Source organism: Theropithecus gelada, chromosome 7b (genome assembly GCF_003255815.1).
Source record: "Theropithecus gelada isolate Dixy chromosome 7b, Tgel_1.0, whole genome shotgun sequence".
Classification (NCBI taxonomy): domain Eukaryota; kingdom Metazoa; phylum Chordata; class Mammalia; order Primates; family Cercopithecidae; genus Theropithecus; species Theropithecus gelada.
In genome coordinates, this window is record NC_037675.1 from 68551051 (window position 1) to 68623139 (window position 72089).

The 72089-nt window shown below is 41.2% G+C and overlaps 3 protein-coding genes and 1 pseudogene across 11 annotated transcripts in view; all 4 read left to right on the plus strand.

Annotated features, from left to right (window-relative positions):
• GPHN (gephyrin) overlaps nt 1-2246 on the plus strand; it is a 719765-nt gene extending 717519 nt beyond the window's left edge. For all 7 annotated transcript variants that reach the window (XM_025392025.1, XM_025392028.1, XM_025392024.1 and 4 more), the window contains 2 exons: nt 30-126; nt 1237-2246. In XM_025392025.1, the coding sequence (XP_025247810.1) occupies nt 30-126; nt 1237-1370 (231 nt within the window). In that variant the 3' untranslated portion in view covers nt 1371-2246. The remainder of the gene's footprint in view (nt 1-29; nt 127-1236) is intronic.
• A 7331-nt stretch (nt 2247-9577) lies between these two features.
• On the plus strand, nt 9578-46953 carry FAM71D (family with sequence similarity 71 member D). Its single transcript, XM_025392325.1, has 8 exons — nt 9578-9719; nt 16462-16548; nt 17331-17514; nt 22490-22689; nt 23941-24493; nt 27644-27891; nt 41759-41785; nt 46872-46953. The coding sequence occupies exons 3-8, from the start codon at nt 17356-17358 to the stop codon at nt 46951-46953; spliced, it is 1269 nt and encodes a 422-aa protein (XP_025248110.1). The 5' UTR covers nt 9578-9719; nt 16462-16548; nt 17331-17355.
• Nucleotides 18268-19697, plus strand: LOC112629120 (annotated as a pseudogene).
• Nucleotides 46954-62944: 15991 nt separating the features above from the next.
• Nucleotides 62945-72089, plus strand: part of MPP5 (membrane palmitoylated protein 5) — a 94282-nt gene continuing 85137 nt past the window's right edge. Inside the window, exon 1 of one of the 3 annotated variants that reach the window (XM_025392446.1) lies at nt 62945-63376. The gene's annotated coding sequence lies outside the window, so the exon portion shown is untranslated. The remainder of the gene's footprint in view (nt 63377-72089) is intronic. The other 2 variants (XM_025392447.1, XM_025392448.1) reach the window with 2 other exon arrangements.

Below are 72089 nucleotides of genomic sequence, written 5' to 3' on the forward strand. Positions count from 1 at the left end.
TTTGTTTTCTTTTCTTCTTTATTCTGTAGTTATCATGTGATGTAAAACTCGATCCTCGTCCAGAATACCATCGGTGTATACTAACTTGGCATCACCAAGAACCACTACCTTGGGCACAGAGTACAGGTTAGTCATTCACATCTACAGATATTCCTAGGCACCTATCCTGTTAAAACACAAATTTATATATAATCTTCCTTGGTTATAACTGATTTTGTAATTATTATACATTTTCCTTTTTGAAAAGTTAGATGAGTCAAATTATTCCTAAACAGTATAGCAAAAGTTAAAAAATAACTATTAGAAGTTTACTTATTTTATTGAGCCATATTTTCTAGATAAACATTTAGAATGTCCACATATCATTGACTAATATTCTGTAATAAATCTGGAATTACAGAAGATTTGATATGTTTGTTCAACCAATAAGTTCTGAGTATAACTTTGTAGGAAAAGGAGGAGATTCTAGCTATACCATCTTGAAATGTGAGATGAAAGCCCAATTTATAATGTGGTTCTCTGTTGCCTCTACCATACCCTACTTATTGGTAAATTTGAAGGGCAGAGAAATCAATATTGATAATTCAGAGTTCTATAGTGACCTCCACTAGACTTTAAACTGTTATTCCCAACTTCCCTAGTCATATTTTGCCTAACTTTTGATGTGACTCCAGAAAAATTGTACGACTAAGTGAAAACATCAGCTAACAGTGACCAAGTTCATGAGCTTTGCCATCAGAGAGAGCTGCATTCAAATTGGCCACCAACCTAGTTAGCAGGATCCTAGGCAAGTTACTTAAGAATTTTTTGAGTCTTGTGAGAATCAAATAAGGTGTTTAAGTAAAGTGCCTAGTACTTTGGCACTTAGTAAAGAAATGGTAGCTGCTACCATTATTGTCATTATTATTTTAATAGGTTTTTATAAAGCCTCCCTTTTCAGACACGCATAACATTTCAGCCTGAATTGAGAAAATCTGTGGCATTTTGCATAATGCTATAAAATCCTGGTTTTACTCTTTCAAACAAGAATTTCTAATGTTTATTTTTAAAGTTTGAATGAGCTGGTGGTAGGATATAGTATCATGCCCACCTGAAAAAGATACTGGAAAGTTTGATCATCCCTTCTCCTCTTGAAGACCTGCATTTCTGTCTGTTTACATTTTGAAAAGGTCTACAAGGGCCCAAATGTGTATGCCATGATGCTTGTGCTGCTGTAATAAGAGTATTTCTTTCTAGGTAATCAAATGAGCAGCCGTCTGATGAGCATGCGCAGTGCCAATGGATTGTTGATGCTACCTCCAAAGACAGAACAGTATGTGGAGCTCCACAAAGGCGAGGTGGTGGATGTCATGGTCATTGGACGGCTATGATGGTCACCAGCAGGAGAAAGCTTTGATGCATGTCCACATATCATTGACTGTATCCTGTAATATGCAACGGCACAGCTAGTTTTCCCGATTTGGATAAAAGTTGATCTGTATAGTCAACATCTTGAACTATATTTCAAATGAATTTAAATATCTTTTAAAGAAAAAAACACCTAAAAATAAATCTTAACAAACAATTCTATTCTGATTATATCAAGGCAAATTTTTCCTTTCTTGCAAATTGCTTTGTGTGTTCAATGCTAGGTCTGATAGCGATAGCTTTTAGTAGACAGCGGTAGGTGCCTGCAGAACTTGTGTTTTTCTCATCTTTAAAATACAACTACTTATGCTCTTAAATCAAGGCTGTCTGCTTATTTATACTAGCGTAGGCAATACTTGGATTTCCCTTCTTAGTATGCTTCATAACTGCTTTACAGAGAGCTTTTGCTTGTTCTTTCTCATGTATCTCGTGTTTATGTGCACAGTGCCAAAAGAAGACTGACTGGGTAGAGGGAGGCTCTGCCTTGCCTCAAGAACCATCCCCTGCAGAGCATCCAGGGAGGTTTCTCGCCCCAATAGCCTCATGGCACAGTACTCTTGGGCAGTAACTGGACACCTTTTATTTGAACAAACAAACTGAAGAAAAAATGCTTCCTTAAGTGCTGACAGCCTTTTTAACCAATACATTTAAAATTGTACAGAACAAAAAAATAAAATCAAAGACTGATCTTGTACAGATACTAGTGTTACCAGCATTCATGTGGAAATCAAGAGCAAAGACAAAATAATGTTAAACAACTCTGTATCATAACATTTTCTGTAATGATACTGAAACTTAATGAATAAAAAAAATTCCTTGATCATTATTTAAAAATGTAATGTGTTGGCCTCGTTATTAAAAAAGAGAAGAATGTCATGCCATTCTGATAGGGTTCTGCCTAATAAAAGGAATAGTTCAGATGGCCTACCAAGAAGATTTAAAATATGGTATATTGTAACTCTGTATCCTACTACAATGTTTGGGAAAAAATGTGATCATAGCATTATGATCTGTAGCATGTGAAAATACAGATGAGAAGGTAGGAGAACCTGTAGTTGGTCTGGTCTTTCCAGTCATAGCTGGAGAATAGCAAGCAAATTTAGAGGAAGGGTATTAATGACTTGGGAAAAAAATTCATATTTTAGATGCCATAAAAGTCAATTTCAAACATCTACAGTTCTTTGAAATGGAGAAAAAAATAAGCAATGAACCAAAAAATTACAGATGAGCACCTTGAAATTTTTCAACTGTGTTAGTAAGGAAATGGGAAAAAATATATGTGCTGACCATTGAAAACACAATAGGTAAAATATACTCTATCCACAATGACTCCTTTAATAAAAACTTAGGGGCACTTTTCAAATGGTAGTAACAGAAAGATGTTAAATATACTGTAAAATGTGCTCAGGAAAGCAAACTACAAAAATTGGCCTACTAGTAAACAAAATGTCAAGGGATGGTAAGTAAAGGCCAAATAGTAAACAAATATGTGATACTGATATGTGATATTTTCATTTCATATTTACAGCTGAAGAAGATAAGGTTAGTTAATAGAGGTCAAATGAGAGAGTATGCAAAGAATCCTTTTATGTACATGCATTCAAGAAGTATTTGTTAAGCAGCTACTGTGTTCTTAGGTACAAAGTACATCATGCTACTATTTACAAACATGAATAGGGCAGAGCACCTGACATCACACTTCATTAGGGAGATAACAAAAATGCATGCAAATAACCACAATATTTAATATATTTGATAATATATAGTAGAGTGTATAGAATGTGATAAATGCCGTAATACAGATTCTAAGGGCTGGAAGAATTCAGATGAGATTTCAAGGAGTAAGATGGCATGTTAGTGGGTCTTTTTTTTTTTGTAGAGGCACAGTCTTGCTCTACTGCTCAGGCTGGAGTGCAGTAGAATGGTCATAGTGCACTACAGCCTCGAACCCCTGGCCTCAAGTGATCCTCCTGCATCGGACTCCCAAAGTGCTGGAATTACAGTTGTGAGCCACCATGCCCAGCGGATGTTATTGCGTCTTGAAGGATGGTAGAATTCTGAAGATGATAGCACAGGAAAAAGGGTATTCCAAAAACAGAGAATGACAGGTAATTAATGATAATTATTATAGAATAATTTCTATACCTGTAATATAGGAAGAACAACAATTATAGGGTTGTCGTGGAAATTAAACATATGAAATGTGCTGAGAGCAGTGCTTGTCATATATTAAGCTCCACAAAGGTAGAGATTTTTGTTTATTATGTTCATTCCTGTTATCCCCAAATTCCTAGAAGAGTCTCTGGCATATGTGCATATATACAAGCATCAGTAAATATTTTCTCAATAAAACACATTATGTAGAACTTACTGTAGGCCAGGCATTATCCTAAATACTTTCTATATGTTTAATTTTCACAACCCTATAAGCATTGGTTTTCCTGTATTACAGATGAGGATACTGAGGCACAGAGATTAAGAAACTTGTCCATGGTCACATAGATAGTAGGAGAGAGAGCAAGGATTCAAATTCAGCAATCTGACTCTACAGTCTGTACTCCTTTTTTTTTTTTTGAGATGGAGTCTTGCTCTTGTCACCCAGGCTGGAGTACACTGGCGCAATCTCAGCTCACTACAACCTCCACCTCCTGGGTTCAAGCGATTCTCCTGCCTCAGCCTCCCAAGTAGATAGGATTACAGACATGCACTGCCATGCCCAGCTAATTTTTATATTTTTAGTAGAGATGGAGTTTCACCATGTTGGCCAGGCTGGTCTCAAACTCCTGACCTCAGGTGATCCGCTGGGATTATAGGCATGAGCCACCATGCCCCACCTATATTCTGTTTTTCTTTTGTTGTTGTTGTTTTGTTTTGTTCTGTTTTGTTTTGAAATAGGGTTTCACTCTGTTGCCCAGCCTGGAGTGCAGTGGCATGATCTCAACTTACTGCAGCCTTGACCTCCATGGGCTCCAGTGATCCTTCCATCTCAGCCTCCTGAGTAGCTGGGACTACCCATCACACCTGGCTAATTTTTTTTGTATTTTGCAGAGACAGGCTGGTCTTGAACTCCTAGGCTCAAGTGATCCGCCCATCTCAGCCTCCCACAGTGCTGGAGTTACAGGCATGAGTCACCACACTCAGCCTACAGTCTATCTTCTTAAACTCCTAAGTTATAGAAACAAAATAGGTATAAGATGTTTGGGAGACTGAAAAAGTACTGATTTAAGGCCCAAAAGTTATTAAAGTTATTTGGTATTAAAGTTCTTAAGTACCAAATTAAGAGTCTAGATTTATTCTAGAGACAATAAAACCATTAGAGATTCTTGATCAGGGATGTATCATGATCAGAGATATCCTTTTAGGGAAAATGCTTTGGCAGCCTTCAGGCAGATAGACTAGAATGGAGAGAAATAAATGAAAGACACCAGTTAAGTTATAGCAATTGTGCAGGTGAGGGGGTAGAGGGGATGATGATGGTGATGGGAAGGTCCCAACAGATGGATACATCTCTGGAGAGAAAAGAATGGAAAGAATTTTATGGCTTGGAAAGGAAGTTAAAGAAGGGAGAGATGATTCAAAGTCTCCCCTCTTGGCTGACTGAGAAAATGTTAAACATTAACAAAAAGAAAGAAAAAATGAGTTTTATGGAGGAGTTGAGTTTGGGCATGTGTTTGAGATGCCAGGAGTGCTAAGATAGACATGTCCCACTGGCATTTGAAAGTACAGGTTAGGGGTTCACAGAAGAGTTACTGACTGGATACAACCTTGGGAATCATTCACATAAAGGTAGCATCTGAAATGCAAGGGTGGATGGAAACGATTATCAAGAAAAGCCTTGCCAAGAGAAGAGAACAGGCCTTGGGGTGTTGGAGGAAAAAGCCATGAATGGCATCAGGGGAAAAACAGTTTGTAGAAGAGAAGAGAAGGAGTGCAGGGTTCCACAAACCAAGGAGGAGAGTCTCAAGAAGGATCAACTGTAAATGCAAAAGAAATACAAAGAAGAATGAAGGCTCAAAAAGCCTTCTTGATTAGGCAATTATTTGTGAACTCTAAGAGTGCACTTTTAGTAGTGGGTTAAGAGCAAAAGCCAGATTACAATCTAGAAACTGTGAACATGAATTCTTCTGAATTTGTGTGTGAAAAAAGAAAGACAAAATACTAGCATGAACTGATAACAAAGTGGAGGGAAGATTTGGTTTGTGGGTTTTGAAAAAGAAACAACAGTGGTGGGCATATTAACAATGCAAGAGTAGTATCCTAAAAGGAGAAAGAAGAGGAAAGAAGGGCTGGATTTAAGGACCCTGGTGGCCCAATTCAGCTGGGAAAGAAAAGGAACATTTTTCCTTCTGAGTGAGAAAAAGGAGAAGATATGAACACACTTGAAGTGGAAACAGGGGAAATGTCATTTAAATGTTAAAGTTCAACAAAATATTTCTACTTGGCACCGTGAACATCAATTTTATCTAATCTATTTGCATTTATTTGACTAAAATTATATAAGAAGCATATTACAAGTCTTTTTTGTCTTAGTAGTTGATACTTACATAAAAGGCTATAGAAGATGTTTTCAGGTTTTGATTATATCTGTGTAAAAGTTAAGCAGTTCCTTTTTAACCAGATTTTTTGGTTCTGTGTTTTGGTTGTTTCAAATCATACCAGAATGAAAAAAAGAACATAAGCTGGCGATGTTTATCAAGTAAATGCTTGGTGATGTTGCATGTTACAGCAGGTAGATTCTTTTGGATGGCTTTCATATTTAAAATTATTTGCTAATCAAAAAATGTTGTAGATCTAACCTGTTAGCAATTCTTGATCTTCATGAAACCCTAACAATGTAAGTCATTATCATTCCCAATTATAGAAAGTGGGGTAGGGGGTTATACAAGTATAGGATTCAAAGTAAATAAACTGTATGTCTTGTTATTCCAATGAGGATGGGTCTACATTAAATAATGCGTTGCATTCTGACATGTTTATAAGAAGCATTATGCTTGACTCTCTGTGTTACGTTGTTACAGAATTGATCAATAACTTGGCCTAGAACCAAAAAGTTAAAGACTTGCTCAATCCTGTCCATTTTGTATGGCCAGCTACCAGTATTTCTCCTGCAGTCTTTTGAAATCATTCATTTTATTTAACAAGCATTTCTTAAGCTCCTACAGTATGCCAGGCTCCATGTTAGGCACTGAGAATACAATGATGAATGAGACAGTCTCAGATATCTAAGTGAAGAAGAGAGATTATGAGAAAGGAAAACAATTTAAATGCAGGTTAGGAAAAGTATGTGAAGAACATTCAATGACATGTTAGACAGTGACTGGGTGGAAGCCTCAATCAGATTCAGTGGTTGTGTCAGGATCCAGCCATTTTTAAAGAAGCAGAAATCACATTAAGTATTTCAACAGAGAGACTTCAATGCAGGAATATGTTAAATAGGTGTTGGAGGCCTAGAAAAAAAGCACAAAGGAAACACAGATATCAGAGACAACTAGAAGAAGCAACTCCCACAACTAGGGCTGCGGAGTTGGAAGGGATAGGTTAGGGGAATCACAGCCTGGAAGCTCAGAGGTCGGACCCGTTGGAGCCAGGACTCAGCCCTCTAAGGAGAGGGCGCTGCCCAATTGCTGATTCTGAGAATGTCAAAAACAAAAACAAAACAACCAAAATGCACGCTAGAACCAGTTGCTGTTGCCCAGGTGACACTGAGAGAAACAGCAGGTCAACTAGAGGGAACACAAGTCTTTTCTTCCCTCCTATTTTCCAGCCTCCTCTGGTCTAATGCAACCTATTATTGAACCTAACAGAAAGCTAGCTGGAGAGAGAAATGTAGTTTGCAGAGCTCCAGCAATTCAATGCAGAGTATGCTGTGGTGCATTTGCAGCTGAGAGACAATCAATGACCAAGTGATTGAGAAACAGCTCTCTAAACAGGTGACATCTGAGCTGGGTTCTGAAAAATGAAAATAAGCCCACATGTGAAGAGCTGGGAGATGAGCTTTTCAGACAGGAAATGGCTTAAAGAATGCAACATCAGGAAGGAGACAGAAGTATGATGAGGGAGTGGTGTAAGTGGTCTGAAATATAGTTGGAAAGAACTGAAGCCAGGATGGAGCCAGATCATGCTCACAAATATATAGGCTCTTGAGTTTAATACTAAATATATACACATACCTTATGATACATGTCACATATTCTAAAAGTATTAGGAAGGTACTGAACATTTAAAGAAGAAAGAAATCATTTACTAAACAGTTTAATATGAGGCACCATGCTAACCAAGGTTTCCTGCAAACAAGCACCTCATTCTTTCTGCCTCCTACACCTGTTCCTCTGCCTGTAGTTTGTTTCCAAGTTAATGGCACCGTCGTCATTCACCCAGCTTCCCAAAACTCTGAGTCACCTTTTCCCTCCCCACATCAGTGAGTCACCAAATTCTATGGACTCTACTAACAGTTCCCAAGTTAACCCCCTCCTTTCCATTGACACTGCCACTGCCACTACCATGGCTTTAGTGTCTCCAGAATTGCCCTTCCCAAATCTATCCTCCACTCTGCTCTCAGAATAATCAATTCAGAACATAAATCTCTCCATGTAACACTATTTATTAGAACTACTGGAGCAGATGAAGTCTCAGCACCTAGTTATGGCTTTCAAAGCCCTCCACAGGCCGGGCGCGGTGGCTCAAGCCTGTAATCCCAGCACTTTGGGAGGCCGAGACGGGTGGATCACGAGGTCAGGAGATCGAGACCATCCTGGCTAACACAGTGAAACCCCGTCTCTACTAAGAAATACAAAAAACTAGCCAGGCGAGGTGGCGGGCGCCTGTAGCCCCAGCTACTCGGGAGGCTGAGGCCAGAGAATGGTGTGAACCCGGGAGGCGGAGCTTGCAGTGAGCTGAGATCCGGCCACTGCACTCTAGCCTGGGCTACAGAGCCAGACTCCGTCTCAAAAAAAAAAAAAAAAAGCCCTCCACAATCTAGGCCCTTCTTCCATGAACTTCATTTTTTTTCTCCTCTTCAACTTTATGTAACACCAGACCATTTGTAGTTACCCCTCAAAACCCTGTCATTTCATGCCTCTGTGCCTTTGCTCAGGCTGACCAATCTTTCAGGATTTAGCTTGGATATTAGCTCTTCCATGAAACTCTCCCTAAATCCCCCAATTGGACTAAGTGCCCTTCATCTGTGCTCCCAGAATCCCCTGTCACCCCTCCATCTTATCGCTACATAACACTGAAATACTCTGTTTACATGACCCCTTCTCCACTTGATGGTAAACTTCTTGAGTGCAGAGACTGTTCATCTTTGTGGTCCAGCATGGCATGATGCACAGGAAATAGTAAGTACTCATTACTGAGCCGACTGAAAGAATGTACCTTGCATTGCACTCACCAGGGACTGAATGTGGCAGGAAACCTTCATATCCCAAGCTTAGGACATGCAGCTAAGAAGATCCCATGCAGGCGTGAACAGGCAGGCCCATCTCATGAGGGACAAAGAGGGCTAATTGCTCACAGACCTCAATTTGACAAAGTGCCACAAATTCAGACTTACAATCTCCAAATGAAGTTATACATACAGTTTTATATTTTGTGCATCTTTAAAAGCATTTCTTTCTTTCATTAGAGATGGGGTCTCACTGTGTTGCCCAGGTTGATCTCAAAATCCTGGGCTCAAGCAATCCTCCTGCCTTGACCTCCCAAAGTGCTGGGATTGCAGGCGTGAGCCACTGTGCCCGGCCTCAGCTCTGTTTCTAAGCAGTTTCCCTCTAAAAATGCTATATTCTTTTGATGCTTTTCTTCACAGAGGCTCAAAGTGCCTTAAATACGTTTAAGTCTGTGAAACTTAGGATACAGGGAAATTGAATAATAAATTATCAATTGAATGGTCAATGATGTAAAATATGATATTTTTTCCGTGGTTATACTGTTGCTAAATTGACTTTTCTCTCCAAGAAATCTTCTGGAAACTTCACACCACCACCTGAATGCCCACTCCCGAGTGGTCGGGGCTCCACGGGAATGCTGACCACACTTCCTCTCAGGGGCAGACCTGCAGGGCTGCTCCTCCCCAGTGCCCTTCTTCTCTTACTGCGAGACTATGTCAGCACATTATGATTATGATGCAGCAGCAATAGAACAATGCCCAGAGCAGCCTGGACTGCGCTTCTTTTACTAAGTGGTTATTTGCCTGCTGGGTAGACATAAACACCTGCTAAAGAAATGTGAAAAGAGTGGAAACGTGCTGTTTGGAGATTATTTTCCTAGTCGACATCCAGGAGATCTCCAGAGATCTATTTCAGCCCCATCTGTTGGTAAGTGACTCTCTCATTACTGCAACTTGGGTTTGAAACTGATAGAGAAGGAAATGAATAGTTCAATTAATTCTGGTAATTCGAGGGCAGAATGTCTATTTTTTTTTCCATCTTCCTCTTCTCCTTCTAGTTTTATTTCTTCTACCTCAACCAGAACAAGCAGAAAGGCCGAGAGACTTAACACCTGGTGACTGCTTTTCTTTTTCTTAGAAATAATTTCATTGAGAGTTTGAGTTTGAAATGAAAGCATGTTTTCTGGATTGTTTTCAATTTTTTTTTTTTTTTTTTTTTTTTGAGACAGTCTCGCCTTGCCACCCAGGCTGGAGTGCAATGGCACGATCTCGGCTCACCGCAACCTCCTGGGTTTAAGCGATTCTCCTGTCTCAGCCTCCCCAGTAGCTGGGATTACAGGTGTGCCATCATGCCCAGATAATTTTGGTTTTTGTTTTGTTTTGTTTTGTTTTTTGAAGTAGAGACAGGGTTACAGGCACTGGCCATCATGCCCAGCTAATTTTTGTGTGTGTGTGTGTGTGTATTTTTGTAGAGGCGGGGTTTTACCATGTTGGCCAGGCTGGTCTTGAACTCCTGACCTCAGGTGATCTACCCGCCTCAGCCTCCCAAAATGCTGGGATTATAGGCGTGAGCCACTGTGCCCAGTTTTTTTTTTCTTTTTTTTTTTTTTTTTTTGAGACATAGCTTCACTCTGCTGCCCAGGCTGGAGTGTAGTGGTGTGATCTCGACTCACTGCAACCTCCACCTCCCGGGTTCAAGCCATACTTGTGCCTCAACCTCCCAAGTAGCTGGGACTACAGGCACACACCACCATGCCTGGCTAATTTTTATGATATTAGTAGAGATGGGGTTTCATCATGTTGGCCGGGCTGGTCTCAAACTCCTGAACTCAAGAGATCCACCTGCCTTTGCCTCCCAAAATTCTGGGATTACAGGCGTGAGCCACTGTACCCAGCCTGTTTTTAAATTTTGATTTTTCAGACTGTTATCCCAATATTTTCGTCCATAAGAAAAAATTCTCAAAGACTGAGAATTGAATAAATTTTGGGGGAAACAGCCCTTCTTAATTACTCAGATGTTTCAAGATTCAGAACACAAGGCTTTCTCTTCAAAGCTGAAAGGTTGGGCATGGGGATATCATTTTCAAGAGATAGGGGCCACAACAGTTAGCCTCCTGCAAAGGTGCAACCAGAACTGCAACCTAGAATTGTACTGGACCTAGCCTAAAGATATGTTTATTAGTATAGTAAGAATGTTGGGAAAAATCACATAGGTAAATGCCACACTTCAAAGTGCTGGGAATAATTAACCTCAAAGCTCCAAGGACTACAGAGAACAACTTTAACAAGTGACAGGTAAATGCTGTCATTTAAGAGCTATCATATAGCCAGGTGTGGTGACTCACGCCTGTAATCCCAGCACTTTGGGTGGCTGAGGTATGTGGATTACCTGAGGTCAGGAGTTTGAGACCAGCATGGCCAACATGGCAAAACTTTGTCTCTACTAAAAATACAACAATTTGCCAGGCATGGTGGTGGGCACCTGTAATCCCAGCTACTCAGGAGGCTGAAGAATGAGAATCACTTGAACCCAGGAGGTAGAGGTTGCAGTGAGCCAAGATCACACCACTGCACTCCAGCCTGGGTGACAGAGCGAGACTCCATCTAAAAAAAAAAAAAAGAGCCATCATGTAATTACAGACAAATAACACAGTAAAAAGACCACATGAGAATCCAGGTAGTGGGTTTATGAGTGTTCACTATAGAAATCTTTCAACTTTGCCAGAAGTTTGAAACTTTTTATAATAAAATATTGGAGGGAAAATACCACATTGTAATGGTAAACAGGAAACATTTGTAGAGGACATTTTAGGGGCATGTACAGACATCTCTCTGAATTAGGCAGTCAGAAAAGCCAACCAAGACAGTGCAACACTGGCTCTTCAGATTCCCACTCTCTCCCCTTCCCAATGGCCATGAACACTCAAGCTGTCACATTTCCAAAAAGTTCCAGATGACTGCGTTTATCCCCAGGAAAATAAAGGCACCCCACCTCTACCACAGGGTGAATGCATCCCATATTTGTATCTAAGAATAGTAGTTCTCAGCCCAAATGGAGCCTTGATCATCCTTGAAGCAGTATACACAGATAGGGAAGCCCTGACGACACCACGGAATGTCTGAAGAGCAGCTGAAGTGACTCCCTCTTGAAACACATACAGCACATTGCCTCTCTGTGCTTGGTTTTCCTATAGAACAACTAGCATTGGTTTCTGATCTATAATCCGATTTAATAAGGAATCTCTCTAACTTTTCTTTTACTAAAAGTAGCCAACTACACTTTGTCAAATGAAAATTATACTGTAATTCTGCAGAAAAGTACAACCTAATGTAGCTATCTGCTGAATGAATCACCATTCAATTGGAACTTGAAAAACAGAGAAAGGATTGAGAGAGAGAAAAAGTACTGATTAAAAGAAGTAACAAAGACCATAAGGGATCAGCTAGTGATAGGACGAGCTCATCCATCTCAAATAAAACTCCATTCTTTGTGCCATCCTTGCTCTGCGGTTCAGCAAAAGCCCTTCCCTGCAACATGGCTCTGCATCCTGCCTGCTTAATTAGATGAATAGGACGTTGAATGGGCCCAGCAAAAGGCAAACATTATTGGAAAAATGTAAGGTATGATTGTGAAGACTGATACACAATCCTGATAGAATAAATTATGACAAAAGATTCCATGTGTCTGTGCCACGGAGCTAGCTCTGTGTTTCCATGATAGCCCATAACAACCCTGCTTTAATTCTGACTTTCATTCAGCAGGCAGTTCTGTTTCTTGCTTTCTTTTTTTTCCCTAGCTAACACCTTGAATAATCAACATGTATTTTTGAGTCACCAAAGTTAATAATGATATCTTAGTAAGGTGATTGGATCAGAGGGTGGGGTCTGAACTGATTGTCAGGCTTGATTGCCTGTCTCTACTGTGCCCGCACACCAAGAAGGCAAAGCAGAGTGCAAGGAGCTTATCAGGAGAGAACCCAGAAACCATCTGTTTCTTTTTAAAAGAAAATCATTTCTTAAGCATCAGTTTAACCACTGGCCACAATTACTTTTGCAACTCTTTACAAGAGATTGTCATGTTCCAAATAGCTTGACACCATGATTGATAACTGCTGTTTAAAAAAAAAATAGTTAATGTTATGGGGATACATTAATATATATTACATACATTTTAACATATATTAGTTACATATATGTGTGTATATATATATATATATAAAGAAATTAAGTAGGCCAAGCACAGTGGCTCATGCCTGTAATCCCAGCACTTTGGGAGGACAAAGTGGGTGGATCACTTGAGCCCAGGAGTTTGAGACCAGCCTGGGCAACACAGGAAGACCCAATTTCTACAAAAAATTTTAAAAATTAGCTGGACGGTTACATGTACCTGTAATACCAAATACCTCAGGAGGCTGAGGTGGGAGGATCACTTGTGCTGGGGAGGTTGAGGCTGCAGTGAGCCATGATCACACCACTGCACTCCAGCCTGTGTGACAGAGCAAGACCCTGTCTCAAACAAACAAACAAACAAACAAACAAAACAGGCAAACAAAAAACAGAGAGAAAGAAATTAAGTGAAAAATCTATTTGTAAAACTGGAAAGACATATACCAAAACTTGAATACTGTCTCCAGATATTCCGAGTGAACCTAAGGCCAGGCACAGTGACTCACACCTATAATTCTAGCACTTTGGGAGGCCAAGGTGGACAGATTGCTTGAGCTCAGGAGTTTGAGACCAGCCCGTGTAACATGGTGAAATCCCGTCTCTACAAAAAATACAAAAATTACCCAGGCGGGATGGTGCAGGACTGTGGTCCCAACTACTCAGGAGGCTGAGGTGGGAGGATCACTTGAGCCAAGGAAGGCAAGGCTGCAGTTTACGCCACTGCACTCCAGCTTGGGTGACAGAGCAAGACCCTGTAGAAAAAAAAAAAAAAAGAGTGAACCTAGTAAATAGTTAATTTACTTTACCATTGGTAAAATATATGATGATGAGGTATGTGTGTGTGCGTGTGTGTGTGTGTGTGTGTGTGTGTGTCGGGCCAAAATGATGACTTCACAGAACCATCTCTCTGTTTTAAGAGCCTAAACTTTTTTTTCCCCAAGACAGAGTCTTGTTCTGTCACACAGGCTAGAGTACAGTGGCACAATCTTGGCTCACTGCAACCTCCGCTTCCCAGGTTCAAGCAATTCTCCTGCCTCAGCCTCCCAAGTAGCTGGGATTACAGGTACACGCCACCACACCCGGTTAATTGTATTTTTAGTAGAGATGGGGTTTCACCATATTGGTCAGGCTGGTCTCGAACTCCTGACCTGGTAATCCGCCCCCCTCAGCCTCAGAGTGCTAGGATTACAGGCGTGAGCCACCACCACGCCCAAGCCTGGACTAATTAACTAGGATAATTGGAGATGTTGGTGGGGTGAGGGGTATAGTACACAGATATCTCAAATCACAATTACAACAAAACCAGTCAAAATTTAGCACACACTTATCAGCTATACACATAATCCAAAAGTGTAAAAATAATTCCAGAACAAATATTTAGAACATCACAGCAAAGTCGATAAAAGAGCCTGTTAACACTTTCCGCTCCTCAGCTAAACTCAACTTTGTTCAAAAAGGACAAAAGGGGCGAGACCCAGTCGTGGCTGCAAATATCCCTGAATTCCTTCCTTTCCTCTCACTTCCTCCTCCCTCTCTGTGTCCTGAATCCACAGCTACACCTATTCGCCTGGGAGATCATCCACTGTTTGCTCTCTGGAAGGAGAATTCTCAGATGCAAGGGATTCTGGAGATCTCATAAATGACAGCAGTGGAAAGGGCCTTTCCCTATCCCAGCAGCCATGTGGCATCTCCTGATTAGCAAGTGTCTGTCAACAGTAGACACACCCTCCACTGTGCAGTTTTCATTTTCTCAGAGTTTTGGAAAAACAGTGCACTCTTTCACTTAACTCTGTATGAACAAGAGTTGACTGCTGCATCTCCTCAAATCTAAGATCCACCAATTATTAAGATATATCATTATTTTATGTGCCACTAAGAAGGAAAACATGCTGCTAATTATAGAACTTAATGCTTTATTTTTGGTTGTGTGTGTGTGTGTGTGTGTGTGTGTGTGTGTGTTTTGAGACAGAGTCTTGCTCTGTCACCCAGGTTGGAGTGCAGTGGCACGATCCCAGCTCACTGCAATCTCCACCTTCCGGGTTCAAGCAATTCTCCTGCCTCGGCCTCCCAAGTGGGCATATACTGAGAGACCTCCTAGAGAAGCCTTTAGGAGTAGCTGGGACTATAGGTGCATGCCACCACGCCTGGGTAATTTTTGTAATTTTTAGTAGAGATGGGGTTTTGCCATGTTGGCCAGGCTGTTCTCAAACTCCTGACCTCGGGTGATCCGCCCACCTTGGCCTCCTAAATAATGCTTTCTTATGGGAATTTTCCCACACAATATCTAGCTCTTGCTCCTGTGCCATCATCCTCTGTGCATTTCTTGAAGGGCTCCACTCTAGTCTTTAGGACCTTCTTCTAAGCCTCCGACAAGTTTCATACTAGAGCTTTCTTCTTTTATTTTTCTCTTTTTTCTTTTCTTTTCTTTTCCTTTCTTTTGTTTCTTTCTTTTCTTTTTTCTTTTTTTTTTTTTTTTTTTTTTTTTTGGTAGAGTTTTGCTCTTGTCGCCCAGACTGGAGTCTTGGCTCACTGCAACCTCCACCTCCCATGTTCAAGTGATTCTCCTGCCTCAGTCTCCTGAGTAGCTGGGATTACAGGCACCTGTCACCACGCCAGGCTAATTTTTATATTTTCAGTAGAGACAGGGTTTCACGACATTGGCCAGGCTGGTCTTGAACTCCTGACCTAAAGTGATCTGCCTGCCTTGGCCTCTTAAAGTGCTGGGATTATAGGCGTGAGCCACCACGCCTGGCCAGGAGCTTTCCTAATCTTACTAGAAGATGTCAACAAAAGGTTTTCAGGTAATCGTAAGGAGCACATTTTAAAGAGCAATTAAATGCAACCCAGGTAATACAATCTGTACTGCTTCCTTTGCCACATTATCAAATATCCTCATTGGTCATAGGAGCTCAGGATTCCACTGTTTGGCAGTTTCAAGCCAATTATGAGCTATGGACTCATGACACTGGTTGCACTCACCAAAAGACCATGGTGAGGATCATCAACAACAGCTTAGCTCCGACATAGACAGCAGCCTCGGACTCCGCTTCACCTACCCAGTATACTTAGAAGAACTCTAACTCTTTCTAAGGCCTTGACCTCACACTTGAAATAACAGTAAGGTTTAGAATTGAAATTAGTTTCTTTTGTATACAAATTAGTGCCTTTTTTTTTTTTTTGAGACAGGGTCTCGCTGTGTTGCCCAGGCTGGAGTGCAGTGACAAGATCATAGCTCACTGTAGCCTCAACCTCCCAGGCTCAGGTGATCCTCCCACCTCAACCTCCCAAGTAGCTGGAACTATAGGCATGCACCACCACAACCGGATAATTTCTGTATTTTTTGTAGAGACAAGATCTTGCTATGTTGGCCAGGCTGTTCTCAAACTCCTAGGCTCAAGTGATTGGCCTGCCTTAACTTCCCAAAGTGCTGGGATTATTGGTGTGAGCCATTGTGCCTGGCCTGTATACATTTGATTTTCTTTTTGTTCTGTCTTTTACAAAAGATTTCATCATGAAAAAGAGGAAGCTCAAACTGAAGTGAGTTAAAAACTTCATCTCCTAGAGAAGATTGTGGCTCAGCCTGAGTTGAGGTGAGATTTGACAGTTCTTACAGATAAACCATGTGGGCTGCATGGCCACATCCTCTCCTGCCCTTTTCTCTCTTCCTTCCTTTCCCTCTTCCTTCCTCTTCTACTTACTTTACTTTCCAAGATTATTTTCTTCTTTCTCTCTCCTGGAGACTCGATGTACTGAAGATGCTGCCTATAGCAGTGGTCACCTTGGAAGCAGGGACCAGTTTTGTGGAAGACAATTTTTCCACTGACTTAGAGTCTCATAAGGAGCACACAACCAAGAGCTATGCCTCAGTTATGGGTGAATAGTCTGGAAAAAGTGTTCTCAGTTTAGTATAGCTTTGATAACCTACTTACAAAAAAGGGATTGGAGAACCCTGCATGATGAAGAGGGTACCATTACTTTGGAAGATAGAAAATAATGGTCTGTGGGGGAATATATTGAGAGACCTCCTAGAGAAGCCTTTCCTAATACCCTAATAAGTGTCTTAAAGCCCTATACCCCAGTCATTTTTTATTATATGTATCTGTTTTCAAGTCCTGATAGTCCCTATCATCCAACATCTTGTTTGAGTTTCTTTTGGCTTGCTTCCTACCTGTCTCCCCATAGAGTGTAAGCTGAATGAGGGCAGGGATCTTATTAGTCCTGTTTAGATGTATGTATTAATACAAGTGCCTGGTGCAGTGCCAAGCATATCACAGATATTGATAAAATTTGCTGAGTTAATAAATAAATGAAGCAATTTAATTATGATATTAAATTCTCTCTGTACCCATTAATTGTGTTTCCATTCCCTCAGTTTTTTATGTTTATATGCAAGTGCAATGAAGAAGAACACCAGCAAGTCTACCACGAGGATCAATGAGCAAGATGCTCTCTGCACCCCACACTCCCATGATCCAAGAGATCTTCAAAGTATGTTGGATGGAGGAGAGTATGCCCCTTTTGTATCTCCTCCCATGTTAGAGAGCAATTTTATCCAGGTAAATCATATTCAAGGCCTGAGTTAAGTTCCAATAACTTCAGTAATTTTCTCAAAGAAAACTGAAAAGGATGGTAGGAGAATTGTTTTAAATGTGCCAAGGGAATGTGTGATATTACTAAAGAGAACAATTTGGGAATTTTAAAAAACCTGAAATAATTACAGCGTTAAAGGACATTTACTTCAAATGTCCCCAAAACTCTTGTGAAGGACTTCTGTCTTAACTCTACCGTAATTGCCATTCCATCATAATCTTCCCAAAATTACATGAAGCCGTTTTTGGCATTTCCCGCCACAGGGAAACATACAGATAACTTCTTTCTTAGGCGTAGAAGACATTCTAAAGAACATCTATGACACAACTAGGGATTACAATGAATCTTAACTCTTAGTTCTGAAGGTAAAATATAATTGTCAGATGGTGTCAGGGAGAAAAGCTCCCTTCTCATAAGAATGTCCCTACATTATGAATGAAACTGCATTTCTGTGCATGTGGGAGCAACGCTAACTTTTCTCTAAACATTCAACATTAAAATGTTCTGACAAAGAAATGGTGAAATGAGTTCAATGATAGGGGTCATACCTCTAAAGTTTCTAGAAATTCCTTAACAAAGTCTTAACACTAAACACTGAGCTATTACCTCTAACTCTTAACACATTCGAGCAGCTGCTTAGCTGATTTCACAGAGGGGTGACAAGGGAAGACAACAGACACTTCAAAAGGTAAAGAGAGGATGGCAGGAGCTCTTTTGCCATGGCTGCCAGGCCGATCTCCGAGTAGAACCAGGATGCCACTGTGTACGTGGGGGGCCTGGATGAGAAGGTTAGTGAACCTCTGCTGTGGGAACTGTTTCTCCAGGCTGGACCAGTAGTCAACACCACATGCCAAAGGATAGAGTCTGGCCAGCACCAAGGCTATGACTTTGTGAATTCTTGAGTGAGGATGATGCTGACTATGCCATTAAGATCATGAACATGATCAAACTCTATGGGAAGCCGATACAGGTGAACAAGACATCAGTTCACAACAAAAACATGGATGTAGGGACCAACATTTTCATTCGGAACCTGGACCCTGAGATTGATGATGAGAAGTCGTATCCTTTAAGTTGCACAACCCCACCTGGTTAGCATGTCTTTGGCAGTAAGTTACCAAGATTCCTGACTGAACAGGTTTAAATGAAAAAAGAAAAACAATTAGGCTGGGTACAGTGGCTCATGCTGTAATCCCAGCCCTTTGGAAGGACAAGGCGGGAGGATCGCTTGAGGCCAGGAGTTCAAGATTGGCCTGGGCAATGATACTTTCAGCACCTTTGGGGTCATCTTACAAACCCCTAAGATTATGTGGGACCCTGACACAGGCAACTCCAAAGCTTATGCCTTCATTAATTTTACTTCATTTGATGCTTCGGATGCAGCAATTGAAGCCATGAATGGGCAGTACCTCTGTAACTGCCCTATCACCATATCTTATGCCTTCAGGAAGGACTCCAAGGGTGAGCGCCATGGCTTAGCAGCTGGACGACTTCTGGCAGCTCAGAACCTGCTCTCCCAGCCTGACCGCCCTCATCAGCTGTTTGCAGATGCACCTCCTCCACCCTCTGCCCCCAATCCTGTGGTATTATCATTGGGGTCTGGACTTCCTCCACCAGGCATGCCTCCTCTTGACTCCTTCCCACTCCCAGTGCTGCCTCCTGGAGCCCTCCCACCTGGGATACCCCCCACCATGCCCTACCACCTATGCCTCCTGGGGCTGCAGGACATGGTCCCCCATCAGCAGGAACCCCAGAGGCAGGATATCCTGATTATGGACACTCACGAGCTCACCCATTCCCACCAGGAGGGGTGCCCTATCCAGGGATGTCTCAGATGCAGCTGGCACACCATGGACCTCATGGCTTAGGACATCCCCATTCTGGACCCCCAGGCTCTGGGGAGCAGCCACCACCCCCACCACCACCTGGAATGCCTCATCCTGGACCTCCTCCAATTGGCATGCCCCCCAAGGGTCTCCATTCGGATCTACCATGGGTCACCCAGGTCCCATGCTTCCACATGGTATGCGTGGACCTCCTCCACTGATGCCCCCCTCATGTGTACACTGGCCCTGCACGACCCACACCCTATGGCTACCAGCCTCTCCCTTCACCCAGACCCACTCCCCAGCCACCAGTTGCCCCTTGAGACCTGCTTTGGAGCCCCCTCCCTCAGTAAATTCACATTTTTCTTCCTCCTGTTACATCTTCCCAATATCTTTTTGATTCCTTGGAACAATTAGAGATGCTGTAGCTCCTTGGGGCTAAGGCACTAATTCCTTTCAGCACCCCCACCCCATTCCCCTTTTTAATGTAACTTTTTCCACAGGAGGTATTTCTTTTTTATGTTGGTCCTGAGTATTTTGCAAATGCACAGAGAAAATAAAACTAAACTCCTTGTTCTAAAAAAAAAAAAAATGGTAAGGAGACTTCATCTTCCATAAACACATTCTCTGCACTCATACTTGAGTACTAGTGTGAGCTACCCACCTCCAGTATACCACAGGCAGGAGGTGAAGCCTCCCAAAATATCTAATGTTTTAGTGATGTCCCTAGAACACGTGTAACAAGTCATGATTTGATGTACTTTACCTTCTACATACTTCTTTCCTACTAATCATGTTTTTACTTTTCCACCTTTCATCCTGTGCCCTTTCCAAGTTAGTTAACTTTTGCACACTCTAACGAAATTACATAGTACTTGTCCAACACTGGGGGTAGTTAGCAGTCTATAGGTCAGATGTAGCCCCCTATCATAATTTGATAAGTCGTATCCTTCAAATTGCACAACCCCATCTGGTTAGCATGTCTTTGGCAGTAAGTTACCAAGATTCCTGACTGAACAGGTTTAAATGAAAAAAGAAAAACAATTAGTCTGGGTACAGTGGCTCATGCTATAATCCCAGCCCTTTGGAAGGACAAGGCGGGAGGATCGCTTGAGGCCAGGAGTTCAAGATTGGCCTGGGCAACAAGGGAGATCCCACCTCTAAAAACATTTTTAAAAATTAGCAGGGTGCAATGCTGCACACCTATATTCCTAGCTACTCGGGAGGCTAAGGAGGGAGGATTGCTTATGCCCGGGAGCTCCAGGCTGCAGTTAGCTAGGATGGCACTACTGCACTCCAGCCTGGATGACAAGACAAGACTTTGTCTCTAAAAACAAACAAATAAATATTTTTTTAAAAATTAAAAAGAAAGCAATTATCTCAAATAGAGTGAAAGAGCCCCAGGGCATCAGCTCACTCCCAGTAGAAGACTCACGTTCTCTTTTTTTGTTCTGTCACCTTCAAGCCAGTTCCCCTCAGGGCATCACATCCAAACAGGACAATGATAGCTGCCAGCAGTAGAAGATATTCATCTCATCCTGGTGGCTCTGTCTCCTGGTAGCTCTGAGAAAGGTTTTCCAGGATTGGAGGAGACCCCTCTATGTCTTGCTGGTCACATGCCACTGCTGAAACCAGTCACTGGCAAGGGGTGGAGCGGAACCACCACTACCCATTTAAGTTAATCAGGATTTAATCCCTGAGCTGGGTCATTATCCCTGAGCCATGATATTGGACAAAACCAGGATTCTGTTAATCCGGAAGAAGAGGGGCACAGTTTGGGTAGGTTATCAATAGTGTGAGCTATATCCTCTTTCTTTCAATGATGTATTTTTTAATTGAACCAGTTATCATACAGCTGAGAAACCACAGTGTAGCTCCTCTCTGCCTTCCTTCATTTCCCTGTCTGCCCATCCTCCAGTCTCTTCTTCTACCAAGTGGCAGAGATTTTATTGGCCAAGTTTCTTGGACTTTGGAGGTTTTATACATGCTCTTCCTCTGCCTGGAAACCTCTCCTCTCCACCCAGCCAGTTTATCTCCCACATGGTTCAGGTATCAGCTAGAGGTCTCTTCCTCCGGGGAGACTTTCATGACCCCATATCCAGGGGTGTGCTGGAATTGGTCGATTGGTAAGTGTTCAGGAAATTTGCAAGTCAGTTGTTAAACACAGCCTTTTTAAACAATAAATTATAGACCAGGTGCGGTGGCTCATGCCTATAATCCCAGCACTTTGGTAGGCCGATGTGGGTGGATCACCTGAGGTCAGGAGTTTGAGATCAGCCCCATCAACATGATGAAACCCCATCTCTCCTAAAAATACAAAAATTAGCCGGGCTTGGTGGCACGTGCCTGTAATCCCAGCTACTCAGGAGGCTGAGATAGGAGAATCACTTGAACCCGGGAGGCAGAGGTTGCAGTAAGCCGAGATCACGCCACGGCACTCCAGCCTGGGCAACAGAACAAGACTCCATCTAAAAAAAAATCAAATTCTTAAAAATTAAATTTTATAAACTTACATCTAAAATAAAGGCAACAAATATTCAAAACTCATTGTTCCTATTCTTTTACTACATTTTACTATTGTCTATACTTCTAAGGTTATAAATATAAGAGTTTGGCAAGAGTTTGTGGAATTTATCAATTGGCTCAATGGAATTTAAACTAAAGACTAAAGAATATTGCATATTATTTGTAAATGTGTGTGCTGCTTGTCTTTTATGTCAGTAACATTTTAAACTTATGTGTAAATGTGTGTACCTTCCAAGACCCAGCTGTTACCAGAATATCACTGCCTATCTCCCCACTCTAAGCTAAATCAAGTCCTCTGTTATGTGCTCCTGTAACATCCTGAACTTGTACTTGGTAACACTTCTTACAGTAATAATTAGTCACATACTTAAATTGTTTAATGTTTGCCTTCCCTGGTAGACCCCCATGGGTCAGAGACTGTGTATGTTCCCTGTGGTATCTCCAAGAATTAGCATGAGCAAGTGAAGGAACAAATACATCATGGTTCATTTCTCCTTTATTTCCTGCCCTCTTCCACTTCTCAGGCAAGCAAGGTTGTCAAAGCCACACATTTCATCGTATAATGCCTTTTCCTGTTTTCTGCACTCAGGTTAACAGGAGAGGTGAATCCATTTACCTTCATAACCGAGCCAACTGGGTGACCGTAGGCATCTGTTCTTCCAGTTCCACCCACAAGATCCCTAATGTGATGCTACTGGCACATCTGACACCTGGTGCCCGGAAAGATACAGAACCCCTGTTTAAAAGTCTCCTGACATCTCCTCCTGCAGAGAAACTGGTGCTCACCAGGTGAGTTACAAAGAGAAGAGGTTAAAGATCTCTCAGAATACGTGCATTACCCCTGCGGATCTGAAATTAGAAACACTGATGACAATTGCACCAAAGGAGCATCTCACTCGCATTCCCTGCTGCAAATGACAAAGAGGAGCATCCTTAAAGATGGGTGAAATAATGTATGACAGTGGATATCAAGCAGGCAGTTAATTTTTTAAAAACTAAATCTAATTAACAGGAACTAAAGACTCATAATAAACTGCCTTTCTAGAACATGCCTCCTCTTTCATAGCATCCCAGCTTCCAACAGAGTTAGCTCTGGTCTTGTCTCAGCCTCTAACTTGGTCTATGATCATGAGCAAATTGCTTGACTTTAAGTTAATTTTGAAGGATTAATTTAAATGGAGACCTTCTCATGATAAATAGTTGCCATTCTGATGTGTTTTGTTTTTGAGACGGAGTCTTGCACTGTCACCCAGGCTGGAGTGCAGTGGCACGATCTTGGCTCACTACAACCTCCACCTCCCAGTTCAAGCGATTCTCCTGTCTCAGCCTCCCGAGTGGCTGGGACTACAGGCATACACCACCACGCTCAGCTAATTTTTGTATTTTTAGTAGAGACAGGGTTTCACCATATTGGTCAGGCTGGTATTGAACTGCTGACCTCAGGTGATCCACCCACCTTGGAGTCCCAAAGTGCTGGGATTACAGGTGTGAGCCACTGCACCCAGCCTATTCTGACATTTTTATACATCAGAGCCTTAGGTATATGATTAAGATGAGATGGTCCTCAGGAGCCCTTACCCAGATCTATCTGGGAGACAAGTCGGGTGTCTTGAGTCTCACTCTTCAAACTACTACAAAATATAAGAAAGAGGCTGGGCATGGTGGCTCACACCTGTAATCCCAATACTTTTGGAGGCCAAGGCAGGTGAATTGCTTGAGCCCAGGCATTCAAGACCAGCCTGGGCAACGTGGTGAAACCTTGTCTCTACAAAAAAATACAAAAATTAGCCAGGCGTTGGTGGTACATACCTGTTGTGCCAGCTACTTGGGAGGATGAGGTGGGAGTATCACTTAGGCACAGGATGTCAAGGCTCCAGTAAGCCATGATCACACCACAACTGCACTCCAGCCTGGGCAACAGAGTGAGACCTTATCTCAAAACAAACCAACAAACAAACAAACAACTATATATATAAGAAAGGCCTTTTTATAAGCCTCCAATCAGGTTTCCAGATGATGTTACTGTGTGCTTGTTTGCAGGTTTCTCCCTCTGCAGTTTGTGACTCTTTCTGTGCATGACGCAGAGAACATGCGCCTAAAAGTAAAGCTGGTGAGTGGTCGAGCCTACTACTTACAGCTCTGCACTTCTGCATGTAAACAGGACACCTTGTTTTCTCAATGGGTGGCCCTCATCTCCCTCTTGAATCAGGAGAAAGCCAAAGTTTCCAAAGTGTCAGAGGTTTCAAGTCTCTCAGGAATTACGAATAGCACAGACGTCACAGGCTCCACGGATGTGATGGATATCACAGCATTCACAGCCATCCTGACCCCGTACATGTACACAGGTAGAGGCCCTGAACATGTCAGGGACAGCATAGATTTCTCAGAATTCACAGACATCACCGACATCACAGATGTCACAGACCTTCCAGAAAATGAGGTCCCAGAGGTCCCGGATATAAGAATTGTTACAGAAGTCATAGAAGTCAGAGAAGCCACAGAAGTCACAGACAACTCTGATATTACAAACTGCTCGGGAGTCACAGTGGTGTTTGAAAACAATGACTTAATCAGGGCCAGGCAAGAGGAGAAGGTACGTGTCACTGAAGGCTTTCATGTTTTAATAACTGAGAACTAGAGTGATTACCAAGATCACACTTCTTGGTTAGCTGACATTGATTATCAAAATGCTATGGAACCTACCTACTCTGAGTAACCCAATTTTAATAGTGAGATTCGATCTCTGAACCCTGGTGTAAAGGAGTTGTAAGATGTCTCCTGAAATAGGCAGTGACAACCGTTAACATAAATCTTAGCCCAGCATCCAAAATGGAAAGAACCTTGGAATCAGAATCAGAACCAAGTTAGACTCTCAACCTGCAACATATTACTTGTGTGACTTCGCCCAAGTCACATAATCCACATGAGCCTCAGTTTCCTCACTTCTAAAATAAGGATATTAATACAATGTAAGGGTTATTTTCTGGTTTAAAAATATATAGCAGTACCCAGTACCTTGAAGGATGGGATGGAATTTCTATGGGTAAACATGAGGATGGAAATAGGATAATAAAAAACAAAACAAAATGAATGGCTTTAGAAAAGGCCAGAGAGTGGAAAAACACAGAGTCATGTCCAAAAATGTTTCATTCAGTTGGGCTAGAGGATAATATATATGGAGAATAGTAGAAAATAGGACTGGAAAGTTGCTTAAAAACCTTGAGAGCCAAATTTAAAGTGAGAACTCTTTGGGCAAACCTTAGTGACCACAGTCTCCTGTGTAAGGGAATGAAGGAGCTGTGTTTTTAAAAGATTAATCTAATGGCAGGATGGATTATAGGTAAAGAGATCTGTTTGAAGACTACTGTTGAAAAACTTCCTCTAGGTCCACAATAGAAAAAAGGCCGGTGCAGTGGCTCACACCCGTAATCTCGGCACTTTGGGAGGCCAAGACAGGTGGATTGCTTGAGCTTGGGAGTTCAAGACCAGCCTAGGAAACATGGCGAAACCCCATCTCTACTAAAAATACAAAAATTAGCTGGGCATGGTGGTGTATGCCTGTAGTACCAGCTGCTAGGGAGGCTGAGGTGGGAGGATTACTTGACCCTTGGAGGTAGAGGGTGCAATAAGCCAAGATCGTGCCACTGCTCTCCAGCCTGGGTGACAGAGTCACACCCTGACTCAAAACACACACACACACACACACACACACACACACACACACACACGAAAAGAAAAATGGTAGGGCTGGGCACGGTGGCTCATGTCTATAATCCCAGCACTTTGGGAGACCAAGGCGGGCGGATCACCTGAGGTCAGGAGTTTGAGACCAGTCTGGCCAACATGGCAAAACCCTATCTCTACTAGAAAATAAAAATTAGCTGGTGTGGTAGTGGGCACCTGTAATCCCAGCTACCTGGGAGGCTGAGGCAGGAGAATTGCTTGAACCTGGGAGGTGGAGGTTGCAGTGAGCTGAGATCACGCCATTGCACTCCAGCCTGGGCGACACAGTAAGACCCTGTCTCAAAAAACAAACAAACAAACAAAAAACCTAATTTTTAATTAGGAAAAATTCAAATAGTTCTACATAATTTTTAATGACAGGAGGAAAATGCTTATAATAAAATGTTAAGTGAAAAAGGTAGGAGACAGAACTTCAAGATGATCTAAGTAGACATAAATAAAATAAATAGAAAGATCAGAGTGAAATGTGCACAGGAGTAGTTGTTTCTGGGCAGTGGCATCATACAAGCAATAATTTATTATTATTATTATTATTATTATTATTATTATTATTATTATTATTTTGAGACAGTCTCACTCCATTGCCCAGGCTGGAGTGCAGTGGCGAGATCTCAGCTCACTGCAACCTCCACCTCTCAGGTTCAAGCGATTCTTATGCCTCAGCCTTCCAAGTAGCTGGGATTACAGGTGCCCACCACATGCCCAGTTAATTTTTGTATTTTTAGTAGAGATGGGGTTTCTCCATGTTGCCCAAGCTGGTCTCAAACTCCTGGCCTCAAGTAATCCACCCGCCTTGGCAAGCAATAATATTCTACCTTTAGCTTTATTCATTATAGGATTTTCCAAATATGCTATAATAAATATGTATGACTTTCATTGTCAGGGAAAAGTTTTATCTTTAAGGAAGAAAATTATTACATCATTTTAAAGGAAATGCAGTAGAGGTATATTAGGCCATTCTTGCATCGCTATAAAGAAATATCTGAGGCTGGGCAATTAATAAAGAAAAGAGGGTTAATTGGCTCATGGGTCTGTAGGTGGTAAAGGAAGCACAATGCTGGCATCTGCTTCAAGCGAGGGCTTCAGGGAACTTACAGTCATGCGGAAGAGAAGGAGAGCCAGCACATCACATGGCCAGAGAGAGAGCAAAAGAGAGAGGAAGAAGGTGCCAGGCTCTTTTAAACAACCAAATCTCGCATCAACTCAGAGTGAGAACTCACTCATTACAATGAGGACAGCACCAAGCCATTCACAAGGGATCTGCCCCCAAGACCTAAACACCTCCCACTAGGCTCACTTCCAACATTGGAGGTCACATTTCAACATGAGATTTTCAAGTGACAAAACATCCAAACCATATCAAGAAGTAATGGACTAGGCAGGGGCAGTGGAAAGAAGAAGGTGCGGACAGGAAGGACATTAGAAAGCCAGCTTTAGGGCCTGCTGACCAACTGCCTTGAGTCCTGAGTGTTTCTGAGCAAATCAGAGAGTGGCTAGGAGAGGTGATACATTAACAGAAACTGGGAAATTAGGAGCAGGGCGGGATTTTAGGGTATTAAGTTTTAGATACAGGTTCTAAGTCTTTTGACAAAAAAAAAAAAAAAATCTCTTTTATATTATGAGCCCCTGGCCCCTGTAACCTATCAGATGCTCTAATTAAGACCAAACTCAGACTGGGGAATCAGTGGCATTTCTGGGAAACATTTATTGTGCTGTAATGAGATGCCAACTGTCTTCTGTGAGGTGACAACACGAGTTTGGGAACATGTTGTGTCAGGCTGCAGTGGGGCAGGCCCTGGCTCCCACACAGCCTGCCGCCAACACACCTGGGGCTCTCCCCATAGTCGTGCCACTCTAAGCCTCTCTCCCTCCTTACTACTCCTCACAGGTGTTAAGTGATGATGAATGAAATGCTGCCTGTATTAGATACTGCTCCACAAACACCTATTACCTGATGCTCTTCTGTTACCTGATTTGCTGCTGCTTTTTATTTTTAAAGGAAAAATTGAAAAACATTCTGAAGCCTGGGTGTCTACAAGATACAAAAAGTAAGAGTGAGTTGAAAGAATCCTCAAAACATGTCACCATCTCAAACATAACACTGACTTTTGAAGGTAAAAGATATTTTCAAACCACCTTGACTCCAGTAGAAAGTGAGGCAAATACATCCAAGGAGATGGAGAATACGACCTCTGAAGAAAAGACACCTGATTTTCAGAGCACGGCTCTCGAGGCTGAAGAATCCAGGTATGTGAGGCAGGAACATGCCAAAGGAATTCTAAGACATAAAATATTAATAAAGAAGTGTGTGCTTTAGTCTCTTAACTCAGGCATCTGCCACTGAAGATTCTCAGAGACAGATGTAGTGTAACTGAATGATGATATAGTCAACTCTGAATGACCCACATTTGGTTCAACCTTGGCTAATTTTTTTTTTCCAACTTCTCATGTTTCTCAATTGGCATTCTGGGCTGTCTACCTGATGTCAATTGTTGTATGTGCTTCAGGAAATATAACAGAGGCCGGGTGCGGTGGCTCACACCTGTAATCCCAGCACTTTGGGAGGCCGAGGCAGGTGGATCGCCGGAGGTCAGGTGTTCAAGACCAGCCTGGCCAACATGGCAAAACCCCGTCTCTACTAAAAAAATTAGTCCGGCGTGGTAGTGGACATCTGTAATCCCAGCTACTCGGGAGGCTGAGGCATGAGAATTGCTTGAACCCTGGAGGTGGAGGTTGCAGTGAGCTGAGATCGTGCCACTGCACTCCAGCCTGGGCGACAGAGCAACACTCTGTCTCAAAGAAAAAAAGGAAAGAAAATAGAATCACAGTGTTCACATATTTAGAAGTTGGAGTCATATTGACTTTGATAGTGATTATGGGTACTTTTAATTTTATTAAAGGTACATCTCTATACTTCTCTATATTTTCCTCTATACATGTTCTCTATGTATCCCTTATCCTTCTCTACACTTCCAACTAATAACTTTTTTGCTTTTTTCTTTTTTAAAGACTAGTCAAGTGCAGTAATGAGAAAAGGAAAAAGTTAATTCTACTTGTGACAATAAATGCTAAAATCTTACAATCTTAGCAGGGAAAATACAGCAAGCTTAGTATAAAATTAAGGGAACAGTTAATATTAATCATTATTAAAATATAGAAGAGTAGAAAAGCCGTGATACTATAAATACATTGATAAAACTTGATATTCTTGATCACAGAAAAGATCCACATAGTAGTGAGTTTTCCTTTAGCACAATAAAGAATATTTACCACAAACCAGAGCCTATACTTTTTTTTTTTTTTTTTTTTTTTTTGAGACGGAGTCTTGCTCTGTCACCCAGGCTGGAGTGCAGTGGCACAATCTCGGCTCACTGCAAGCTCCGCCTCCCAGGTTCACGCCATTCTCCTGCCTCAGCCTCCTGAGTAGCTAGGACTACAGGCGCCCGCCACCACGCCCAGCTAATTTTTTTGTATTTTTAGTAGAGACGGGGTTTCACCATGTTAGCCAGGATGGTCTCGATCTCCTGACCTCGTGATCCGCCTGCCTCGGCTTCCCAAAGTGCTGGGATTACAGGTGTGAGCCACCGTGCCCGGCCGCCTCTAGTATTTTTATTTTATTTTATTTTATTTTATTTTATTTTTTTGAGACGGAGTCTTGCTCGGTAGCCCGGGCTGGAGTGCAGTGGCCTGATCTCAGCTCACTGCAAGCTCCGCCTCCCGGGTTTACGCCATTCTCCTGCCTCAGCCTCCCAAGTAGCTGGGACTACAGGCGCCCGCCACCTCGCCCGGCTAGTTTTTTGTATTTTTAGTAGACACGGGGTTTCACGGTGTTAGCCAGGATGGTCTCGATCTCCTGACCTCGTGATCCGCCCGTCTCGGCCTCCCAAAGTGCTGGGATTACAGGCTTGAGCCACCGCGCCCGGCCCTCTAGTATTTTTAATGAAGAAATTTATAATTGTTCTATTTAGAACTTAGAACACAACATGCTGAAAAGCCCATCTCTACAAAAACTACAAAAATTAGTCAGGAGTGGTGGTGCATTCCTGTAGTCCCAGCTACTTGGGAGGCTGAGGTGGGAGGATGGCTTGAACCCAAGAGGTCAAGGCTGCAGTGAGCCACGATTGTGCCACTGCACTCCAGCGTGGGTGACAGAGTGAGACCCTGTCTCAAACAAAAACAAAACTTAGAACAAATTAGGTGTGTTCCCATTAACATTTCTATGTGATATAAAAGTTTCTAGCAATCTGATAGGACTCAGAAATACAAAGAAAATTATGAATTTTTAAAATCACTCTTTGCAAATGGCAATTCATATTTAGAAAATTTGAGAAACAACAAAAATTTAGTTTCTTTTGGAAGGCTACAGATTATGAGATAAACACAAAAAATAGTTTTAATTTACATGCCAAAAATATACTGAAAAAAGGGTGTATTTTTCAACATCAACAACAAAAACCAAATATTTAGTGAGGCTGCTACTCTTATCTATATAAACAGAATTACAAAACTTTAATGGCAAAAATAAAAGACAACTTGAATAAGGAAAATTAGATTCTTCTTCTGCATAAGTAGATACAAATACAATACCAATTAACATCTCAATAGGATATCTCATAGAAATCATAAAATTGTATAGAAAAAAAGGATATGGAAAAGATAGGGGTAAACATCTCAAGGAAACAGGGTAGGAGGGGAGTGAGGGGTAAAACACTACACATTGACTACAGCGTACAGTGCTTGGGTGATGGGTGCCCCAAAATCTCAAAAATCACCACTAAAGAACTTATTAATGTAACAACAACAACAACAAAAATCAGAAACTGGACCGTTAGGTTCACATTTAAAACTGTTTTACAAAATTCACTGACCAGTTGAGTGCTTAGCATTGCACTAGGTATGACCACCTCCCTGGCTTGGTTGAGGATAAAATGTCAGTCTCCCTGTTCTGTGCCAGTGCTGACAGATACTTAATCATGCATTTGGAGACTATTGTTTCTGGCTCACCTATTGCAGGCTCTTAGCTGCTTTCTCTGTTTCATTTGTTATGTATTTAATCTTATAAGCTGTCTGTAATTGGCTTTTACAGAGGATAAAGCTAAGATGATAGCAGGATAGTCTCCAGTTCTTTCACTTAAAGTTTCTATCTACCCAACTGGATTATAAGCACCTTGCAGGCAGGGAGCCTCTTCTTGGTATGGTATCCTTCACACCTCTTAGAACACATGCTGGACACAGAGAAGGGCTCAAAACTGGCTTGGTGAATTAGAGGAACAGTGGTAATATGTTACTATAATTTTAGGAACTATTTTGTACATGGTGAAAATATTTTCATTATAAACTTGGGACTTACAAAGACTGCCTAATATAAAGGAAAGCAGAAATGCTAGGATCATTGTTTTGCATTGTTAAAAAATATTCTATTATGCATTCAAAAAAAAGTTTTCCAGTTCCTATACTATTCTCTCTAATTTAGCATATTTGATTTTCCATAGTAAAAAGTTAAAGAAAAAAATCTCAAAGAAACAATTGGGATGAAAAATGTCTAAGGGCTACTCAGTCCTATAAAATGTTAAGCCATGTTATAATTAAATGGCCATCAGAACTACCAGTGCAAAGTTTCGAATATAGAAATAAAAACATAACCAGGCACAGTGGCTCATGCTTGTAATGCTAGCACTTTGGGAGCCTGAGGTGGGAGGACGATCCTGGGCAACTTACTGAGACCGTGGCTCTAACAAAAAAAATTTAGAAGTAGCCAGGTGTGATGGCACATGACTATAGTCTTAGCTACAGGGGAGGCTGAGGTAGGAGGATCTCTTGAGCCCAGGAATTCAAGGTTACAGTAAGCTATGAACATGTCACTGCACTCCAGCCTGTCTCAAAAAAAAAAAAAAAAAAAAAAAGATACAAAAATAGATCCAAACTGATACGAATTCAAAAGAAGCATGGAAAGAGGCCGGGTGCAGTGGCTCACACCTGTAATCCCAGCATTTGGGAGGCTGAGGCGCGTAGATCATGAGGTTAGGAGTTCAAGACCAGCCTAGCCAAGATGGTGAAACCCTGTCTCTACTAAAAACTACAAAAATTAGCCAGGGGTGGTGGCGGGCACCTGTAATCCCAGTTACTCGGCCCAGAAGGCAGAGGTTGCAGTGAGCCGAGATCATGCTACTTACTGCATTCCAGCCTGGGTGACAGTGAAACTCCCTCTCAAAAAAAAAAAAAAAAAAAAGAAAAGCATGGAAAAAGCAAAATTCTAGGAAAATGTTGGTCAAAGATTTATGATGTACCATAAAAAAATTTCATATAGGAAAAGAGTAAATTATTTTAAAACTATAATGAGCCAGAAGAAAATGGAATGGTATCATTGCCTCATTTACAGAGGAAAGATCATTTATTGTCCACTGATGCAATAAAAGTAATTCAATGGCAGAGTTTGCATCATTCACTCAAAAATATTTATGAGCACTTCCTATGCACTAGGCACTGGGGATACAGCACCAAAAATTATCAAGTCCCTATCTCATGAAGTGTTTTATTCTAGTGGGGGACACAGATAATAAACCAATACAATATGTTATGCCAGCTAGAATGTGCTGTGATGAAAATAAAAAGAGAGGGAGAGAATAGAGAGTGAGAGTGATTAGAAGAGGGTGGAGAGATATTTTATACAGGTGGTCAAGGCCATTTGAGCAGAGACCTGAGCAAGTGTGAACCTCTGGAGGAATAGAGTTCCAAGTTGATTGATTGCATAACAATTACAAATCTCTGCCAAATAAATCATTTTAAAAAATACATTCATAAATGTATGACAACAGAGTTGCGGGGAAAGCATAATAGACCGGGTGTGGTGGCTCATGCCTGTAGTCCCAGCACTTTGGGATGCCAAGGCGGGTGGATCACGAGGTCAGGAGTTTGAGACCAGCCTGGCCAACATGGTGAAACTCCGTCTCTACTAAAAATACAAAAATTAGCCAGGTATGGTGGCTGGTGCCTATAATCCCAGCTACTCGGGAGGCTGAGGCAGGAGAATTGCTTGAACCCAGGAGGGTAAGGTTGCAGTGAGCCGAGATCGCGCCATTGCACTCCAGCCTGGGTAACAAAGCAAGACTCCATCTCGGAAAAAAAAAAAACCAAAAAACGAAAAAAGTATAATAGATTACCTTTATATATAAGTAGTTTGTAGGAATTTATAAGGGATCCAATTAACAAACGATTTAAGAACATAAATAGAAAATTTACTCCAGAAGACAACTACTTGAGAAAGAATCAACCTCACTAATAATTAAAGAAATACTAGTTAAGCAATTACCAGTTAGCTTTTCATTAGGTGTCAACAACACTCTTGGTGTCACTATAAAGGATTGTCAATTCAATTCACACCCCAAATGTTTGTACTCCTTTACTTATGGTAACATGTCAAAGAAATAATTCAAAGAATAATATCTACCATGTAGAATTGCTGTAAGGATTAAATAGCTGATATTAAAACTCTCACAATACCAGGCACATGGTAACTGTTCAAAATACATGTAGGTGTAGACATAGATAAAATATAGGGTGGGAGGAAGGAAGGAAAGAGGGAGGAGGATAGGTTCAAGCAAACTGAACAAAAAACCTAATGTAGATTTGACTCACATTAAATACAGTACAAACATGGTTCTGTACCACACAGGATGTCTAAAGTAATCTTTCCACTATACTACCCAATAAACTGAACCTAGAGAAGAAATGGGGAAAAGAGCACAAAACTGATTAAATATTTTTAGTGTAGTAAAAAAATGGAGGTGATAGGAGAATGTTAATAGGTGACAATGACCATATTCAAATGTATGAGGAAGTTCACAGAAAGCTACATTTAAAAAGTAGATTTAAATTAAAAATTACTTTAACACAGAGGAAAATTTTATTATTAGGTAATATAGCAACCAATTAAAAAAATAACCTGGGCACACACACCTGTAATCCCATCTGAGGAAGCTACAATGGGAGTACCATCCTGGGCAACTTAACAAAACCCTGTCACTAAAACAAAAGTGGGAGGGTCACTTGAGCCCAGGAGTTTGAAGCTGTGGTGAGAATGATCAAGCCATTGCACTCCAGCCCAGGTGATGGAGCAAGACACTGACTCTTAAATAAATAAAAAATAAAAATACTTATTTATTATATATTGATAAACAACAGAACCAGTTTCTGTAGGTTCTGTACATTTTGTGAAGTCTGTCCTTGCAAAATTTCTCAAAAATGAACATTACATCTTTTGTAATGTTTTGTCCTGGATAGACTTTAAGCATTCTCCTGCCAGGAGTCTAGACCTTTCATGTTTCTTATAATGTAATCTTAACCACTGTGAAGATCTGCTAAAATGAATAATAGAATGCATGCTAAAGTCAAATATAAGTGTGCTCCAGGGAGTTCCTTAGAAGAGTATAATGAAATGAAAACAGTAAACACACTAGGGACTTTGTAAGGTTCTGAGAAGCATAGTGATGAAAGTACACAGAGGGCTTGGGACACATTAGTTGCTCAACAAATGATCATTTTTGTCACTAGTGATCATTATTGTCACTAATAATTCATTTTTAACAGTGTAGATTAAAGAAAAAAAAAGTGTCTTCTTTAAAATGGCTCCTCTCACAAAAAATGTATCATAGGGCCAGGTGCAATGGCTCACACCTGTAATCCCAGCACTTTGAGAGACTGAAGTGAGCAGATTGCTCAAGTCAAGGAGTTCAAGACCAGCCTGGGCAACATGGCAAAACCCTATCTCTACAAAAAAATACAAAAGTTTAGAAGAGCATGGTGGCATGCACCTGTAGTCCCAGCTACTAGGGAAGCTGAAGTGGAAGGATCACCTAACCCTGGGGAGGTTGAGGCTGCAGTGAGCCATGAAAGAGCCACTGCACTCCAGCCTGGGTGACAGAGCAAGATCCTGTTGCAAAATATATGTATATATATTTTATATATATATATATTTAAATATATATATATTTTTTCACACACACATACATATAAATAAATATATACACAAAAATATCTTATTCAGCTGAGGATTAACTACTCAAAGCTGGTTTTTCTAAAAAGTCTTCTTTCCTAACAAAGGCCAAGGGAAACAAAGGAATATGGGTGATCGTTAGGAGAGCCACAAACCTTGAAATCAGAGTAGTTTGCTTTAGCTGCTTGAGCACTGCATTTTTCACAATCCCAGAGCCTCTATATACAAGTGCCAAGACATTCAAAGTGTTGGCTTTTGACGCTCAAGGAAAGCATCATTAACTATCTAAGGTTTCTTTACTGGTTGTTCTCAAAATGAGGACGCCGGACCAGCAGCATCACCTGGGAACTGGTTAAAGAAGTAAATGCTTAGGCCTCACCCCTTCTTACTGAATCATAAGCTTGGGGATGGGGCATAGAATTCTGTGTTTTAATAGACTTCCAAGTGATTCTAATGCATACTCAGGTTTGAGAACCATTTCCTTAGGAGAAACCAGTCGTATCTATCAAGCAAGGATTCCCTCTCTCACAATGGCTTCTCCCGAAGCCCTACAGTCAAACTAAGGATTCTGCTTTTATAGCTGTGGAAAGAACTATAGGCTCACCAGGAATCTTCCAGGGAGATTTCTTCCAGGACCAGGAGCTCAAAAAGATAAAAAATATGGTTCAATGTGGGAATTGCTGTTATCACCCACAGACATTTTCCTACTTTTACTGAGGGCACAGAAGTCACTGAAATAAATTTCTCCCCAGAACACTGATCTTTTTTTTTTTTTTTATGATAACCACTAAGCTATTTCAGCATAAGTAAACGATGACAGAAGGGCAACTTGTAAGTCTGATGTGTTAGAAGAGAAAGTACAAGGATTAAAAAAACAACAACAACAGGAGAGAGTGAGAGTAAAGTAGGAAGAGAAAAACAGAAACCATTAGTCAGAAATAGGAAAGGGATACAGGAATATAAGATGCAGAAGGGTATGTGCAGGTGCTGCTCAGTGGAAAACGTACCTTTCACTACAATACATGAGTATGACTTTATTAGAAAATAGTAAGATTTCTTTTAAAAAATGAGATTAAATGAATCCATCCAACTTAGCAATTTGTCTTAAATAATCATTGATCAGGTCTGGTCACTCTGATGTCTTCCTTATGTTTTGTTTCATTCTTATGTCTCAAATCCAGTGCCTCCAACCCTTGTCTAATACTTCAAAAACATACCACAATTCAAAATCTCACAAAGTTAACTGAATCATTTCAGCTACTTCTTTCCTTGCCCAAAACAAATGCTCTAAACCATTAGATTCGCTTTTAATGCCTTTTAAAAAAATTATGAAAAATAATAAACTTTATTTTTTGCATGCAGTTTTAGATTTACAAAATAACTGAGCAAATAGTGCACAGAGTTCCACACACACATCCCACTGCGCCCTCCTACCAATCCCCCATGGTATCTTCTATTAATGTCTTACATGTGGTACATTTGTTACGGTCAATGAACACATATTAATACATTGTTATTAACTATAGTCCATAGTTTACATTACATTAATGTTTACTCCTTGTGTTGGACAGTTCTGTGGGTTTCATTTTGTTGAGGATTTTGTCATCTATATTCATCTGGGATACTAACCTGTAGTCTTCTTTTTTTGTCATGTCCTTGTCTGGTTTTGGTATCAGGGCAATGCTGGCCTCATAGAATGAGTTAATCATGTTTTGTTAATATTTTGGGGTTTTTTTTCAGTCTCCATTTCATTTATTTCTCCTCTGACTTTTATTAGTTCTTTCCATCTACTAATTTTGAGTTTGGATTATTCATGCTTTTCTAGTTCCTCAAGGTGCATCATTAGGTTATTTATTTGACATCTTCCTAGTTTTTTGATGTAGGTATTTATTACTATAAACTTGACTCTTAATACTGCTTTTGCTGTGCCCCTGTAAGTTTTGGTGTATTGTGTTTCTATTTCCATTTGTGTCAGTAAATTTTGAGATAGCATATTTCATTTCTTCCTTTCATTTAGGAGCATGTTGTTTAATTTTTATGTATTGTATACTTTTGAATGTTCCTATTGTTATTGATTTCTAGTTTTATTCCATTGTGATCAGACAAAATACTTGATAAGATTTAAATTTTTAAAAATTTTTGGATAAACTTTTTGAGATTTGTTCTGCATCCTAACACACAGTCAGTCAATCCTGGAGAACATTCCATATGCTGATGACAAGAATGTGTACTGTGCAGCTGTTGGATGAAATGTTCTATAAATGTCTGTTAAGTCATTTGGTCTGTGATCTAGTTTAAATTCCATGTTTCTTTCATGATTTTCTGTCTAGATGATTTGTCCTAGGCTAAGAGTGGGTGTTGAAGTACCCAGCTGTTATTGTATTGGAATCTATATTTGCCTTTAGATCTAATGTTGCTTTATAAATCTGGGTGCTCCAGTGTACATGTATTTACAATTGTTATGTCCTCATGTTAAATTGATCCCTTTATAACTATAAAATGACTCTCTTCATCTTTTTTTTACAGTTTCTGACTTAAAGTCTGTTTTATCTGATATAAATATGGCTAATCTTGCCTGACTTTGGTTTCCATTTGCATTGAATATCTTGTTTCATTTCTTCACCTTCAGTCTGTATGTATCTTTACAGGTGAAGTAAGTTTCATGTAGGCAGCATATAGTTGGGTCATTTAAAAGAAAAATCCATTCAGCCAGTCTATATCTTTTAAGTAGGGAATTTAATCTATTTACATTTAAGGTTATTAGTGATAGGTGAAGACTTACTCCTGTCAATTTGTTACATGTTTTCCGGTTGTTTTGTATATCATTTGCTCCTTACTTCTTCTCTTATTGTTTATTTTTGCAGTTGAGTGATTTTCTGTAGTGATAAGATTTTATTGCTTTCTCTTTCTCCTTTGTGTATCAGCGCTACCAGGGAGTTTTATAGTTTTGCATGTTTGCATGATGGTGGCTATCATCTTTTCATTTCTATGTATAAGTCCCTTGAGCATTTTTTGTAAGGCCAATCTAGTGATGAATTTCCTTAGTTTTGGTTTATCTGGAAAAGATTTTGATCTTAAGAATTTTCTTAAGATTATTATTTTAAATTCTTTTTCTGACATTTTATATATTTTCTTATTATTGATGTTTGTTACTGGAGAATTATTGTTTTCCTTTGGAAGTGTCATGTATCCTGTGGTCCTATGTTGAGTTCTATGCATCTAATGGAAAAAATGCCTCTTCCTATTTTATGGAGTAGTGTCACAGGGAAAGACTTATTTGTATGAATGGGTCTTGGGATGTCAGTTCAGTGGGTTGCGTTGGCTTTGGTTCTAAGTGGATGCAATAGTGCAGTCTCCATGTAGTTTCTTCAGCATTTGCAAGTTTCTCAGTGGCCTGGGCTTAGAGAGTTTGTGGCATCAGTGGTGCAGTTTTGCCAGGGTTGGGCTCACCAGGCTGTTTCTCAGATCAGGGACAGACAGGCACATACACACAGTGGGTTGGCCAACCTGGGGTCTGGCTTGCTGGGTTTGGGGCCATGGGCTGTTAATGCAGCCGGGAGCATGATCACACAGTTGTTGTCTGTGAGTAGCAGCCTACAGAAATGTTTCTTAGGCCTGGTGTTTCTCAGAGTTATGCACCAGGGATGTGGGTGCACAGCTGCTTGGGTGCGGGTGATCTGCGGGCATGTTTACGGGGGGTGGCCCACAGAGCCATTTCTCAAATCTGGAACACTAGTGCAAGTCTGCTTGGCTGACTCAGGGACATGCCCACTGGGGACAGCCTGTGGGCTGTTTCTGAGGCCTGATATGTGGATACAGGGCTGCTTGGCAGCCTGGGGCATGTCCACCTGGGGGACTTATGGGGCTGTTTCTCTGGTCCAGGATAGGGGTTCTTGCCTGTTTGGCTGGCCTGAGGGCATGCCTGTCAGAAGCAACCTGCAGGACTGTGTCTCGGGCCCTGATTTTGGGTGCAGGGTCATTGGGCAGGCCAGGAACATATCTGTAGGGGGTGGAGGCACTGTGGAATTGTTTCTTCATGTCCTAAGCACAGGCACACAGCCGTTCTGCTTGCCCAGGGGTATATCAGTTGTTTAGAGGTTCAGGGGTCTCTCTCACTTGAGGGTATGTATGCAGCAGTTTGGCTGGCTCAAGGGTGGGTTTTCCATGGATAAGACTGTCATATTCTCCCTCTGGCTAGAAGTGCAGCAGTGAGGGTTGGTTTCCCTGCTATGTGAGACCAAAGCCACAGCAGATCCTGGCCCAGGTTCTGCACAGGTGGTGTTGTGGTGTTCAGCCGCCACTGTGGGCTTCGTGGAATGGAGTTGGAGCCTTAGGGCTGGAGAGATGCAGTGGCTAGTGGCCCCACAGAGCAGGTTACTCTCCAGAGGTGGCTCTGATCTCAAGCAGCAGCTTGGCTCACAGGTGGTGATTGGGGAGTAGGAAGTGCATACCTTGTGCTCTTAACCTGGGGCAATGTAGCTGTGTGAATTCCTAGCAACTCCCAAAACTAGGCTCAGGGCTTGTGAGGACTGTGGGATTCTCCTGTTGTAAGGACTGTAGGTGTTTTTGGTAGCAATGGGGGCTGGTGGGGCTCTTCTGCTTACCTTTTCCCTGCAATGGGAAGTCTCCCCTGACTCTGGGCAGATCTAGGCCACATGGGTGATATAGGTGCCTTCACACTGTCCTCCTGGACTTTCCATCACCACAGACATGTCTCTGTTCCCCAGCTGTCCTCCAGTGACCTTCCTTTGACACTGCAGTCACATCTTAGCAGTTTATTCATTGCTCTGGTCCTTTCTTGTGGGGGAAGGATGAATGCCAGGGGTCTCTAGTCAGCAATCTTGCTGACATTCACTCTCTGAGAATTTTTCTATACTACCCCTTAATTGCTTTTTAAAATATTAAAAATTATAAGAATAACTTTAATTGTTAGGATGAAAAAGGCTCAGCAAGTACTGTTTCATTAGTCTCACTGTTATGATCACTATTAGAAATGATGAAAAAATGGATCCCTAAATAGCAAAAATCACGGAATTTTAAAGATATAAAAGATCTTGAGAATTAACAAATCTCAAATTAGTCAAGGTCTCACCCCTCCCTTCTCAGCTCCCTACGCCATTTATCAGCTGACTCTACTGGAAATAAATAAATAGATGAAGAAAAACAAAACAAAACAAATTTTGGTTACAAGTAATCCTCTTAAGCCCAATTTAATAAAGCATGGATTTCTTTTTTATTGCCTATTTGCATCAGGAACATAATTACTAGCTAGAGTCTAATTTGAGAATGTTAATTATGAATGAAAGATGTAATATTTTAAGAACAGAATGGAATTCACTACTGCTGTATTGCAGAGACATTAGTAAGATTTAATCATGCTAGTGAGGTTGAAAAATAAGTTATATATATTATTTTTCTTTTCCAAAACCATGGATTTCAGTGACACTTTATAACTGTGTACTTTGGAACACTGATAAAAAATTAAGCTGGGTGCAACAGCTCATGCCTGTAATCCCAATACTTTGAGAGGCCCAGGCGGGAGGATCGCTTGGGCTCAGGAGCTCAAGACAACCCCGGGCAATATGGCAAGACCCTGTCCCTACAAAAAAGAAAAAATTTTCTGGGCATGGTAGTGAACACCTGAGGTCCCAGTTACTCAGGAGGCTGAGGCAAGGGGATTGCTTGAGCTGGGAGGTCAAGGCTGCAAAGAGCCATGGTAGAGCCACTGCACTCTAGCCTGGCTAACAGAGGGAGACCTCGTCTCAGGGAAAAAAAAAAAAGTAAACAATGATCTTGTTGAATATTCTGCCCTCATATTTACTAGTCTTTAAAATTTAAATTGAGCATCTTAAATCTAGATGAGTGAAAAATGTTGGAGACTTAAACTTATCTATACTGTCACTTTAGGTCCTTTAGAAATGAAGAATTTACTTTATAAAGTATTTATATTTTTTCTCATATCTTGACAGTAGTCCTACCATGGCTCTTTCCTTTGTTTTAAAGAGGATAGTGGCAGGCTTTATTTTAATTTGCATCTATTCTTCAAAGTACATTTACTTGATATTTCTCAGTCTCTTGAAAATTTTTATCATTAAGCTTAACCTTCATTTAAGTCACCAGATCTATTTGATAAAGACTATATGAATATTTATTTGCGAACTGTATAGAAAATTACTGTTTTAACATTTACTTTCTGAAAGATCCATTGTAGAACTTGAACTGGGTGTATTTGCCAGACCCCTTAAAATGGATCACAATTATGTCTTTGCATGTTTATTTTATAGGATAATAGCTAAGACAATTTTTCTTCCTAAACTATTTGTTTTATTCAATATTTCCAAAATATTTATTGAAAATGTATCAAGAAATAAGAATTTGGTGAAAATTATGTGACTTAAGTTTATGTTTTAGTATGCCAATGAGGTTAAGGAAATAAGTATTTTAATTATTATCAATTTTAAAAATTAGGAGCACAGAAAATAAGCTTCTTTATCCAAAGACATTTCTTAAAGTGAAATCTTCTAAAAAACTGCTAGCCTCCTCTTTTATCCAACAAACCATAAGAAATGTTATTAAATGTAAATAAGGTACATTATTTGCCTGCAAGATTCCCAAGCGTGGCCACCCCTAGTAAGGCCACAGACTTGGTGGTAAAGAAGTTACCATTAGTTGGTGATTTCTCCTAACCATCCATTTCAGAATTTATCCCCAGGTCTCTTTGAAACCCTATATTCCCAACATAATTGACCTTATTTATGCGGCTCAGCAGCAGCAGCTAACTTCTCTCAGCCTGTTAAGGGAAGGACAAGGAGGCAGCAGTGTTGGGGATGCCAGCAGCCTATGGAGTGACTGGAATAGACATAATAAGAATAGATTACATATTATTACGTACAATAAATTTTTACGGCTTTTACAGATTGAATAGCCCATATGTTGCAGAAATTTAGGTAATTTTAGTCTCATATGTTCTATAATCAGCAATGGCCTAGGCTTGCTAAACATGTTTCATTACCACCCACAAAGCATTTACAGAATGACTGGTTATTTTATATCTAGTAAATCTTGTCTAAATATTTGTGGTTATGCTGGCAAATTTTTGAAATGTGCTATTTATTTTTACAGGAGCTTGAGAACTGAATCAAACACTTCAGGTATGGAACAAATGCCACTACATATTTTATTGTGATCCCTGGTATCCAGTAGTCATCTCTGGTTCCTCCAAGAGTAGGGTGGTTAAGAGCAAAGGAATTCAGCTAGACTTTTTGATGCCTTTCCTTTCTTCACGATGCTCCATTCTGAGAATCCTACACTGAAGAAACTCTTTCTCAAAGCTAATCCTCAGGCTATCTTCCAAGTGGAAAACATTATGGTACTTTACTACTTCACTTTTCTTTTTCTGCACTGGTTTAGTTTCCCAGTTCCCTGGATCTAAATCATCAGGCATAAACCACGCCAAGCCTAGTTCTGCAGACAGCATGCAAACTACAGCAATCATAGGACCTGTCATCCTTGCTGATATGTAACGGGAACGGTCCACAACTAAATTTTTGGTAAATGTAAAATTATCCAGCTCCTCTTTTTTCCTCCTACATCTTTAGCCTTTCCCAGGTGATACTATTTAATGTTTTTGTTTGTTTGTTGTTGTTTTGTGAGGCGTAGTCTTGCTCTGTCACCCAGGCTGGAGTGCAGTGGTGTGATCTTTGCTCACTGCAACCACTCTGCCTTTCGGGTTCAAGTGATTCTCCTGCCTCAGCCTCCTGAGTAGCTGGGATTACAGGCATTCGCCACCACGCCTGACTAAATTTTGTATTTTTCACTATGTTGGCCAGGCTGTTCTCAAACTCCTGATGTCCAGTGATCTGCCCGCCTGGGCCTCCCAAAGTGCTGGGATTATATGAGTGAGCCACCACTCTGGGCCTATTTAATGTTTGGGTTTTATTTGGCGGTGGGGAGTGATGTTTTTTCTTTATATATTGCCATGTTCTAAGAATCTTTAGCCTGTAATGAACTTTTAATGTGGAGGTTGTCTTATAGGCACCTCTTATAGTTTGTCTTATAGGCAAATCTCTCTCTTTGCTGAGTGCTAAAACAGCTCTAAGTTACTTTCAAACCTGGGAGACAGACCAAGCCTCAGCTTCAGTCATGCACATAAAAGAACACTATGGAAGGAACATTTAACTTGGCATAAGTGAAGAAAAAAAAAATACTACTTCAAAAAGCAAGAATACTTGAAGGCAGTTTTAGTCACACGTACAAGAGTCAGTCCCACAAAAAAAAAGCAAATTATTATAGGATAGGATTTTACACAAATGGGACTCGTCTTTGGACCTTCCCATTGGGCTTTTTTTTTTTTTTTTTTTTTTTTTCTGAGATAGGGTCTCGCTCTTTCACCCAGGCCAGAGTACAGTGGCACAACCTTGGCTCACTACAACCTTCTCCTCCTGGGTTCAAGTGATTCTCCTGCCCTAGCCTCCCAAGTAGCTGGGATTACAAGTGCCTGCCACCACGCCTGGCTAATTTTTGCATTTTTAGTAGAGATGGGGTTTCACCATGTTGGCCAGGCTGGTGTCGAACTCCTGACCTCAGGTGATCCACCCGCCTCGGCCTCCCAAAGTGCTGGGATTATAGGCATGAGCCACTGCACCCTGCCCACATTGGGCTTTAGTGTCTAAAAGTACCAGATGAACTTCACTGTAATGTGGTTTGGCCTATATTCCAATCTATACTATTGAACCTGAGAACATTATAGGGAAATGCTATCATAACTTATAAGAAAAGCGCAAAATCTCCTTTGCAGTACAGAATTTTAATCTATTAATTTCTACCCTAAACTGTATTTCATAAAGAAATCAAACTAAATTTGTAGAAATTTCAGAGAGATCTAGTATAGGCAAATATTTTCCTCTTAGTTTCTAAAAGCAAGGGTAAATCTACTAGCAGCCTTACTACTATTAAAAATATTACATGCAATTAGTACACTCTATGTACATTCTAAGACAGTCATGTATTTAGCCATGGAAGTTTCAAATTAATGTAAAGCATCGACATTGTTGTCTTCATTCTCTATGTGACTAATTATTTTACCTGTTTTCTAGCACAGACTCAGTTTTGTCCAATTGAACAATTTGATTCCTACCTATCATATATGAAGCACTGTGCAGGCTGTGGGAGGGATTAAAAAAGAATTGGACATAGCTGGGCATAGTGGTGTGTGCCTGTAGTCTCAGCTACTTGGGATGCTGAGGCAGGAGGATGGCTTGAGCCTGGGAGTTTGAGGCTGCAGTGAGCTGTGATTGCACCACTGCACTCCAGCCTAAGCAACAGAGTGAGATGCTGTCTCAAACAAAACAAAACATAGTAAAATAACAGAATATGTTACCTGGCCTTAGGATATGTGCACAAATAATAAAACCAGAATGTATGTTAATTAAGTATATGTTAAGAGAAGAGTCCAGAACTTAGTTTTGGCTCAGGAAAGGAAATAATGAGACTCTATGAAAAAGGCAGGGCCGGGTGCAGTGGCTCACGCCTGTAATCCCAGCACTTTGGGAGGCCAAGGTGGACAGATCATGAGGTCAGGAGATCGAGGCCATCCTGGCTAACACTGTGAAACCCCGTCTCTACTAAAAAATACAAAACAAAATTAGCCGGGCATGGTGGCGGGCACCTGTAGTCCCAGCTACTCGGGAGGCTGAGGCAGGAGAATGCCGTGAACCCGGGAAGCAGAGCTTGTAGTGAGCCAAGATCGTGCCACTGCATTCCAGTCTGGGCGACAGAGTGAGACTCTGTCTCAAAAAAAATAAAAATAAAAATAAAAAAAGGCAGTCTTTGAGTTAGGAAAGGGGAAAATGAGGATATCCTGAATATAGGAAATGGGGTGAACAAAATCAAACAAATGGGAAAGTATTGGGCATCTCCAATTCAGGAGTAGTGAGGCATGTGGCTGGAAAGCAAGGCAGGAGCCAAATTACGGAAATAACGGATCATGCTAAGAAGTCAGGTAGCTAAAAAGGAGCCACTGAAAGACAGAGAAATGACAACATTAGTGTTATGTTTTAGGATAATTACTCTGACTGCAGTCTCTAAGAGAAGCTGGAGGAGGCTAGAGGTAGGGAGACCAGTTAGAAAGCTACTCTAACAGTCAGATGAAGTGTGCCAAAGTCTGAACCAGGTGAGGAGCAGTCACAGTGGAAACAAGGACATGAATCCATAGTCAACAAGAGTTATTGACTTACTGCCTGTGGGGACCAGAGGAAAAAAAACTGGGTATGTCAGTTTGGGAGACAACATGATGACTAGGTGATAGTAACCTTATGAAACAAGCTGGGAGAAGGAATTGGAAACATTTTGGAGGGGAAAAATTAAGAAATCAACTCTGAAATACTGAAGTTAGAATCAAATGCCCTAGGTTTTGGTTCTAACTACACTTCCTATATTACATGGTCATTAATCTCTCTGGGCCTCAATTTCCTCAACTATGAAAAGTGTGTGCAAGTGGCTGGGGTGAGGGGAGGAGGAGGGCATGATTAGTTGTCTCAAGACCCTTTTGGCAGTTAAGATTCTATGAGCTGCCATGTTTGTAGTTCTGGGGCTCATCTTTGACAATCTAGCAGGCAGCTTGCAATGGGGATTTGGAAATCAGGAGCTAAGCAAAGATACAGCAAATGAGCAGCAAAATTCCACTCTGGGCTTGTTAAATCACAAGGGTGGTACAACATACAAAATGGGCATGCAGTTTTCCACAAAGTATTAATTATTTTCTCTGTTTTTTCTTATGTATTTCTTATTTCTTTCCACCTTTTTCTCCCATGTTTTCCCACTTTTCTCTTACTTAGGCTTGTATAGTTTTTCAGTTTTTCCCCTGATTAGCATTTCTTTCCCCATTTTCACTCTCCTCTAAATCATCTGTTCCCCTTCCATACACTTTTACTCTCAACACCCTGTACCCCAAGAAAAGCAGACTAGCTGAATCTTAATCCCTCATTTTATTAAATGTAATTGGAGTGCAAATTAAAAATGAGTCTGTAATTCTAATTTATATTATATGCGGAAATCAGAATAATAACTGCTCTGCACAGTAGTAAAACAAATTCCTGGCACTGTTAAGCTCATCTGATTCACATTCACCCAGCTCCTGGGCAGTGCTAGTTAGGGACCATGATCTCAAATTCATCTTCTCAAACCTCTCAACAGTTTGTGAAAATTACATTTTTTTCTCCTTTCTGCATAATGTTTTGGGATAAAGTGGCACTTCAAATGCACTGTTTGTATGACAAGTTTAAGAATGAAATAGGGTCCACATTAAATTTGTCTCTCTGGATCTGGGTTAATTTCTCTTTCTTTCTCTTTCTCTCTCTCTCTTTCTTCTTTTTTTTTTTTTTTTTTTTTTGAGACGAGTCTTACTCTGTTGCCCAGGCTGGAGTGCAGTGGCACGATCTCAACTCACTGCAACCTCTGCCTCCCAGGTTCAAGTGATTCTCCTGCCTCAGTCTCCTGAGTAGCTGGGACTACAGATGCATGCCACTATGCCCAGCTAATTTTTTTTTTTTTTTTTTTTTTTTTTTTTGGTAGAGATGGGGTTTCACTGTGTTAGCCAGGATGGTCTCAATCTCCTGACCTCATGATCCGCCCACCTCAGCCTCCCAAATTGCTGGGATTATAGGCATGAGCCACTACGCCCGGCCCCATTTCTCTACTTTCTGAACTTTAAGTTTTTGCCTTTCTAGGATTAATTTTCCTTTACTTTTTAAATTTTTTTTATAGTGAGCCCAAATTATAGGCTTATCTCTGGTTCTTTGATATTTTTTCAGAGACAAAGGATAGCGATTCAAGAAAAGAACAGAAGGGAAAATCACATTAAATATTGGGAGTTTCCTTCCCACCCTTACCCATCTTTCTTTTCCATGTTCCTCTTAAATATTACAAACCAAATTCCTTGGAATCCTAAGCAGCCAGGTTTATTCTTTGTTTATAAAACCCAGGCTTAATAAAAAAGGAGGGAGCCCTCTAAAAGGGAACCTACTTGTGAAATTCAACAATAGGCTCCATTGCAAGAATAAATACATTTTTGATGAGGTGGTTAGGACATAATCTGAATTTCATATTCAAAATAAGTTCTTTCTCCTTCTGTGCCTTTTTTTTTTTTTTTCCTGCTTTTGACTTTTTTTCTTTCTTTCTCACTTCCTCTCTATTGATCTCTTCTCTACTTTCCCTACTCTTTTTCTTTTTTCCCTCTGGTTCTCTCCCCTCATATCAAATCTCCTTCTAATTTCCTCAAACTTGTGCCTCATCTGTCTCCCCTTTTCTCAAGGGAATGAATGTGAGGAAAGAAAAGTAAAACAGAAAAAGACAAACTTGGTGGAAAAACATGTAAGACAACCGAAAGGTAACTTTTTAATTATAAGTCTCTATAGGAATACATGATAGCTATGATACTGTCACACAAAAAAGTTGTCAGTAAGTGGGGTCTTTTAACATTAAATCTTATTCTACTGTAGTAACAATATAAGTGGAATGAAATGTTAGGGGTTTGTTGTGGTTTCTGCTCTAGAATCCATCATGGGTCAAAAGATAACATCAGCACAGGGAAGAGGAGAGGGGGCTTCAGGTGAGGCACTGGAAGAGAATTATGTGTTGTGCTACCATAGCGATTCCTCTCATTTCTGTACTTCTTTGCAACCTTATCATGCTATTTCCCAACCTGCTTTTTAGATCAGCCAATACAATTAAGACCTCTTTTTTTCATAGCAAAAGGATACGGATATTCGTAGAGTGCCTGCACGGCTGTCATGTACAGTTGTGTAGCTTGTACACACCATCCATGTTGTAGTTTATGTGCAATTCATAATCTGCACAACTGTATGCGGTGGCCCTGGCCTACTGTATTCTAAGTTTCTTTGAAACACCAGCTCTGCAGTGCGTTGCTGAAGAATGAAACTTCTCTCAGCCATGATAACAATACCCGGTAGCACAGAAAGAGTTGAAGCAAATGCAATTCTAGGGCCATTGTGTCTTCTGTTGCCTCCTTCATAAAGCTAATGCTCTGTGTGTGTGTGTGTGTGTGTGTGTGTGTGTGTATGTGTGTACCAGGGCTGAGTTCACAGAATTGAAGAGGGGAGGTTGGTGGACCACAGTGGCCTGGGCAGTAACCCCTTCCCCATCCTGGCAGGGCCTTACTGATGGAATCAAGGTGCCCACTCTTCTGTCCATCCTTCTGTCACTCTGCCACCAAAAAGCCAGCTTAGCACTTGAGCATTTTGTTTATTTACTTGTTTATTTTTTCTGTTTTGTTTGTTTGTTTGTTTGTTTTTGTTTTTCGAGACAGAACCTTGCTCTGTCGCCCAGGCTGGAGTGCAGTGGTGCAATCTCGGCTCACTACAACCTTTGCCTCCTGGGTTCAAGTGATTCTCATGCCTCAGCCTCCCGAGTAGCTGGGACTACAGGCACATACCACCACGCCTGGCTAACTTTTGTATTTTTAGTAGAGACAGGGTTTCACCATGTTGGCCAGGCTGGTCTCAAACTCCTGACCTCAAGTGATCTGCCCGCCTTGGCCTCCCAAAGTGCTGGGATTAAAGGCGTAAGCCACCGTACCTGGCTGAGCATTTTGTTTATTAACAGGGCCCCGCCAAGATACACACTGTAGGTGAAAGGTAATGGACCAGAGCAAAACAATGTGGCTGAAAAACAACAAATGTCCACACTCAATAATCCCCTGGCCTCCATATACATTTCCTGATCTGTACCTGTTCTTTTGTGACTTGTTTCCCCCTTAAGAATGCTCCTGCCAGGCACAGTGGCTCACACCTGTAATCCCAGCACTTTGGGAGGCCGAGGCGGGTGGATCACAAGGTCAAGAGATCGAGACCATCCTGGCCAACATGGTGAAACCCCATCTCTACTAAAAATACAAAAATTAGCCGGGCGTGGTGGTGCGTGCCTGTAATCTCAGCTACTCGGGAGACTGAGGCAGGAGAATCGCTTGAACCCGGGAGGTGGAGATTGCAGTGAGCTGGGATTATGACACTGCACTCCAGCCTGGCAACAGAGTGAAACTCCATCTCAAACAAACAAACCAACCAACCAACAAACAAACAAAACATGCTCCTAATATTCCCCGTAACTTGCTGTATGGTGTGGAGACAGTGATGGGTGGCATACAGGGTGACACGTGCTGGCTCCTACATCCACCTAGACAGAGTCCAAAGTCCTGCCATCTTTCAATATAGTATGGAATTTAAACAGAGAAATTACTTTCAAGATAATTCAATATTTTACAATGATTTCAATCCCTTGACGGATATATTCAGCAACAAAATTTCAAAAATTAGGGTCTCATTAAGACAGAGCTGCAAATGCAAAGAATGACAAAAAAATTATATATACCATATTTAAATTTTGACTTATTAAATTGAAAAGGTTGCTCCCAAATACTTATATTTTGAATAGCTGATATATGGGAAAAAGTAGATTTTTTTTTTTAATGGTAGAAAAAGTTAGTTACTAATACAGACTTCATATTGTTACAAATAATGTGAAAGATTTCATCTTATTACCACTGAAGTAATGTGAAAGTTATTTGAATTCTTATTTACTATAGCATATTATGATGTTTGTAGGTCTTATGACCAAATATTAGGACTCAGTACAGCACAGATTAAGAACTTGCAAAGAATTCAATAGCAGGTATAGAATTTTAATTTTATTTTTTGTTTGTTTTAATTTTTGCTAGAAATTTAAAAGAGTAAAAGCCCATAATCTTAATCTTAACATCCTGAATGGATAGGTTTTTCCTTGAGTAGAAACAGCTTTTAAAAACAACAATTTTAAGAAATTAAGTTTCTTGGCCGAGTGCGGTGGCTCACGCCTGTAATCCCAGCACGCTGGGAAGCCAAGGCAGGTGGATCACCTGAAGTCAGGAGTTTGAGACTAGCCTGACCAACATGGTGAAACCTTATCTCTACTAAAAACACAAAAATCAGCTGGGCATGGTTGCTGGCGCCTGTAATCCCAGCTACTCGGGAGGATGAGGCACGAAAACTGTTTGAACCCGGGAGGCAGGGGTTTCAGTGAGCCGAGATTGTGCCACTGCACTCTAGCCTGGGTGACAGTGAAACTTTGTCTCAAAAAAAAAAAAAAAAAGAAATTAAGTTTAATAATGTTTTAATGGCTAGATTTTAAAAAATGAGATCTTATTCATCCAAAGGATCTTTATTTTTTATATCAAGAAGAAAAGTTGTAGTATAAATATACTTTTCTATGTTTCATTCATTTATTTTACCTGTATTTAGTTTCTCTTGTCTTATACTTAACAGTAACAACATTAAAAATATTCTGTATTTCAGACTTTTGAATTAAATGGACTGACTTCTCCACCTTTTCTAAAAATCAGATACAAACTACTAAACTAAAAAGCAAACACAGCTCAGGAAAAGACATTCAGTGCAAGAGGAAAACCAAGCAGTGTCTTCTATGTGGCAGAAATAAAGCCTATTACTAATTATTAAGAATTCAAATCCATGTCAACCTAATTTCATAAAACTTAACTATTTTAATTGTGGATATCTATTTTAAAGGAAGCTAGAGGACTATGCAAAACTATAAGATTTTCAATTCATAAACTCAGTTTTTATCCATGGGGTTTCTTTTCTTTGGGATTGATGGAAAAATTTGTTATTCTCTTGGTTTCACTTTTCTCATTTGTACATTAGTCCAACACTGTTTTGTTTCTAACATTGGAGAATGTGGGATCATTCAAAGTGGGGACAGTGTTCATTTCATCTTTTGTTCTAGCTGAGTACCTGGTGCTGAGAGACAGTATTTATTGAATCAGTGTGTCATTTTCAAACAAGTTTAAAAAAAATCCATGTACTTTTAAAAATAAAAAAGAAACTACAGACAGTCCCCATCCAGAGAATGGTTTGACTTTTTAAAAGCCATCGCTTATTTTCTAAAAGCTGCCAGTCATGCTACAACATGTTTTTTATCCATTATCTCACTTAATCTTCACAGTAATATGAGGGACACTATTATTTTTCCTTGTTTTACAGGTGGTGAAAGTGAAGCTTAGAGGTTAAAGTTACTTGTCCAAGTCACACAGCTAGAAAATGGTGGAGGTGGCCTCTGAACCCAAGAAACCCAACAGCCAAGCTAAATGCAAATTTGCGATTCACATTAGAACTCATGCTTTTAAATTCAGAATAAGGGTAGTTAGGTTTTTTTAAAAGCTATAGAAATATATTTAACTCAAATTTCACACAAATAGTACTGGTTTTTCTACTGTGAACTGAGAATATCTCTTATCTCCATCTTTCCCTTCCTGTCCCACAGGCAACCCTCTAGAACTGGGCAGTCCAATACAGTGGCCAGTAGGCATATATGGCTATTGAGCACCTGCAGTGTAGCTAGTGTGACTGAGAAACTGAATTTTAGATTATTTTAAATAAATGTAAATTCTAATTTTAAAACTAGAACAGTGTAGAATATTTTTCCATTAAATGCAACTTTATTGTTTTGGTAGGGCTACATTTTTCACTTCAACTGTTGAAAATCTAGTGTCCAAATTGAGATATACTGTAAGTGTAAAATATATGCCAGATTTGGAAGTCTTTGAGAAAAGAAGAATGTAAAATATTTAATATGTGTTATATTGATTATATGTTTAAATAATATTTGAATATATTGGTTAAATAAAAATATTTAAGGATTACTTTCATCTGTTTCTTTTTACTTTTTTGATGTGCCTATTAAGCAATGTGTCACAAATTACATATATGAAAAAAAAAATGTGGCTCATGATAGATTTCCATCAGATAACACTGCTCTAGAGAAAAACCATCTACCCAGTCTCTTGGCCCACAGTCTAGGGAATTCCTCCTCCTCTTCTCCCTGCTGTTCCAAAGTCAGAAGGTTTCCAACCTTCACAGTCAGGAGTAAACACAGAGATTCCACGAAACCAAGAGGAGACTAACGTTTTTAAGTTAGGTATATACATAAACCAACAGTTTCTAATTTGGAGATGGCTATATCATCATAGAAACTGTTTTCTTGATACAGATTGTCGGTAACTTTTACTTTTGTTCGCTTGGGGGGAAAAAGATTATCTGATAAATTGATTCTTACAGGTAGAAAGCTATAACTATAAGTTACAACTTTCTATCTAGCAACATAATCCTTCAAAAGGCAACATACACTGTAGTTGGTGTACAACCACCTTGGAAAAGAGTTTGGAAAATTAAGTTAAGACATATGATCAGCTGGATGTGGTCGCTCATGCCTATAATCCCAGCACTTTGGGAAGCTGAGGCAGGAGGACTGCTTGGGCCCAGGAGTTTGAGACCAGCCTGGGTAACAAAGTAAGACCCCGTCTCTACAAAAAATTAGCCGGGTGTGATGGCCCATATCTATAGTCCCAGTTACTCAGGCGACTGAGGATGGAAGACTGCTTGAGCTCTGGAGGTCGAGGTTGCAGTGACCCATGATCATGCCACTATACTGCAACCTGGGTAACAGAGCAAGACCCTCTCTCAAAAAAAAAAAAAAAAAAAAAAAAAGATATATGATCAAATTTCAAAAAAACCTAAAAACATGTTCACAAGACACATATTCAAAATAAGACTCATACACAAATAGTCACAGTTTTGTTCATAACAGCAAAAAACTGGAAACACCCAAATGCCCATCAACTGGTGAATATACAAATTGTTGTATGGTCATACAGTGATACTACTTAGCAACAAAAAGAAACTTAACTATTAAATACAAAAGTTCTCCCTTATCCACAGTCATGCTTTCCACAGTTTTAGTTACCTGTGGTCAAAAAATATTAAATAGTTCCAGAAATAAATAATTCATAGGTTTTAAATTACATGCGATTCTAAGTAGCATGATGAAATCTCACACCACCCCACCTGCAACAGGGATCATCCCCTTGCAGCTATCCAGGTTGTTTATGTTACCTGCCCCTTAGTCAGTAGCCTTCTCGATGATCAGATTGAAAAACAGTATATACAGGGTTCTGTACCATCCAAGGTTTCAGGCATCCACGAGGGGTCTTGGAAGGTATCCCGTGAAGATGGGGGGTGAGTGGACTACTGTAGATGCAACAATACATGGATGAACCTTAGAAACAGGTTGGGTACATGCTATATAATTCCATTTATATGAAGATTTAGGAGACAAAACTAATTTATAAAGACAAATCAGATTGGTGGTTGCCTGGGGTTGTGGGTAGCCAGGAGGATATTGACTGCAAAGTAGTTTGAGGAAACTTTTTAAGGTGATGAAAATGTCCTTTTTTTCTTTTCTTTTCTTTTTTTTTTTTGAGACACGATCTTGTTCTGAAGTGCAGTAATGGCACTGTAACCTCATCCTCTTGGGCTCAAATGACCTTCCAACCTCAGTCTCTGAAGTAGCTTGAATTACAGGCATACCGTATGCAGCCACCATATGCAGCTAATTTTTAAATTTTTCTGTAGAGACAGGGTCTTGCTATGTTGCCCAGAACTGGTCTCAACCCCCTGTCCTCTAGTGATTTTCTCACCTTAGCCTCTCAAAGTTCAGGGATTACAGGCCTGAGCCACTGGGTCCAGCATGATGTAAATATTCTATCTCCTGATTGCGGCAGTGGTTACATTAGTGTGTACATTTATCCAACTACTTTAAAATAGGTGCCTTTTATTTGCATATAAATTATACGTCAATAGGCCAAGCTTAGTGGCTCACACCTGCAATCCCAGCACTTTAAGAGGCTGAGGCCGGTGAATCACTTGAGGTCGAAGTCAGAGACCAGCCTGGCCAACATGGTGAAACCCCTCCTCTACTAAAAACACAAAAAAATTAACTGGGCCTGGTGGCTGGCAGCTGTAATCCCAGCTACTAGGGAGGCTGAGGTAGGAGAATTGCTTGAACCTGGGAGGCAGAGGTTGCATTGAGCCGAGATCATGCCACTGTACTCCAGCCTGGATGACAGGGTGAGACTGTGTCTTTAAAAAAAAAAAAACTTAACATGATAATTTGTGTCTATAGTACTTATCACACATTAGATTATTTGGTAGTTTTTAAAATATGTCTACAGCCAGGCATAGTGGCTCACGCCTGTAATCCCAGCACTTTGGGAGGCTGAGGCAGGCAGATCATGAGGTCAGGAGATCGAGACCATCCTGGCTAACATGGTGAAACCCCGTCTCTACTAAAAATACAAAAATATTAGCCAGGCATGGTGGCAGGCGCCTGTAGTCCCAGCTACTCAGTAGGCTGAGGCAGAAGAATGGCGTGAATCCGAGAAGCGGAGCTTGCAGTGAGCCAAGATCATGCCACTGCACTCCAGCCTGGGGGACAGAGCAAGACTCCGTCTCAAAAAATACATATATATATATATATATATATATATATATATATATATATATATGTCTACAAATGCTTTATTCTCCTCCCTTCAAGGGATGGAGCCTATTCCCCTTCCTTTGGGTACAGATTGGACTTAGGGACTTGCTTCTAGACAATAAGGTGGCAGTAGTGGTGTGTGGTTTTGGAGACTAGGTCATAAAACAGCCCTATGGTTTCTGTCTTTGTTGCTCCCTCTCTTAAGTCATTTGCCCTGGGGGAAGCCAGCTGTCACATTCTTAGATCATTTGCCCTGGGGGAAAACCAGCTGTTCCTTATGACAAGAAACAGAGGCCAAGTCTTATGACAAGGAACAAGGCCAAATGACAAGGAACAGAGACCACTAGCTAACAGACATGTGAGATTCCTGGAAGCAGATCCTTTAGTCCCAGTCATGCCTTCAGGTGACTGCAATCCCAGCCGACACCCAGCTAAACTGGTGTCAGAGCCACCCAGCTAAGCTGCTTCTGGCTTCCTGACCTGCAGCAAGGGAGAAATTACATTTGCATGTAATTATGTATCACAAAATCTGATTTATCTCTAATTCTACTATTCTGTGTATATTTTAGATGAGAACTTACGAAATGTTGACTAAAGTGCTGAACACCCTTTGAAATCGCTCCGTTTTCTTCATTAAAGTGAATTGTCACATTTTACCAAGATCCTAGGTATATTTATAGCCTATATTCAGTCTAAACTTAAAAGGAAAAAAAAATCAGTGCATTTTTATGCCTGTTGCCAAATTGTTCTCAGCTCTCCAGTGCCCTGAGCTGAGATAACAAGGCTTGGGAGACTTGTTTGCTGTTCTGCCTTCCTGCATTTGCTTGAAGTGTTACCCAGAGGCCATGAGGCCTGAAAGCTTTCAGTCTAAATACTTAGTCAGGTCCCGGCACCAGCTACAGATTTACACAGCTACAAATTTAAAACCATTTATATTTCCAAATACGGCTTTTAAAATTCCTCTAAAATTATTCTGAAAAAAAAAGAAAATAGTATCTATTTTCTCCAAGAGCCCTAAAAGGGATCCACTGTCCTGTTTCCATGTCTCCCATTCCATCAACACATTTTTATTTTATTTTATTTTATTTTTTTGGAGACAGAGTCTCACTCTGTCACCCAGGCTGGAGTGCAGTGGTACAATCTCAGCTCACTGCAATCTCTGCCTCCCAGGTTCAAGTGATTCTCCTGCCTCAGCCTCCCAGGTAGCTGGGACTACAGGTGTGCGCCACCACGCCTAGCTAAATTTTGTATTTTTTGTAGAGACAGGGTTTTACCATGTTGCCCAGGCTGGTCATGAACTCATGAGTTCAGGCGATACGCCCGCCTTGGCCTCCCAACGCACTAGGCATGAATACACCTAGGATCTTGGTAAAATGTGAGAATTCACTTTAATGAAGAAAATGGAGCGATTTCAAAGGGTGTTCAGCACTTTAATCAACATTTCATAAGTTCTCATCTAAAATATACACAGAAGGATAAGCTCTTTTAATAGTAGAATTACAGATAAATGAGATCTGGTGGAAGACCAATACCTATTCCAATTCTGCCATAGTATATCACATGAGAAGGTAGGGCTTTTCTGTGAGAAAGAAATTTGCAAAGCCTCAGATATCTGCTTCTACTGACAGGTTTTACAAGTTTCTAGTTAGCACTACCTCCTATATCTGATCTGTAATTTCCATCTGAAACTCCCTTCCTCTGGCTGACTTCTCCCAGTCTGTCTCATGACAGGTGGGAAGAAACCTAGTGCAACAATCCAGGCAAAAGATGATGATGGCCTGGAGTAGGGTGGTAGCAGTGGGGATGGGGAGAAGTGGTTAGATTCTGGATATATTTTGAAGGTAGATAAACAGGATTTCCTGATGGGTTGAATGTGCCATGTGAAAGAACACCTGAATAACTGGAAACTGCGTCAAAATCAATAGTTCTGCCATGTAAAATTTGCAATACTCATCAGAAATTTAAATGAAGATTCCGGCTGATAGATGAATACAGGATTCTGGAATTTAGGGCAGAAGTTCAGAGTAAAGATAAATTTGGAGTGAACAGTATATAGACAAAATTTGAAGCCATGAGACCAGATGAAAGCGAGTGAGTGACAAAGAACATCATGATAAAAATAAAGACAAACAGTTAATACATACTATTCCAGCACTGTTCTAAGCACTGTCATATATAAATTAACTTTGTCTTCACAAGCACTGTAGGAGATAGCTACTTTTATTATACTCATTTTACAAATAACGAAGCTGAATTTCAGAGAAATTAACTGACTTTCTTCTAATCAGACAGCTAGCAAGTGACAGAGCTGGGATTCAAACCCAAGCAAAGAGAAAAGTAAAATATTCCATTTTAGAGCTTTGGGACACTCCAAATATTAGCAAAGAGATAAATAAGAGCCAGCAAAGGGTTTTGAGGAAGAGGTTCCAGTGACATGGGAAGGGAAGTAAGAATGGTGTTTCAGAAGCCCAGAGAAGAAAATGGAGAAAATTATCAGCTTCATCAGATACTGCAGACAGGTCACATAAGATGACTGAAAACTGACTTTTGCATTTAACGAAGTGGCTGAAATCAGTGACTTTACATGTCAAGTGGAGTGAGTTCAAGAGAGAATAGGAGAAGAGGCATTAGAGTTCCACTCTTTGCTTGTTTGTTTTGAAACAGAGTCTCACTCTGTCCACCAGGCTAGAGTGCAGTGGTGTGAGCCACCGTGCCCAGCACACATGTAAATATTAATTAAAGTAGTATCGAAATTTTTCACACAAAACGAAAGTGTGATTGGGAGCTTGGTGAGGAAAAGATATAGGTAATTTTATAGCCCTTTTCAAGCAGAAAAAATTCCGGTTCCTCTTTCTTAACATTCGGTCTTGATCTTTCCTTCATTAGAAATATTTCCAAGTCCTAAATTTACCTACCTCCTCTCTCGGAAATAAAATTTCTCAGGGCCGGGTGTAGTTGCTTAAGCCTGTAATCCCAGCACTTTGGGAGGCTGAGGCGGGCGAATCACGAGGTCAGGAGATCGAGACCATCCTGGCTAACACGGTGAAACCCCGTCTCTACTAAAAATACAAAAAAATTAGCCGGGTGTGGTGGCAGGCGCCTGTATTCCTACCTACTCGGGAGACTGAGGCAGGAGAATGGAGTGAACCCAGGAGGCGGAGCTTGCAGTGAGTCAGATCGCTGCCACTGCACTCCAGCCTGGGTCACAGAGTGAGACTCCATCTCACAAAAAAAAAATTCTCATGGACCCTGTTTTATTTCTTGACACTTCTCCAGACTGGCATAGGACCACCCAGATGGGTACAAATAAAATAATGATAAATGATTGACATTCTAAATATTGAATATCCTACCCTGAGGTTTTTGTTGACTCTTGTTTCCATATTAAGCTCATGCTTCTTTTCTCTGTCTATTTCACTCAGTCATTCACATTTAGAAAAAGTTTTACGTGTATCTTTTTAAAATTTTTAAATTAAATTGATAAAAATTAGATATATTTATGACATACAACATAGTATTCTGAAATACATTTACATTATGGAATGGCTACATCAAGCTAATTAACATTACCTCACATACCATTTGTTTTGTGGTGAGAACATTTAAAATCTAGTCTCTTAAGTATACTAAAGTATATTATACATTGTTATTAACTATATACTCACCATGTTGTACAAATAGAGCTCTTGAACTTACTCCTCCTAACTGAAATTTCCTATCCTTTGATCAACATCTCCCCACTCCTTTCCCCAAGTCATGTCTATTTTTTTAAAGCCATGTGTAAGATCTTGATTTTCCTATTATTGTGAGTACTTTCAGAGCAGTTTATTCACTGTTCCCACCTGCACCTTCACTAGATAGTAAAGCTCCTCCTGGTATAAGACCTTTTCTTTCTTTGAGTCTAGAGCACTTACGTTCATTCACCATGCTTTTCCTTGTATTTTGTTTGTCTTATCATGTCCTTTTTCCTACCTTTCCTATTCCTCTACGATAAGGACTGTCACACAGATTTCAGTGCCTACAGCACAATGCTTCACCCATTAAATGAGTGAATATTTGTTAAAGCCAATTAAGTTGAATAATACTGACCTGTACTGAATTACATTGATGCAGATAGTGGAATCTTCCATTCCATATGACAACTGCATAATGTTCTTAGCTTAGGGATATACTATATTTAGCTAGATTTATGAAAGTTTAAATTCTGCTATAAAACATCTAAATAAGAATAACCCAATTAAATTAGAAAAGTTCATTGTTTGTTGGTTTGCGTTTTGTTATTTTATTATTTTATTTTAGATATTTGACCAGGCATGGTGGCTTATGCCTGTAATCCCAGCACTTTGGGAGGCCGAGGTGGGAAAATCATTTTAGGTCAGGGGTTCGAGACCAGCCTGGCCAACATGGTGAAACCCTGTCTCTACTAAAAATTCAAAAAAAAATTAGCCAGGCGTGGTGGCAGGTGCCTGTAATCCCAGCTACTGGGAGGCTGAGGCAGGAGAACTGTTTGAACCCGGGAGGCGGAGGTTGCAGTGAGCCAAGATCACACCACTGCACTCCAGCCTGGATGACTGAGCAAGACTCCATCTTAAAAAAAAAAAAAAAGATATTTATTTACTAGTACTACTATTCGTAGGTAATTTTTGTTTCATAACTTCTCTTTTATCTGAGTCAGTGAGTATTCTGCTTTTATTATACATTATCTCTGATCATCTGGTTTATACAATTATGTGATTAGGCTACTAATTCACTTATGAAAATTCTAAGTACTAATTCACTGATGTACTAGTGAAAGCCAAGTTATGAAAACTATACTAGTGAAAACCTGGCTTTCACTAGTACAAAGAGGAGATATAATAGCCTTAGTTAAGGCTACATAATTCGATATATAATAGGGAATAATAAATCTTGAAAATCAAAATTTCAGACCTTTTTAAAAGTGGCTGAAATGCAACATGAATATGTTTCCCCCAAAACTTTTTTTTTTTTAATTTTTAGAGAAGGGGGTCTTGCTGTGTTGCCCAGGTTGGACTTGAATTCCTGGGCTCAAACAATCCTCCCATCTTAGTCCCCTGATTAGCTGGGTCTACAGGCACACACCACCATGACTGGCTTCTCAAAATTTTTAATGAAATAAAATAGTGTGAAATGTTCTTACATAAACATTTAATAAGGGATATTGACAGATAATAAGTTAAGCAGATGACAAGAAGAGGAAGAAGGGAGGGTATTTACTATCGTGACTGTCCACCTTACTCCCGGTTTTACAGTTAGACTTTCACTACTCACCCATAATATTTAGTTACAAATTTGTTAGAGTGACTCAGCAGGTGAACTGCCTTCTGACAAGGATGAACAGCCCTTCTGACAGGGGGGTTTAAACCACAGATTATCCATTTCATTCCATTATGGGGGGAATATTATATTCTCTTAACCTCCTATGCTATCCATGTTATAGACTCTATATGCAGAGGCTACCAGAATCCTAAAACTAGGGGGAAAAAAGGAGTAGTTAACCCCTTTACATTATAGATGAGAAAATTTAGGCCCAGGAAGCTTGTCACACATCTAAATCACAGAACTAGTTAGCAGCAAAGCTAAAACCCAAATCTAATTACTACGCCTCCAGTTTCTATACCTTTCACTCTTTCAGCTACCCTTCAGTTTTTGCATATACACCAGTAATTTGTATGACTTAGAGACTCTGGGATTGGCTCAATTCACCAGAAAATAGATTTATTTTTTTCTTTTCTTTTCTTTTTCTTTTTTTTTTTTTTTTTTGAGACATGGTCTTGCTCTGTTGCTCAGGCTAGAGTACAGTGGCACAATCACAGCTCACTGCAGCCTAGATCTCCTGGGCTCAAGGGATCCTCCCACCTCAGCTTCCCAAATAGCTAGGACTACAGGAGCGTACCACCACATCCAGCTAATTGTTAAATTTTTTTGTAGAGATGGGTCTCCCTATGTTGCCCAGGCTAGTTTTGAATTCTTGGGCTCAAGCAATTCTCCCACTTTGGCCTCCCAAACTGTTGGGATCACAGGTGTGAGTCACTGCACCTGACCCACTAGAGAGTAGATTTGTTATTTGCTGTAGGATCTGCCCTCTTTTAACATGAAAATATCTTTAGGAGATAAAATAACTTTTGTTTTTGAGACAGGGTCTCACTCTATTGCCCAGGCTGGAGTGCAGTTGTATGATCTCAGCTCACCGCAGCTTCAGCCTCCCAGGCCTAGATGATCCTCCTACCTGGGCCTCCCAGGTAGCTGGGACTATAAGCACATACCATCATGCCTACCTAATATTGTATTTTCTGTAGAGATGGGTTTTTGCCATATCGCCAAGGCTGGTCTTGAACTCCTGGGCTGAAGGGATTCATACACCTTGGCCTCCCAATGTGCTGGGATTACAGGTGTAAGCCACCATGCCAGGCCATTAACTAACATTTTTATAGCACTTCTTTTCCTGAAAAAATGCCCTTCTGAATTGTTATAGCACTTTAAAAAGGAATTTCACATATTTTGAGATAAGCAGCTGGTCTGCTATCTCACACTCACAATAATAATCATTTTATTAGGCTGGGGTCCTGTAACGGAATCTAAGCAGCTGAGGAAGCAAGGCTAGGTACTTGGAGGGTTCATTTGGATGGAGGCTTTTTTTGTGTGTGTATTTTGTTGTTTTGAAAAACTGCTGGCCGGGTGCGGTGGCTCAAGCCTGTAATCCCAGCACTTTGGAAGGCCGAGACGGGCGGATCACCAGGTCAGGAGATCAAGACCATCCTGGCTAACACGGTGAAACCCCGTCTCTACTAAAAAATTACAAAAAACTAGCCGGGCGTGATGGCGGGCGCCTGTAGTCCCAGCTACTCGGGAGGCTGAGGCAGGAGAATGGCGTAAACCCGGGAGGCGGAGCTTGCAGGGAGCCAAGATCGCGCCGCTGCACTCCAGCCTGGGCAACAGAGCGAGACACGGTCTCAAAAAAAAAAAAAAAAGAAAAGAAAAAAGAAAAACTGCCTGGGGCCAAGAGATTAGAAGTTATGGATAAAGATATACTATCTTTCCAAAGAGGTCCTTTCTTTGAACAGCTAGATCTGCAGTTCTTACCTGAAGATGATTTTGCCCATCTCTCCCCATGAGCTTTGGTAATGTCTGGAGACGTTTCTGATTGTCACATTGGGGAGGGTGATGCTACTGGCACCTAGCGGGTAGAGGCTGGGGATGCTCCTAAACATCCTATGATGCACAGGACAGTCCCCACAAGAATTATCGAGCCCAAATGTCAATAGTGCCAAAGATGAGAAATTATAAGCTAGAGAAAGAAGAATTCATTGAGGAGCTGGAGGAAGCTTCTTGAATTATTAGTTATGTTATATATTTAAGAACTTAGAGGCTGGGCACAGTGGCTTACGCCTGTAATCCTAGCACTTTGGAAGGCTGAGAAAGGTGGATTACCTGAGGTCAGGAATTCAAGACCAGCTTGGCCAATGTGGCGAAACCCCGTCTCTCCTAACAATACAAAAATTAGCCGGGCGTGGTGGCGGGCACCTGCAATCCCAGATACTGGGCAGGCTGAGGGAGGAGAATCGCTTGAACCCGGGGAGCAGAGGTTGCAGCGATCCAAGATCGTGCCACTTTACTCCAGCCTGGACAAAAGAGCGAAACCCCCTCTCAAACAAAAACAAAAACAAACGAACTTAGAAAACGAAGTAAGTCAAACACACTAACCGTTTTTTTCCTTTTGGGGTATGGCTAATAGTTTCTAGGAATCCTGGAGACTTTATCTGGATTTCAGTTAGGCATTTCGCCAGTTCTGGCATCTTTGTGGAGGAATATGGGCCAAGAAGACAGTTCGGTTGTGTCGTCCATCTGTATTCGAAGCCTACTGAGAAATTTTTTGATGACAGGAGCATTAAGGTCTTTAGTGGCATGCAGCAGACTTCTGTCCTCAGCTCTGTCTTACTAAACACTTGGACAGAATGCTTATCAGATTTGAGAGGGATAACAAAACTGAGAAGGGTAGGCATCCCCAAAGATCTTCACCACCACGAACAATAGTTTGCTTCGTTCAGAGCATCACAGTGTCCTTAGTGAGGGACACTAACAATCCATAGGCTGTCCAGAGGAGCGTAATGGGGAAGAATGTGAAAGAACTTGAAAGTCAGGACCTGAGGACGTTGCGAGATGGAAAAACACGGTGGGACAAAATGAGGAAAACCGAGAGAAATGGAAATGGCATATACGAAGGCTTTGAGGGAGGACTATGCCCCTGGGGGAAACCGTACACCTGGGCTGGAATCATAAGCATATTTTGGCCTCATAGAAGGAGAGGTCGATTAACAAACCTTGCAAGGGTTCAAAGGTGGGATGGGCTTCCTCGGAAGGTACTGTCAAGACAGAGACCATCCGAGGGCTTTTATTGCAAGTGTCGAGACACATTTGCTGGTATTTCTCCTTAGAACGTACTCCAATCTGCTCTGACTTCCGCCCGCACCCGCCAGAGCCCTGCCCCATTCCAAGGGTGGCACATCCAGATCCCGAGGGCGCCAGCCATGCCCAGGACATGGGCTGGTCTGCGTAACTCTCTGTCCCTTCGGGAGACTTCTGGGAAATAGTTCTAGTCCTTGCCATCCTTGCTTTCTGGTTTTCAGAAGTCAGTGCTGCTGGTGGCTTTCTGGAGTCTTCTGTGGAACACTGCACACATCCAGGTGTTTACGTCATTTTAAAAAAAAAAAAAGAAATGTTAGATTGTGCGACTAACTAGACAGGACATGAGGAATCTCTTCAGGAGGACTCGGATTTTCTTCAGGAGCCGTCATCCAGAGACAGAAGAGCCAAGGGATGTAGAAACCCAGGGAAGCCTCGCGTCCCCACACAGCCCGCGGGCCAAACCCCGAAGCCGCTCCGCAGGGACAATCAGCTCCTAGCAGCCCGGGTTTTAGACTTAGGGGCGCGCGACTGCGCGCACCCGGCGGGAGCTGTGGAGAGGTCGGACCAATGACCGGGCGCTCTCTCCGCGCCGGCTCGGGATTGGGCGAGCCGCGCCAGCCTCTCACGGGCGGGGTGGGACTGGGATCTGCGCGCCCGCTGCGCCAGAGTCCCGGGGGCGCGTGCGCGGTCTCGCGGCGGCCGCAGGGGCCGGTCTCGCGCGGTCTAGAAGTGGAGTTGCTGGCGGCTGCGGCGGCGACGGCGGCGACGGAGGAGGTTGGCGGTGGGGCGGGGGCGGGGACTAAGGATTCTGAGGTGGGGAGTCGGGAGTTTCTGGATTCTTTATCCGGTATTTTAAGGGCCGCCGGAGAGCTGTCGCTTCTGCAGAGCTTAGGAGCAGCCGGGCGGGAGGCTCCGCGGAGCCGAGGCGCGGAGGTAAGAGGTGGTTCGGCGGCGGCTGGTCTGTGGAGATCTTAATCAACAGGTCCCCGGGAGCGCGGCGGGGGAGGGGCGGCCGGGCTCCCCTGCCCCCACACGCCGCTCAAACTCTGGCCAGCGGGAGACCCCGGGCCGCCAGGCGGGCTTCCTCAGGCGCGGCAGCTTCGGCCGTGGAGGGTGTGAGCCCAACCTTTGTCCCTCGGAGCAACGCTGCCTGCGCGGTGCCCGCTCCTTCTCCTTGGCTGGGCATGCACTTTGGCGCGGGCCACAGCCAGCCGGGCCCGAGGTGCAGGGGGCGCGGCGGGGAGTCGTCTGCCCCCTGCGCTCCCGCCCCGATGTCGCGACGCGCGGGACTCCCCCCGGCCGGGTCTGGGAATCCGGCGAGGGAACGCTTTCCTTTAGAAGTCAGAATGTAGTCAGCGTTCCTCTGCCTGACTCAGCTGCTGGTATTCTGCTGCCTATTGCGTTCTTAAACAGGCAAACAGTTCCTGCTTCCTTGTGACCAGTTTTAAAGAAAAGCCTAATTTTGTTGATGGTTTCTGATAATTTAAGGTTGCATGTTGAACTTTGAAGCCTGTACATTGTTGTATTCTACGTTTAATGAAGGTTGCTTGAAACGATCTTTGTAGTAAATTATGTAACTTTCTAATGATCATAACTCACCTTCTGTTGATTGACGTACAGTAATGTGTACGGAATGTAGGTTTCGGTCGAAAGGTTTTTCTTGGCAGTTTATGCTAAAATTAAAATCTGATGATTGGGAAGATTTTAGACGTAGTATGGAGTGTGTGTTTTGTCTCCATACTTGTTTAGAATAGTAAAAATTTAGATTCGGAAAGTCAGTTGAACAAAAATTTTGAAATTTTGATTTGACTGACACAGTGAAAGGTGTTAATATTTCCGATTTTTAAAAAAAGCAATATCATGTTTTAATGATAGTTTACTAATTATGCTTTTGGATTTTACCATAAGTTAATAACCTGTTAAATTCTGCAGTAGGAACAAATGACGGGTTGGTTATTGGTGTCTTTAAAGTATTGGTGGTAATGAAACTTATTAAATAAGCGTCCTTGAATGAAGAACTACCGATTTTTTTTTTTTTTTTTTTTTTTTACTAGATCCCTGTGGACATAGCGTATTGTGGATAGGTTTTATAGGCTTTCTATTTGCAGTAGGATGAGCTATTAAATTATAATGTAAGAGATTTATAGATAAAAAAGGCAACAGTAGGAAAAGCAATTCATTATTTAATCTTTAAAAATCGAGTAAATTTTACCATGTACCTGAATTACTTTTGGCTAGACGGACTTGAACTTGACAAGTTAAGGTGGATTGATTAACATTAACTTGTTTTAGAATGTTAAAACGGGAGAGAATATATAAGTTCTTCCTGAGGGTGACCCAAGTCAGTACAGTGGATTTAGCTTTTACATGATCTTGAATTATGGTTTTGATTAAAAATCTCATCACGGGGTACATGTTTTCAGGATCGCCTGAGGGCTGTCATGGAAAAAAATTAAAAAATAAAATTTTATCACACATTCCAAGAAACTTGATCAATTTAATAGGTTATACTGAGATGCCCTGTTTCTCTGATATTTTCTGATTTCAGAGTGTCTGGAAAAAATAGTATCTTGACATATGTGCTTTACAATATAATTTTCTTTTCTTTTTCTTTTTTTTTTTTTTTGCGAGACAGAGTCTCGCTGTTGCCCAGGCTGGAGTGCAGTGGCGCGATCTTGGCTCACTGCAGTCTCCATCTCCCGGGTTCAACTGATTCTCCTGCCTCAGCCTTCCAGCTAGCTGGGACTACAGGCGCCTGCCACCACACCCGGCTAATTTTTGTATTATTAGTAGCGACGGGGTTTCACCTGTTGGCCAGGCTGGCCTCGAACTTCTGACCTCAGGTGATCCACCCGCCTCGGCCTCCTGAAGTGCTGGGATTACAGGCGTGGGCCACCGCCAGAATACACACACACACACACACACACACACACACACACACACATATCTCACTCAGGCTGTAGTGCAGTGGCGCGATCCCGACTCACTGCAAGCTCCACCTCCCGGGTTAAGGCCTTTCTCCTGCCTCAGCCTCTCGAGTAGCTGGGACTACAGGCCCACGCCGTGATGCCCGCCTAATTTTTTGTATTTTTTTTTTTTTTAAGTAGAGACGGGGTTTCACCGTGTTAGCCAGGATGATCTCGATTTCCTGACCTCATGATCCGCCCGCCTCTGCCTCCCAAAGTGCTGGGATTACAGGCGTGAGCCTCCACACCCGGCCTTTATAATTTTTGGTCATATATTTACTGAATCATAGGATCGTTGAGTTAGAAGTAATCTTAACCTCTTCATTTTCCACGAAAAAGACAGTGAGGGTTGAAGGAGTTAAGTAATCCGTAGTCTGACTGCTAGTTAGTGGCAGACTTGGAACTACATGAATGCTAAAATGGTTGTCTCCATATTCTAAGTTCACTGCTCTTCTCAGGATGTCTTATTGTTAAACCAATAAGTTGCCTTCTCCAAATCACTTAACAGGCAGGGTTGATTCTTTCTGTCATGCATTTTTTCCCTTTTCTTTTTTAGTAACCACTAACTGCAATTCATTTCCTTACTGAAGAGTTTTCAGTTTTCTAATATTTCAAACAATGTTTAATGAATATCTTTGTGCATGTCTCCTTGAGCGCATGTGTGGAGGCTTTCCTAGAATGTATGTATACCTACCTATAAGTGGAATTGCTGATAATAGGTTGATACGCGTTTTCAACATTACTAGCTACAGCCAAATTATCCTTTTTAATGCTGTAGCCATTTACATTCCTGCAAACAGTATGAGTGACAGTGGCTTCATGTCCTTGCCCACAATTGGCATTGTAAGATTTAAAAATTTTTGCTAATCTGAGAGATGAGAAATGATATAATTGCTTCCTTTCTTTAAAAAATATTTAATTTACATGAAATGAAATTAACTCTTTTCATTGTACAATTCCAACTCAGAGAGCTGTGCAACTAGCACAATCAAGGTAAAGAACAGTTCCATCACCTATCCATTCACCAGTTGAAGGACATTTGAGTTGTTTTCAGGTTTTTGTGACTGAGTGAAGTTGCTGTAAATCTTTGCAAATAGGTTTTTGTGTAAACCTAAGTTTTTGTTTCTCTTAAGTAAATGGAATGTGGTAGGTATAGCCTACTTTTATCTTAAAATGAAAAAAAAAAGACCTATCTGTGGCAGACAGAATAAAGGTTTTCAAAGATATTCTAGTCCCTGGAACCTGTGAATGTGTTTGCTTACATGGCAAAGGCAAATTAAGGTTGCTAATTAGATGACTTTAGGGAGATTATTGTGGATTATTCAGGTGGTCCCAGTGTGTCACAGAATCTTTAAAAAAAGGAAAGAGAGAGGCAGAAGAGTAGAGTCAGGAAAAAAAGATGTAACAATGGTCAGAGAAGTGCAGAGTTGCTGGCTTTGAAGATGGAGGAGAGCAGGCCACAAATAAGGAATATGAATGGTCTCTAGACTCTTGAAGAGGCTAGGAAATGGGTTACTCTTTAGAGCCTCCAGAAAAGAAAGCAGCCCTGCCAGTAATTTTAGCCAAGGGAGACATATGCCAGACTTCTAACCTGTAGGACTGTAAAATAATTTCTGTTGTTTTAAGCCACTAAATTTGTGGCAATTTGTTACATTGGCATAGGAAATTAATACAGTGTCAAGCTGTGCTTGAAGTGGCCGAACCACTTTGCATTTCCACCAGCAATATATGAGAGGTCCAGTTGCTTTACATTCCTGTCAGCACTTGGTATGGTCAGTCTTTAGGTTTAACCATTTTAATAGTATCTCGTTGGGATTTTTCTTTGCATTTCCCCCATGACTGAGGATGTTGAGCGTCTTTTCATGTACTTATTTGCCATCTGTTTATCTTTGATAAAGTGTCTGAAGCTTTTGCCCATTTTTAAATTGGATTGTTATTGCTGAATTTATTATTATCTTATTCTTTTTTCCTTTTTTTTTTTTTTTTTTTTTTTTAGGGATGGGGTCTCACTATGTTTCCCAGGCTGGTCTCAGAACTCCTGGGCTCAAGTGATTCTCCTGCCTCTGCCTCCCAAAGTGTTGGGATTACAGGCATGAGCCACTGCCCCAAAAGTTCTTTGTAGTCCTTTATCTTTTGTCAGATAGGTGATTTACGAAGGTTTTCTTCCACTCTGGCTTGCCTTTTCATCCTCATAACTTTTATACTTCATTACTTTTGAAGTATAGAAGTTTTAAATTTTGAGAAAGTCCAAATTATTAATTTTTAAAATTCGAATATTGTATCTACGAACTCTTTGCTCAGTCCAAGGTCAGAGAGGTTTTTATCCTATTTTTTTTCCAAGTTTTATATTGTAATTTTATTTTTAGATCTATGTTCCATTTTGAGTTTATTTTCATATAAAATGAGAAAAGTACAGGTGGAGTTTCATTTATTTGTCCAGTTGTTCCATGACCATTTGTTGAAAATATGATCTTTTTCCCATTGAATTCCCCTTGTCTCTTTGTCAAAAACTATTTGACTACATTTGTTTGGATTTGTTTATGGACTGTTCAATTGATCTATTTTGTCTATCCTTTTTTATTTAGAGACAGAGTCTCTCTCTGTCGCTCAGGCTGGAGTGCAGTGATCTCTGCTCACTGCAGCGTTGGCCTCCCAGGTTCAAGCGATCCTCCCAATTAGCTGGGACCACAGGCGTGCCACCACACTTGGCTAAGTTTTAAAATTATTTGTAGAGATGAGGTCTTGGCTATGTTGCCCAGGCTGTATTATTTAAAAAATTTTTGAGACAGGGTCTCACTATGTTGCCCAGGCTGGAATACAGTCGTGTGAATATGGCTCACTGCAGCCTCAACCTCCTGGACTCAAGCCATCCTGCCCTTTCCCCAGTGGCTGGTACTATAGGTATGCCACCATGCCAGGCCAATTTTTAAAATTTTTTTGTAGAGACGAGATCTCCCTATGTTGCCCAAGCTGGTGTTGAGCATCTGAGCACAAGGGATCCTCCCACCTCAACCTCCAAAAGTGCTAGGATTACAGGGGTTAGCCACCGCGCCTGGCCTACTATAGCTTTTTTTTTTTTTTTTGAGATGGAGTCTCACTCTATCGCCAGGCTGGAGTCCAGTGGCACGATCTCGGCTCACTGCAACATCCGCCTCCTGGGTTCAAGCAATTCTCCTACCTCAGCCTCCCAAGTAGCTGGGATTACAAGCAAGCACTACCATGCCCAGCTAATTTTTGTATTTTTAGTAGAGGCGGGGTTTCACCATGTTGGCCGGGATGGTCTTGATCTCCTGACCTCGTGATCCGCCTGCCCCGGCTTCCCAAAGTGCTGGGATTACAGGCGTGAGCCACTGCCCCTGTCCTACTATAGCTTTAAAATAAGTGTTCATATTAGGTAATGTGACTCTTCCAACTGTATTCTTTTTCAAAATTGTTATGGCTATTTTTAGTTCCTTTGCCTTTCTGTATAATATTTAGAATAATCTTCTTGCTAATGTATACGTTCTGTTGGGATTTTGGTGGAGATTGTGTTTAATTTAGAGATCAGCCTGAATATAATTGACATCTTAATAATTTGAGTCTTCTAATCTATGAACGTGCTGTTTCTCTCCATTTATGTGAGATTGTAGTTTTCAATGTGCAGATCTTTCAAATACTTTATTAAGTCTATACCTAATTATTTTAATTTTTTGGTCCTGTTGTAAATGGTAATTTTAAAAAATCAGATTCCAATTGATCACTAATAGTATATAGAAATTAATTTTTGTATATTGACTTTGTATCCTGGCTTTTTGCTAAACTCCCTTGTTAGCTCTAGAAGCTTTTTTATTTTAATAATTTTTTTTTAGAATTTTCTAAGTAGACAGTCGTGTTCAAAACTTTTCTTTCCTTCTAGTCTGTATGCCTTTTATTTCTTTTCCTTAACTTACTGTATTGGCTTGGCTAGGACTTCCACTGAGATGTCGAATAGGAGAGGTGAGAAGTAGCATCTTTGTCTTGTTCACTTTTTTTTTGTTTTTTTTAAAAGATAGGGTCTCACTGTGTCCCCAGGCTAAAGTGTAGTGGCGCAACACGGCTCACAGGAGCCTCAACTTTCTGGGCTCAGTTGATTCTCCCATCCCAGCCTCTTGAGTAGCTGGGACCCCCGGCAAGTGCCACCATGTCCAGCTCATTTTTTATGTATTTAGTAGAGACAGGGCTTCGCCATGTTGCCCAGGCTGGTCTCCAACTCCTGGGCGGAAGCAATCCACCCACCTCAGCCTCCCAAAGTGCTGGGATTACAGGCATGAGTCACAGTGCCTGGCCTCTCACTCACTTTCTTGAAAAGTATTCAGTCTTTCACCTTTAAAACATGATATCAGCTGTAGGTCATTTTGTGCATTCTCTTAAGGAGGTTAAGGAAGTTTTCTTCTGTTCCTAGGTTACTGAGGGTTTGTTTTTTAAATATGAATGGATGTTGAATTTTATCATCTGCCTTTTCTGCATGTATTGAGATGATTGTGTGAACTTTTTTTCTTTAATCTGTTAATATGGTGAGTTACACTGATTTTTCAAATGTTGAACCATGTTTGCATGTTTCTGGTACTAACTCGGGTTATTTTAAAGGAAAATCATTTTGGACTTTTTAAAACTAATATACATTAACATTTATTCTTAAAAATGAAGAAGGAGCAATGTCACATGCCTGTAGCCCCATCCAAATGGGAGGCTGAGGTGGGAGGATCGCTTGAGCCCAGGAGTTTGAGTCCAGCCTGAGCAACATAACAAGATCTCTTTTTTTTTTTTTAAAGAAACCAAATTAAGATTTTTTTTTTTTTTTGGAGACGGAGTCTCGCTCTGTCGCCCGGGCTGGAGTGCAGTGGCCGGATCTCAGCTCACTGCAAGCTCCGCCTCCCGGGTTTACGCCATTCTCCTGCCTCAGCCTCCCGAGTAACTGGGACTACAGGCACCCGCCATCTCGCCCGGCTAGGTTTTTTTTTTTTTGTATTTTTTAGTAGAGACGGGGTTTCACCGTGTTCGCCAGGATGGTCTCGATCTTCTGACCTCGTGATCCACCCGTCTCGGCCTCCCAAAGTGCTGGGATTACAGGCTTGAGCCACCGCGCCCGGCCCCAAATTAAGATTTTGTGAACTAAAATACTTAATGAAGTCGGTAGAGTCAAGGTATTCATTAACAGTTACCTACATTTTACATTTAGTAGTCTTAAATTTTCTTGATTTATTCTAGAGTTTGCATATTGGAGGACTCTTATTTAAAATTACTAAATGAGAGCTGGGTGTGGTGGTTCATACTGTAGTCCCAGCTACTCAGGAGGCTGAAATGAGAGAATTACTTGAGCCCAGGTGGCTGCAGTGCTCTCTGATCACACCTTTGAATAGTCACTGCACTACAGCCCAGGCAACACAGTGAGACCTGGTCTCTAAAAAAAGTTTTTTGAAAATTACTGATAAAGAAAATGTTATTTGTGTCACTGTAACCAAACATTCCTCTTCTGGGTAGTTTAGATAAGTGGACTTGGAGAAGCTAGGCATGGTGGTTCGCGCCTCTCAGCTACTCAGGAGGCTGAGACGGGAGGATTGCATGAGCTCAGTTCAAGACCAGCCTGGGTGACAGACGAGTGAATGAATGAATGAATAAATGGATTTGGATAGTGAATTGTATTTTGAATGAAGATAAAATGATATGATTTGGAGGTTTTTGCTTAGAATGAAAACCATGAAGTTTAAAAAAAAAAGAGTCGGCCGGGTGCAGTGGCTCACGCCTGTAATCCCAACACTTTGGGAGGCTGAGGCAGGCGGATCACGAAATCAGGAAATGGAGATTGTCCTGGCTAACATGGTGAAACCCCGTCTCTACTAAAAATACAAAAAATTAGCCGGGCGTGGTGCCGGGCGCCTGTAGTCCCAGCTACACGGGAGGCTGAGGCAGGAGAATGGCGTGAACCCGGGAGGCGGAGCTTGCAGTGAGCCGAGATCGCACCACACTGCACTCCAGCCTGGGCGACAGAGCGAGACTCCGTCTCAGAAAAAAAAAAAAACAGGCTGGACGCTGTGGCTCACACCTGTAATCCCAGCACTTTGGGAATCCGAGGTGGGCGGATCACGAGGTCAGGAGATCGAGACCATCCTGGCTAACACGGTGAAACCCCGTCTCTACTAAAAATACAAAAAAATTAGCCAGGCGTGGTGGTCGGTGCCAGTAGTCCCAGCTACTCAGGAGGCCGAGGCAGGAGAATGGCGGGAACCCAGGAGGCGGAGCTTGCAGTGCGCCGAGATAGCGCCACTGTACTCCAGCCTGGGTGACAGAGCAAGACTCTGTCTCAAAAAAAAAAAGAAAAAAAAGGAAAAAAAGAAAGCTCCTTCCTCATACCAGAAAATCAAATATAGACTCTTGGTTAATCATGTAAATGTTCAGCTTAGAGTACAGAGTAGAATGATTTCAGTGAATTTTTTTTTTTTTAAAGAGGTAAGGTCTCACTCTGTTGCCTAGGCTGGACTTGAACTCCTGGGCAGAAGTGATCCTCCTGCCTCAGTCTCCTCACTAACTGGGACTATAGACGCATGCCACTCACACCTGGCTCAGTAAATGTATTAAATCAAAAAGTGTGAAGTGAAATAAAAAACGAAATGCTAGTAAGAAAAAGCCAGGTGCCATTTTGTTTTGAATTGAGTATGTTCCTT

Bases quoted from the DNA above. Each gene is read 5' to 3' on its own strand.
- FAM71D (XM_025392325.1), top strand. From the start codon at position 17,356: ATGAAGAAGAACACCAGCAAGTCTACCACGAGGATCAATGAGCAAGAT. The intron at 17,515-22,489 runs GTAAATCATATT...TTCTGCACTCAG, and splicing joins TAGAGAGCAATTTTATCCAG to GTTAACAGGAGAGGTGAATC. The intron at 22,690-23,940 runs GTGAGTTACAAA...GCTTGTTTGCAG, and splicing joins GAGAAACTGGTGCTCACCAG to GTTTCTCCCTCTGCAGTTTG.